Source organism: Manis pentadactyla, chromosome 9 (assembly GCF_030020395.1).
Source record: "Manis pentadactyla isolate mManPen7 chromosome 9, mManPen7.hap1, whole genome shotgun sequence".
Taxonomy (NCBI): Eukaryota; Metazoa; Chordata; class Mammalia; order Pholidota; family Manidae; genus Manis; species Manis pentadactyla.
In genome coordinates, this window is record NC_080027.1 from 123,875,296 (window position 1) to 123,943,672 (window position 68,377).

Consider the following 68,377-nt stretch of genomic DNA (forward strand, 5'->3'; position numbering starts at 1 on the left):
TGTCCGGGAAGCCAGGGGAATTAATGGCAAGCCTGCAGGCAGGTGTGGCCGATTACAGTTTACCAAACTGCTTCCCATCCATTATGCCATCTGATCCTCATGGCAATGGGGTATCATTATACTTATTTTACAGATGAAGAAACTGAGGCTCAAAGCATGTAGGGCCATATGTGGTCATTCCACTCCACATGATAGAGCTGGAATTCAAAATGAGGTTTCCTGACTCTAAGACCAGGAGCCACAAGAACAAGGAAGCAAATGAAAAAGAGAACCGCAAAGAGGAGAGACAGGAGTGCTCGGGGTTGGCGGCGGCCGGCGGCCGCAGGATCGCATGAAGAGAAAGAGGAAAAGCTGTGGCTTTCGCGTTTGTCTTTCAGGCGTCCGGCGAGTGAGACGGCCTGGCCGCAGGGAAGAGAGTTGGGGAAATTGCAGGTGTACTCAGATAACACCCTCCCCATGCCCCAGCCCTCTTTACAACCCTGGAACGACTCCCCCTGGCCCCGCCCCTTAGCCCATCATCGTCCCATGCCCAGGGGGCAGATGTCAGTGTGGCACTCGCAGAGAAACAGGGAAGTAACTTCCTTTGTCCCAGAAAAGTGGGGGGATGGACGGAATGGAACATCTCTACTCACCTGTCCTCTGGTGACTTGAAAGTTTGGAATCCCTGCTCAGACAACGTCAGGCCTCCTGGGCCCCAAGCCCAGGGGAACAGCCATCTTCCCACAGGACAGTAGATATGGCCTTTGCAGTTGGGTTTAGAAAGTGAAGAACCTGGTGGGACCCAAGAATCTCCTGGCTCCAGCTCCCTTGATCGCTGCCCACCCTCCAGAGGAACATTGCCGGAGGCCCCTTTCCAGTCGGAGGGGCGGGGCTGAAGGGCTGGAGACGGTCCGTGGAGGGCTGTGTCTCTGCTCCTTGCTCGGGCTTGACTAACACTGACCGTCAGTTGAACCAGTGATCCTGGCCTGAAGGCTTCATGGTGGTCTTAGCATAGAACTCATGGGACTGGGCACCCCTGCCCCGGGGTCTGGTTCCAGCTGTCTCTGAGTGTGCCCAAGGTGTGACCTGGCATCTTATGCACCAGGCGCTCTCTGAGTGTCTGATGAAGTTGTGGGTGGGTGAGTGCGATCATTAGCTGTGACCTTGAGCAGATTACTCCCCTTTCTGGATCTTGGTTTCTGTATCTGTAAAATGGGGATCATGATGCTGTCCTTGTCTCTCACTCTAAGACACCCCCCAACCTTAGGAGTAAATCGATGGATAGATGAGAAGGGTGTTCATACACTATGAGGTTCTGGGCCCACAGCAGGGTCTACCCAGTAGTTGGCATTTGAGCCATCTCCCCGCTGATGCCCTCGTGCCCCTGCTAGATGCTAACCAGTTCTGCAGCCCATCCCACCCTGCCATACTCCACCCCTCTCCAGACGGTTGTTAGCCACTCCCCTGAACCGGGATGGTCGGGTGTCCCATGCCTCCAGGGGTCTGTGCTCTATGTTAACATCTTTTTTGAACACCTATCACATGTCAAGCATTTAGAACACTCTCCTTGAACTCTCACGACAGTCCTCCATGGAACTCGGGCAGGTGAAGGAAGAACAGCCTGCGAGATTCCCCAGGACCTTAGCCGGGTCTCTGATCCCACACCTGGGCTCCTGACTTTCTGGCTCTGGATCCTGGTGGCTGATGCCCGGGAAGCAGGCAGCAGGAGTTCACTGCAGCGAAGGGACCACAGCTGTCAGAGAGGAAAGACCCGTGTTCACATTCAAGCTTTACCACTTACTACCTGGGGTCCTCCCTCAGGCAGGCTAGTCAACATCCCAGTAGTCTATCCTGATTTTGCAATTGTGAAGATCAAAAGCCTTGATGTATTCAAACCACATAGTTAACAGTAGTGTCTCTGAAATATTGGACATGGTTTTTATAGGTATTGGCTTAATACAAGGGCGTAGCTGGGGATTACAGGGACCATGGCAGGCTGATGAGATGCTCTGGGGACCGGTTTTGCAAAGCTCCTCAGGTCCCATTATAAAACAACTGCTTGCTCCGCCCCTGGTTAGGGAGCCTCTATCCTTGGGCCCCAGAAGGTCCTAGCCCATGACAGAGTCCTAACTTGCCTGGTTGCCTGAACCCTGGTTCTCTCCGAATGAACCAGCAGTTCTTTCTCTCTTGAGGAGAGCTTGCCCGCCTCTGGGGAGAATGCTCCTGTGTCCCAGGAGGCACCTCCCTGGCTACACTCAGCCCAGGGCCTGGGGCCACTGAGGAAAGGAAACAGCTCAGTCATAAATGTATGCCAGCTGAGCCTCTCTGGCGACACTGGCAGACCCATCCAGACTAGATGCCAGGCCCAGCAGCAGCTTTCTAACCCCAGCTCTGAGCTAAAGGCAGGGGCAGGGTGGGAGGTGGTCTGGATTTGGGGGTGAGAAGGGGGACTTGGGAGAGGAAAGGAGGAAGCATGGGGGAGGAGAGGGAAGGGCAGAAGAAAGGGGGTGCCGTGGTCTGAGGGGGAGAGAAATAGTGGAAGGGAGAGGCGAAAAAGAGGTGAAGAAATGGGGAGGAAATACTAAGAGGCGCAGACCAGAGATTAAGAGGAGTTAGGAGAGGCAGAGAACAATCAAGCGTCCTGGGTTGGCAGTAAGTCCCAGGGCGCTGTTTGTGGTGAGGGGGGCTAGCCTGGGAGTGGGGTGGGGCGTGGGATGACACAGAGGTCGCCCCTGGTCTGGCCACGTTCAGAAGGCCCTTGGTAACTGGGTGCTGCAGTGATGGTTAGAGACAGCATGCCTCCCCAGACCCTGCCCGCTTCCCCACGTCTTCATTAGGCTTGGCATCAGCGGAACCCCCAGGCAGACCGGGGTCCCAGCCAGTTTGCCTGTGGCCTTGGGTGGGGGCAGGGCAGTGCTCCCTTCTAATGGGGGCGTGGGGGGGTGTGCCCTGCGGGTAGGTAGCTCAGGACTCCAGGATGGCCTGGCCACGTGGAGGGGGTTGTGGGGTAGCATGTGTGGCTGCAGAGACACTTCAGGGCAGTGGAGGTGACCGGAAGGCTGGAGCCCTGCGGTGGAACAAGTCAGAAGAGTCTGACCAGTGAGCAGAAGGCTGCCGCTGTGAGCTGGCTGGACTGGTGGGATGTGGGTGTCCAGAGGTGGGGCAGCCCTGGGAGGAGATGGGGGCGCTGACGCCCCAACGCAGGGGAGGAGAAGCAGGACCCGGCTGGCTGTCAGAGAGGCCTGGGAAAGTCTACTGCGTTCTGGTCCCAAACTAAAACCAGGCTAACATCACCTGTGACAGATTTGCATTCACTGCAACTACTTTTGAGTCCCCTGCTCTGTCCCCCTGGAATGTGGCTCAGGCGCTGACCAAGGTCTCTGGCTCCATGGGGGGAAAGGTGGGTTTGGAGCTGGAGGAGGGATGGGTGTGATTTGCGTCTCTAAGTCAGCGGCACAGTAAACTTTTATGGGTGGCACTGTGAGGCAGGCACATGGAGAGCCCGCGGGGGGACAGCCAGGTAGGGTGGGGAGCAGGGTAGGGAACTCTCTCCTCATCCCATCTGAGGGAAGAAGAGGCAGGTTCTCTTACTGGAGTGAGCGCACAGGGGGAGGGGGGCAAATGAGCCTTGTCACCCTTGTCCCAGGCTCTGGCCCCTGCGGGAAGCTCAGTCATCATTTACTAGCTCACTTGGAGGGGCGCTGTGGGGACAGCCATCTTTGCTCCCCTCCCCAGCTGGTGGTGCCTGAAGACTGCACTTTCTTAAAGGCACAGGAGGTACCGGGGTCCAGCCCACACCAGAGCCTCCAGGAAAAGGAGGAGGTGATCTCAGTTCTACTGTAGGGAGAACCCGCGGAGGGGTGAGGATGGGAGACACCCGCTGAGTGAAGGAAGGAGCCTGGCCTGGCATCCTCAGGGGCAGCTTACCTGGGCTCTGCTGGGGCTGGTCCCAAACAGCCACTGGGACACATGGAGTTTATGTGACTCACTGGCACAAACTGAGGATGAGGGCTGGGGATTTGGGGGAATGGATAGAACCCTGGGTACAAGAGGAAGATGGAAATTAAAATTACCCCAGGTTTGGGGGTCAGGAAACACCACCTGGGTAGCCCGGGCACTTGCCTGGTTGCAGAGAAAATCGCTGCGGATCCCAGACCCCAATAAAATGATACCAAGCAGCAAGGGAGAGAATGAGGGCCTAAGAAAGAGTTGGAATATGGTGGGCAAGGGCGGTGGGGGCTGGGACAGGAAGGAAGGGAGGAGGGGACACAGCAATGGCCACAGGTGGGAAGTTAGGACACAGGTGGAGCCCCCAAAGATGCCAAAGCCAGGTAAGAAAAATCCTTAGGTCGGCCTGGAGACCAGAGAGCTGGGAAGAGGTGGGGTGGGGTGGGGGAGAGCCGGGGCCAGGCAGGAAAAGAGACCAGTGGGAGCACGGAGAAATAGGGGTGCAGGAGAAGAGCTGGGAAAACAAGCGGGGGAAAGGGACGTGGGGGGCAGGCAGCGCCAGCAGTGGGAGGTCTCGGGCCACAAGTGCAGTGGGGGTGGGAAGAAGGTGGGTGGGGGGTTGGGGAGGGAGGCAGCGAGCCAGCAAAGGGGGGAGTGCCTCCCCCACCTCTCTTTCTCTCATTTCAATTGCTATCAATAATGCATTCCTGAGGAGCCGCCTTTGACAGCAATTAAAAAAGCATTTATGCTCCCAGAGAGAAACCGAAAAGATTTCCGCCCACCTCCCTGCGCTCTCTGGGCAACGGTCCCTAGTGATGAACTCCCTGGCGGTGCGCAGTCCAAGCCCAAGCCGGGGACACGCGCGGGAGGGGATGGACGGGGGCCAGGCAGTAGTCTCCAGCCCTCCCCAGAGGCAGACTATCTGAATGCTTTCTACCAGGCTCTGGGGTGTGGGGGTGGCTGTGCATGGGGGGCAGTGGTGATGCAGAAGCTGGGTTTTTAATACGGCGTATTTGAGAACCTTTCCTGATTACCAAACCTCAGAGGGCAAGAGGGAGGCTGGCGGCCTCCTCAGCCTGCTGGCTGGACGTGACCCCGGCTCCTCTTTGCTAAAGTGCTAAGCAAACTTAGTAGGTTGAGCTGTGAGGAATACTTTCCAGAGCTGACTTCATTTCACAGACCTTTACCAAGCATCTACTATGTGCCAGGACCTCTGATAGGTGGGGAGGCTGTTTCAGAAATGAGTAAGAGGGTCTCTGTCTGCCAGGAGCTCATTCTCTAGTGGGCAGGAGACACGAACCCCACAAAGAACCGGCATGATCAGGCAGATGGTGTGAAGAGGCCTTGGGAGCACAGACATGGAGAGAGAGAGGCCAGGGATGCAGAGGGTGAGAGAGGGACAGGTCATGGGGAGAAACTCCCTCCCAGGACCGGCAAACAGGGCAAATGGTCGTCACCCTGGGCGCTTTATATACATGACCTCCCTTCCTTGAACCCTCAGAGCTACCATATAAGGAAGCAAATACTTTAACAGACTAGTGCCGCTGCATTCTTGCTGGAGGTCACACAGCTGGAAGTGACAGACCGGGATGAAAGTTATCAGTCTACACTTCGCCATTCTCTTCTGCTTCCCATTGGGAGTGTTTCATTCCAGAGCCTATTTACTCAGCACTTTCACATCTAAGACTTTATCCCACAGATGTCTTGCACATGGGCACAAGGGCATTATATATATATAAAGCTTCTCATGTAACATTCTTTCTCATAACAAAAGATTGGAAACCACTTACATGTCCATGAAAGAGGACTGGTTAAATGGATTTGTAGACAATGGAAGACTTGGCCGTCACCAAGAAAAACGAGAATACTTCACGTATGTATATGGAATAATTCCCAGAACATACTGTTTAGTAAAAAAAAAATGCAAGCACAGAGCGATGTGTAAAATATCTTGTCATTTGTTTAAAAAGGGTGGGGGACATATTTTGCATAATGTGCATATGGAAGGAGATACAGGAAACAGGTAAGAGCGGTTGCTTCTGTGTATGTTTGGAGATCAAGAGTGGGAGGAAGACTTTTCATGGTGTACTCTTTTGCAGTGTATGAGTTTTGGGCTTTTTGAGTATATGTCCTATTCAAAATAAAGAAAGAAAATTAAAAATGAATATTGCGGGCCCAGGTGTGGTGCAGTGTTAATGAGCAGAAAGGTGGAGATGACAGTTTGCCGGTGGTAGTATAGTGGAGAGGCTGTCGGTTTGACTTCAGAAAGACTGAGATGTGGACCTGCGTGCCGTGCCGACACCAGCAACAAGCCTTCCCACAAAGTTACTTGACCTTGTGGAGTCCCAGGTGACTCCTGTGTGAACAGGGATTCTCGTTCCTTACGGGTCCTTCTAGTGGGGCGATGCGGATGGTGCAGGCATGGGGTTAGAGGGCCTTCCCATGCTAAGTGCTCAGCATGTGGCCGCTGCGACCACGTGGGCCCTGGAAGAAGCCCAAGGAAGGAGGGCCTGGGCGCTGCTCACATCTGGTCAAGAGTAGGGGCTCCTTGCAGACTCTTAAGGCCTCAGGGCCTCCCTGAGTGTGTCTGCGCTGACTGATGGTCTCTGGAGTTGCTGTGGGTTGGGGGGAGCGTGGCGCTCCTCAGCTGGGAGCGCTGGCCCAGCAGCAGCGCCCTCTGGCCTGCCAGAGCTGGGTTCCATCAGCAGCTGCCAGGCTCCACGAGAAGTCTCTGGCGGGCCAGAAACCCTGAGAGCAACCCAGCCCTGCCTGTGCTTGAAAGCCATCTCTGTCTTCTTTCTTGCACGGAGCCTGCATCAGAGGGGGAGAGAGGCAGCCGGGTGTCACGGCGAACCGTAACCTGGAGCCAGAAGACCTGAATCTAACCTGTGAGCTCCTGATCCTGCGCGCCCTCTCTCTAAGCCTCAGTTTCCTCATCTGTAGAATGGAGATGCACCTGTGAAGATCAAGAACATGGTAAAGTCGCCATGCTGATGCGGAGGCAGGGAAGCTGTGTGAAGCGTGCTTTTGTCAGCTCAGCATGGTTTTGATTCAAACACTTGTGTAGACTGGTAAATGGACAGACAAACCCTCAGATCAGGCCCATCAAACAAAATGCGATCAGCCAGGGATTTCAGAGGAGCGTGATGAGACTGTAACAGGTGGTTTTCCTGCTGCTGGGGTGGGTAGGTAAGCAGCGTATGGGGAAGAAAGGCTGAGAGTCTTTTCTGCTTTTTTTCTCTACTCACTCAAAAATTATGGATAGGTATCCCTTTACTGGTTCCGCTGAGTGATTCCAAGAACAGATAAGACATGGGTGGCCCCATCCTTGAGAAACCCTCAGGTAGATGTAGGGACAGAGATCACTCAGTCATTCAACAAACATGCAAGGAGCCACTTGGGAAAATGGTTGTGAAGGGTGCCCAGGATGCTTCGCCATGGTCCCTGCTCTCTAGAAGCTTGTAGAAGCAGGGAAGATCATCCATAGCAGCCAAGGCTGTATTTTCACAAGAGGAAATTACCACCATGCCTTCGATTATGTGACAACTGAAGGACCCCGGGGCTGAGCACTCAGGGCCAAGACAGCTTCACTAAGAATGGCTTCCTGAGGAGGGCGGAGCCCAGGGAGGAGGCCCCAAATGGAGAGGCTGTGCTGAGAGGAGGTGGGGGTGACCCCTGTGGAATGCTGGGGAGCAGGGTGTCCTTCAGGAGAGCAATGTGTGAGAGCCAGAGTGGAGAGGGCAGCCAGTGGATGGACTGGGGCCCTGGGGCGTGAGAGGCCCCCTCCACACTCCCTCTAGCCAGGCAGCTGTGTTGCCCTGAGCCGCAGTGGGGAATAAACTGCCTATTATTCTCTCCTCAGCTCACCCAGGGGTTTTGCCCTGCCTACCACCAGAGTAAACAGGAGCTGGACACTTCCAGCAGAGGAGACGTCAGGACAGACATGGAGGCACATCAGACTTCCTGGCCCCTGGCGCCCCAGGGCCTGGCTGGTCCTGGCTCCTGCTGACCTCAGCTCGGCCTGAGGCGCCAGGAGCCTGGGTCACCTGTTCTATGTCTGAATTAAAATCCTCTCACGTTGCAGATGGTGACTCTGCCTCTGTCTGCCGGGCCACCCTCTGTCCAGCAGGCCTGGCGGAGTCACATAAATATTGATTGTCTACTCAGCCACCTGGGAAGCGAGAGAGATGCGGGCCAGGAGGAGGAGCCCCACGAGGCAGCCCTGGACGAATGGAGTCCTAATGCCAAAGGCTGGCCGAAGGACCTCTCTGGCCTGCTGCCCACAGGAGAGGCAGGAGTGCCAGGGTGGAGAGTGCCCTGGAAGGTGGTAAACACCAAACCTGGGAGGGTGGTCACCTGGGGGAGGAGGAGGAGCGTGCGGTCAGGGAGGTAAACAGGCCGGGCAGCGGTGTTCCGGCGGCTCAGCTAAGCGGGGCAGGGCTTTGTGTGTGTCATGAGCTGCTTCTTTATATCCTTCTGAATGTCTGAATAGTTCAAAGCACATTTTTGTTTAGTGACCTTGAGAGTTCACTGAATCCTTTCCCCAGCCTCTAGCCATGGAAGCTGGTGATGTTCTAGTCTAAGTTCAAAGTGCTGAGAAAGGAATTCTCGAGACCCCAGCACAGCCTAGGCCCCGTCCTGCTCTGTGCCCTTCCTGAAGCTTCGTCAAGGGAGGCTGCTCCTTCTGAACAAGCCCTGACTGTGCGTGAGGAGGGAGTCCTGGCTCAAGTCCTCTGCTCTGGGCAGGGCCCCTGCAGTGCTCCTGAAGTCGCCCCAGAGTCGTCTTCTTTGCCCAGACCCTTCTAGCTCCCACCACCTCCCTGCCCTACCCTCTGAGAGGTCAGCAAGGAGAGAGACATCTGTCACCTGTGGGGGAAAGTGAGCCTTTTGGAGAGAAGCACAGACTCCAAACAACCTTTTGATCACCCTCTTCTCTTTGTTGATTCCCATCTTCCCAAGACAGATGCCCTTATAAGGACTGGGGACTTAGAGCAGATCAAGAATTTCCATAAGAAATTTTCCATCTCTGGGTGTTGCTGATGCAGATCAAGTGACTAAGAAAGAGGCTGAAATCCCCTCTGGCCTTGTCAGTCATTTGGGCATAACTGGAGCAAAGGGACAACTATTTCCATTTTAGGGGGATCCCTTCCACCTGGAGATTCAAGGCCAAGCTGTCAAACATCAGAGGATATCTGATAACCCCAGCCAGATGGTAAACTGTGGGGTAGAGATGTCTTCTATGGTGGTAAGGTGGTGCTGGGCATACAGCGGGCACTTTATTACTGTTTGTTGCACTGCTGGGAAAAAATCAGCCTAGGTCAGAGCGCTTTCCTAGCTGGAGAACAACTGGGAACACAGGATGTAAAGTGGGCAAGCTTTGAAGTCAGACATGGATTTGAACAGCAGCTCTGACACTTATCAGTCATGTGACCTGGGGGATGTCACGGCCCCTCCCTCTAATCTGGGGTTCCTGGAGCTATAAAAGGTCATGATTAATGGTGCCTACCTCATAGGGGTGTTGTACGGTTACTCCATCTAATAGAATGCCACTGGTCCATAGCAGGTGCTAACATCGCAGCCCCAACCACGGATACTCCGATTCCTGAGAAGGCTCCTGAGCTCCTGATGGAGATGGTAGCATTCTGTCCTTGCCTGGGTATGCGTTTCTGGATCATCTGTTTTCTAATTCTGTCATAGCTCTTTTTTTTGATCAGCCTTTATCTTTCTCCCCTTTGGTTTCTCTTCTCATATTCCTTCTTCTCACCAACATGCTTGCTTTCTGTTATCTTGACCCCACCCCACGGTTCCCACTCCTTCCCTCTTTCTTTCTCCCTCCTGACTCCTGACCTCGGAGCCTCTGTCTGACTGTACTTCTCACCTTGCCGGCTCTGTTCCATGTCATAGGATGACTTTCCTTAGGGAATTCAAGGAAGTGAGCGCGAAGCATCTCCCACCTTGGAAACCAGATGAAGAACTGCTCTCCACGGAGGTCCTGCGGATAATTATAGTCATTTCTGGGAAAAGCTCTTAATTCTGAGAACCCAGATGGCTCCAGCCCCATGTCACCGCTCCCATTTCCCAGGGGCCCTGGACTCCATCAGGGTCCTCTGCAAACTGGCAGCAGAGTTCTCAGAAATCGTGTTGTCCGGGCAGTGGATTCCCTCTCCTGAGTCCACACCCAGGACAGGATTCTACAGGAGGCTGGAGGGGCAGGATGCTGTTTGGAGGATCAGGAGACCCCCATCTAACGGGGCAGGTAGCACTCTCATGAGTCAGACTGACACAGACACAGACAGCAAGCCATAAACACAAGGCAATTTTCTACCTGAGTGGTGAGGAGCCTTGCCATGTAGAAAAAAATATTTCATCAGAAGAGACTCCTCGGAGGAGGTGATTATGGACAGGGGCTGGGAAGATACCAGAGAGATAAGAGTGGTGTGGGTCCTCTCAGGAGGTGGGTGAGGGCACCTGGGTTATACTGTGTCCAGGGACCAAGGACCTAGTTAGACGGGCTGGAGCAAAGAACCAGCAGGATTGAATTAGATGGGTTGGGACAGCACAGAGGGAAGGCAATGTCTCCCGGGAGGAGCTCGGTGAAATCTAGGGGTGTCAGGCTGAGTCTGTGGGACCTGTTTGGGAGATAATGCCACTCCCTTCATTGGGAAAATGCAAATGGTGCCAGTTACTCCCCCAACCCAGGGCCCTGGCCGGACTGCTTTCTGGGAGGAGCCCACCCTGCAGGAGGGAGGGTGGAAGGTGTGTGGTTTCATAGGACTTTCTAGTCTGTGTGTGAGAAGGGTGGAGGGCACATCGGATATTAAAGAGTGCATCTCTGCTTTTACAAGTGACTATGTGCGTATCTTCCCATCTGAAAAAGACGTGATCTTGCATATCTATGTAAATGGGAGCGCACATGTGCATTACACGTAAGTCCCAGGGCTGCGCCCCTGCTGCCTTGAGTAATGGCCGCCTGCAGTGCCTCTCAGGCCTCTGGCTCTGGCCCCACCAGGCCCTCCTGTTGAGGGAGGTTTGTGATCAGGGCCTTGGGGTTGGCTGAGCGCAGCCACATTGTTCTGCCTGCTAAGGCTGCAAATCAGCGGCGCAGAGAGCCAGGCCCAGCGGGAATTGTGAAATAAAGGGAAATTTTGTGGTTCCCCGTGGTGGTCCCACAGGCAAAGGGCTTTGCGGGCTGCAGGGGCCCGAGTCAGCCAGGTCAGCTCCTGTTTTCCTGGGAAGATGCCCTGCAGGCATTCCTGCCTGTGTCTCAAGACTCACAGCCCCTTGCTGCCCACCCACAACCAGAGGAAAACCAGCCTGGAATGTGCCAAAGGAGATACACTGGTCTGGTTCTTGTGTCCCTAGTAGAATCCTCTAGGAAAATAATTAGCAATCCTAGTGGTTACTTGCACACATACATGGCGTCCGAGTATTCCTTGTCTGTTATTTTACAACACAGCCCTGATGTACTGACTGACAGAAGCTTTCTTCTGCATCACCCCCTATTGTAAAAAAGTATGTCGGATGGTCCCAAACCAAAGGGGCTCTGGAGCAGTTTATCAGAACACCCTGGTGGGCTGCTCTTGGGCCCCGGCCCTCAGGTCCTCAGCCAGACGCTGAATACATTTTTTCTTAAATGCAAAGATCATGTTGATTTCAATTGACAGAATCAGTGAGAAGTCCTGGCTTCCTCTCTGACTAGGCTGGTGACAGCCCGGCCTGCCGGAAGGGAGGAACAGAAGACGGGCGGTTGTTTAGGGATTGACTCCCTAAAGCTCATTCAACATGCATTTTAAAAAGCTGCTTTTGTGCTGGGAGGGGAGGGGAGGCTTATGACATAGCAGGGAATTCCTTACATGGGAAGTTTCCCTGGCTTTCTCCTGAATTTTTCTTTTCTGGAGAATCCTAGCAGCTAGAACTGGCATCACCAGGTCAGCACCTTCCCGCCCTCCTTGTGATTCTTCTCTTTGCACATACATCCCTCCATCCTTCCTCCTGCAGTAGCGCGGGCTGGGTTGGGCAGCGTCCGCCCTGCAGTTGGCTGGGCCCACAAACACCAGGACCCCAGGATATCCCTCTGGCTCTCAGAGAAGTTGAGGTTGCCCTGGATGAGAAGAAGTAGTCTGGGCAAGCTTCTGGGCCTTGGCCCTCCGGCAGCCCTTGGTTCTCTGCAGGTGGCAGCCTCAGAAAGCAGGGATCATTGGTCTAAGGCTGTTGTCAGGAGTATTCATCTGTTCCCTTGGGGGAGGAGAACTGAGGCCTGGGGGAGAGCTATTGTGGGTTCTTATTGGTAAGGCCAGACTGGGCTGGGGGGCAGTACCCAGGGGCAGTCCGGGCCAGCAGAGCGGAGCTGGGCCCTCCCCTCTGCATCTGTCCGCATCACTGCCCTGCCCATTCTCCACGGAAGAGGCTTCGGCACATCTGACCTGCTGTGCCTGGGTACCTGTGTCATTTACCACTTTGTTTTGTGACTGTATCCTTCTCTGAACCTGTCCACCCACCCAGACTGGGAATTTCCTGAGGCCAGAGGTCATATGTCCCCACCATGGAGCCCCCTGAAGGCTACTTACTTTATCCCTATGTCCTGCGTTCTGCTCAGGGGGTGCACGTGGTTTTGACTGCTTAGGAACCTTGCTTCTGGCTGGCAGGACTGTGAGGAGTGAGCACAGCAAAATCATCAGGCTGCTTCTTCCTTCAAAAACCTCCAGGGAAACGTCCAAAGCACTTTCTGAAGAAGAGCTATACGTCCTCTTGCAATGCCTGGGAAGGCAGAGGACAAAATCACCATTTTTCTCTATCAGGGTAGGGAGCCCTGGAGAAATCAAATGTTTTTGCCAGACATACCAATTTGGGAGGAACAAAGCCAGGGGTCAAATGCACAGCCCTTTTGTCTCTAATTCTCAGCTTGGCCCATCACTCCTATTTGGTGGGGTTTTAACAGATTGGAAAAATAGCTCAATGCATCGATAAGCGAAACAGGTCACCCAACCTGTGCTGCTGGTTTTATGCCATGCGTTCCCTTGCTCGCTTCTGCTGATGAATAATTCAGTCTGGCTGTATAGTGAGACAGGCCAGACAAGGGGCTACATGCATACAGAAGAGAACGGCTGGGCTGACTGCAAGCAGGCTTCTAAACACTGTGCAGGGGGAGGAAGAAATAGACTAAAGGAGAAGTGGGGCATCCGGCTGTGTGGCAGGCAGGAGTGCTTCAGAAGGGCCTGCAAGGGTGATGGGTGGGCAACGGTGGGGAGGCAGCCCAGGCCAGGGATGGACGGATCACTTCCTGTTGAGACCAAGAACCAGGTAATAGAGCAAGTTGGTCAGCCAGAGCAGCAGGCTGACTGTGGGGCAGGTGGGTTATAAACACGGGGGCCCTGGTGCAGAAAGCGGGATGGGGCCTCTCCAAGGCAGAAACCGAAAGACTTGGCTGAGTCGGGCAAAGGCGGCTGCTAGGGAGGGGTATCCCTGACCACCCCGTGGCCAGCTTCTGAGAGAGATGCTCCTCCAGCTTTTAGGAGTAAGGCCCGGAAGGGGAGAAGTGTGTGTTGAAGAGGGTGGGGAGGGGTGGTGTGGAAGGGTCAGAGCGGGCAGGAGACCCAGGGAAGCTTGGGAGGTGAGGAGGTGCACAGGAGAGGTTCTCCACCCTGTCTGCCAGGCGCTGGGCAAAGCCCTGGGAGCACCCTAAACTGGCATGGAGAGCTGCTTCCTGCCCCCTGTGTGTGTCCACCTCCTCTCCTGGCCCATTTGGGGTGATGAGAAGTGGTTTCTAAGACTGGAAGAAGGTGCATTTATGGATTACTTCTAGGGGTTAGGGGCTCTTGCCCACCCTCTGGCATAATTGCACCCCTGCCCCATCTCCTTGTCACCCTTCCTCCACAAACAAATGCTGGCTTCACTTTGTCTTACTTTCCCTGGAATTGGGGGCAACAGTTGCCTGCACAGAAAAGAACTTAAGTGCTCAGAATCCCTCTGGGAGGCTGGTGTGTTTTGTGGGCTGGAGTGCTTGTATCACATTACAGCTCAAGCTTGCTGTCACTGGTATCTTTAAACTCGATGGCAATACATAAAGGCTTCGTCCAAATCAACGCCTACCTCTGCAGGTGCCAAGAATTCAGGTGGCAGAGGTCCCTTAGCAGTAAATGAAGAGCAGGAAAGGGACAGGAGGCCAGGGCCAGAGAGCAGGTGCCAGGAGCCAGGACAGGCACAGGGAGGGGGTCTCTGGAACTACAGCGGGAGGATGAAGAGGGGTGGGGAATCAAGGTGCGGCCCCTTGTCCACCCCTTATCTCAGCCGCATTCTCGGCAGATGAGACACTTTCACTGAGATCCGCATTTCTCAAGGACACCCACAGGTGCAGGACAATCTGAATTACAAGCCTAAATGGGGCTGCGAGAATGCCAGGGGATATTGCCCCCAGCCCTTACTGGCAGAGTAACGTGTAGCTTTCTGATCTGGAGCCAGAAGGGAGGAGCAGAACTCCTACAATTTGAACTTCTGTGAATCTTATTCCTATAAGTGATGTTATAAATGATTGATATGGCATTTTAATCATTTTTGGAGTTGGAGATACTTTCCAAGGGAGAAAGGAAGGAACGAAGGAAGGGAGGAAGGGAGGAAGGAAGATTACTATCCACTGAGTAGCACCCCCCACCCCACCCACCTCGGGCTCTCGGGTTCCACGCACGTCACTTGTGTGGTTGGATCTGGATGGTCGAGTCTTGCCTTTCCTCCATATGGACCTTTGGAACTCAGGTCAACATTCCCTGCGGGTTTCTGTCCCCAGGGCTGTGTTGGAGTCGCTGCATCAAGGGACCCGTGATCAGGGCCTCTTGGCCAGGCATTGGCTCAAGACTTCAAACCAGGAATGGAGCCGAAGAGCCGGCTGGGGGCTTGTGGAGCAGGTTGGGAGGAGGAAGATGGGGAAACAGGAGGGGGGGTGCAGAGGCAGGAGGGAGGCAGGGGAGCAGGCGGAGGAGGGGACGTAGCACTCCTTACCCTCCCCAGCGGGCAGGTGGTCCTGGCTGCCGACAGGAAGGGTGCGGGGCCTGAGTCACGGTCTGGGCCCCGTCTTCCCTCTCCTGGCTGGGAGGCTGGGACCTGGGGCCCAGTCCTGGCTCACTCCTTACTCACTTCAGTTTCCTGGGTGGGAGCTGGGGAACTGTCCCTCAGCCCTGGGCCAGTCCTGACCTCCAACGAGCTGTGGAGTGTGAGCTCCACGACAGAGGGCCTCCGCCTACTCTGTACTCATCTGTGCCTGGCACACGTCCGTATTTGCTGAGTGGGTCTCCTATCCTTCCTTCCCCTGGAGAGATTCCCCTTCCTAGGAGGCCCGCATCTCCCTGCCCTTGGACTTGCCCCTAGCAGCAGGAGAGGGAGCGGATGGAGAGGTGCAGGGCCTGGCCGCTCCCCCACGGCCTCCTGGGTGCTGGCTGCCCAGCAGGTTGATAACCTGCCATGCAAATACCAGCCTGAAACTTCCTCTGGTGCAGCACAGAAGGGTCCAGGAGTGTATTCTCAGCAAATTCCAGATACGGGAGGCTTGGCAATGCAGAGTAGGGGGCCCCAGGAAGAGTGGTGTGGGGGGCAGGCATCGTGCTGCACAAGGTGAAGAGGAAAGGAGGTGAGAGAGGGCAGAAAGGGACCAAGGACAGCCTGCCAGCTTCAGGTGGAGGGTGGGCATGGGGTCAGGTCATCATGGGTGTTTCCTGTTGATCCCACAAATCAGACATGGCTGGGCTGGGATGTAGGAAACCTCTCCCAGAGCCCCGGTTACTGACTGAGGGATGGCCCTGGTACCCTCCTCCTCCTCGCCCAGGTCATGTTCGTGAAGCCCCTGGAAATTCTAGGAGTCCAAGGATCCTTGGCCAGGAAGAGTGCCCCAGAGGTCACCTAGTCATCCCTGTGCTGCGGGCACCCTGACTGGGCAGCTGGCCAGGGAGGGAGGTCAGTGTTTGCCAGGGTGGTTCAGTCTTCCTGCTTCCCTTGCAAAGAATCTCCCTTCTGGTCCATATGCCTCCTTTCCACTCCTACCAGGACCTGAGCCCCCAGCTTTGGCACCGGGCAGCCTGTGGGGCCTGGTGGCCGCCCCCCGGGCAGGGGCCTGGCTGGGCGCTCTCCCGTTTGCTGATGGCAGGCTGGGCTCTCTACAGACCCAGGACGAGCCCTGCTGTAAACAGGAAGACAACATAGCTGCCGCCCCACCTGGTCTCCCGGATGTGCTGCCTGAGAAGGAAAATGAGCATCGCTTCTCCTACATGCCACCCATTTAATACCAAAACTCAGGGGATGGCTGCTGGGTCCTGCAGTTTCCCTGTTCATAACGAGCCCCTCTTCCTGCGGTCCCCAGGCCACCCAGCTAGCCCAGCTCGGAGGAGCTCCAGGCCGGTCTGCTCTCCCTGGGGATGGGCGGTGCTGGATGCGCCCCTCACGTCAGCCCTCCGGTCCCAGGAGCCTCCCAGGGGGCCACACAGTGGGAGCTGCTCTTCGCCTGCGTGAGACCTTTGTCCTTGGGTTCCAGAAGGACAATCATGTCATTTTCCTTAACTTAGGCTCATGGCTGCCCATCACCCTGCTCCCTCCGGGGGCTCCCTGTTCTTCCTCCTTCTTGCCCCTCTCTTCCTGGTGACTAGCAGGGCCTGGAAGAGCATCGTGCCAACAGACGGCCAAAAGGCAAAGCAAGCAGCCGCGGCAGCGCCAGTGCCAGCAAGAGGACGGGCCATTAAAACAAAACGATTCATCCTGGGAAGGAGCGCAAATCGCTTTCCATTTACAGGAATTGGGGCCGGGCTCCAAACAGCGTCCGTCCGTGGGCTCGTGGGGGTCGTGGGGGTCCGGGCCACTGACCGTTAAGTAATGGGCTCTGCTGAGGGCTCCCTGCTGACTGCGGAGAGGGAATCTGGCCGGCGATGCGGGCAGGTGAGCCAGCGAGTGGGCAGGGCTGGCGAGGCCTGCGGCTGCTCCGGCTGCTCAGTTAGGACACGTGGGCAAGTGGGGCAGGGCTCCTGCTGGGGCGCCCCTGGAGACCCAGAGCAGTCTGGGCACCCTTGTTACTGGAGACCTTGGGACAGCCAGTCTGGGGCCCCTAGCCCTTTACTGGGCCACCTGGGATTCAGGAACCCATAGAGCATTTGCTGAGCCTGCCAGGCACTGGGGACTTAGAGATGAGTGAGGCACTGATCTTGTCCTCAGGGGACTTGTAGTCCCAGGGCAGGTGGCTGGTGGGGCAGCAGAGGAGAGCAAAGTGTAAGAGTGCTGTGACAGAGACAAACTGGGGGTGTCATGGGCGCCCAAAGCGGGGAGAGGTCAGTTCAGCCTGTGGGGGTGGCGAGGGTGGCCAGGAAGGACACCAGGTTGCTCTTGAGCTGCGTCTACCAGATGGCCGAGGGCTCCCCAGGGGGACGGGTGGCGGGGCAGCCCGGTGGAGTGGGAACTGATGCAGCTGGGGAATGTGGGAAAGGACTACTCCAGCCTAGTGGGGGATCCGAGCAGCCTCCACGGCCGAGGCAGGGTGAGGTATGTGAGCAGAGACGGGCTGGGGTTCAGAGGGCCTGCGGATGCCATGCCGTGGAGCTTGGACGGGCCCTAGAGGCAACAGGAAGCCACGGAAAGGGTTAAAGCAGGGATGTGATGAAGTCGGTTTGCATTTTCAGGCAACTTCCAGACACGGTGAGTTTTCCAAGCATATCCCATCCAGGCAAGCCTGCTAGCTCCTGAAAACGAACCCGAACCATGGACATCAAAGCACTTCTGACCCCACCGTCTCCTCCTCGATATGGTCTGTCCCTTGGCCTATGCCCCCAAATCTCCTCTGGTTCTCTTCCCCCTTCTCTGACTTTCCCTTTGCATTCTCTTTCTTAGGGTTCTCCCTCTCAGCACCCCTCAAACACTGGAGTGTCTGAGTCCCAGCCTGGGTCCCCTGCTTGGCTATGTAGATTTTCTTCTGGGGAGAGCTCATCCACTCTCATTTACTAGACTATTATCTTCACACTGATGAAGCCCAAATCGTGTCCCTTTAGTTTCAGATGCTTATGTTCAAATGCCTGTTCGATGCATGTGCCCTGGGATGGTTTACAAACATTCCAAACTCGACTTGTGCCAAACACATCTCCTCCCGGCCCGCCTGCTAACTGTCCTCTGTCCCCACCACAGGCAAGGCACCACCCTCTTTCACATCCACAATTACAGTCAATTCCTAATCGGTCCCCCAGACTATCTCCCTGCAGATAAATTCCCCCTCACACTATAGTTAAGATGACGATCCTAAAATGCAAATCTTACGGTGCCATGGCCCGAGAAAGCCTGTCAGTGGCCTCCCGGCGCTGGCAGGTGCGCACTCCTTAGGCTGGCACACCTTGCACCTGGCCCCTCTCATGCCCCTGCCTGCCGCTTTGGCCCATGCCCCGTGTGTCTGCTCAGGCTGTTTGCCTGGCAGGAACCCCCTTTTACCTCCCTTTCCTTGGCTAACTCACCCTTCAGCTGCGCCCAGGCCAGGAGAAATGCCCTGTATGTTCTCATAGACACAACCTTCCCTCTTTTTCTCATGTGTATCTACACATCTACCAAGCAATTTTTTGAATCTCCGTTTTTGTGTTTGCCTCACTGCGCTGGAAGGCCTGGAAGGCAAGGGGTTTGCATATCTTTATATACAACTATGTACCTGAATCTCTGTGACACCTTAGCCCAGCTCCTGGCCCGTGGCAGGCACCAATAAATGGGCACCCACTCTTGCCTGAGCCGCCTTCCCGGCCTCCTTGGCTGGGCCGCAGGGAGCTCCAGCCCAGGCCTCCTCTTTCCCCTTCAGCGTTTATGCTCCCCTGGCCTCACCTCTGCTCCATCCTCCCCTCTCCGGCCCTTTGTCCCGCCTCTGCTCTCTCAGGCTCCTCCTCCTTTCCTTCTCTTTTCTGTCTTCTCGTCTATTTTAAGCAGCTCTTGCTACCTTCTCGTATCTTCCCAGATGCTTCTCCCCCACTCTCCTCCCCTGCGGGGCCTCTCGGGGCACTTCCAGCCTACTCCTGGCCCAGGTGTGTGCAACAGGACCTCGGATAATCGCCTTCACAACGGGGCCTAATGACTGCAAGGCGTTTTCATCTCAACCCACGCGACTCCAGATTGACAGCAACTAAGGCCTCGTGGTGGCAGCTGGCCGCACAGCCCCGCAGGCCCCTCTCGGGGTACCTCTAGGAAGGTGGACCTTCACAGCCGGCTTGCCAACAGGCTTTTCTCTCAGTCAGACACCTGTGAGCATGGGAACGCAGCTTGGCTCTCAGACCCCCGGCACTCCTTCTCTGCAGCAAGCACCCCATTCACACCCAGCAAGGCCTTTAACTGGCTATAAGCTGGTCTTCTACCAAGTGAGCCATCTTGGGGTTACACCCACGCATTCAGTCATTCACTTGTAAACTTACTGAGTTCCCAGGAAGGCCACCCACTGGGGTGGGGACAGAGGATACAGACAAGAGGTCATGGATGAGAACACCTCACTCTAAGATGCAAAGGAACTTGTGAGCTGGAGAGAGGACAAATCTGAAACAGTTTTCATAAAATAGGAAGAGGTGGAGGTTTGTACCCCGTGCTGTGGGATCACAGAGGAGGCATCTGAGCTTCCCTGGGTAGGAGGAGGTTTTAGAGAGGCGACCTTTGAGGAATGACCGTGAATTGAGGAGGCAGACAAGGGACTGTGAAGTGGACGTTTGTCCTGTTTGACGGCCCCGGATCTGAGCACCCTTCTGATTTCACAGGGAATGCCCCATCACGTGGGTCTCAGTGGAGTGGGATGCCACGTTGTACTCCACGTGCTGAGAGGCGGGGTGCTTTGTCTCCCTGCTGCCCCTGCAGCACAGGCATGGCAGAGGAGTGGAGAGAGGGTACCCAGGGGACCTTAGCTCAGCCAATCTGGTGCCCCCATTGGGGTCTTTGAGACAGAGAATGGCAGGAGGGCCAGGGGCAGTTGGCAGTCATCCACAGCAATGGCGGCTCAGTCTAGAGTCTCAGCAGCAGATATCTGGTCTGGGGGTGGGGGGGTGGCGGTGCGGGCGGGAGGGGGCAGAACCAGCACCCGGCCCTAACCAGACGCCCCCTGTCACTGACCTCAGGGTGCTCTCTGCCATCCAGCCTCGCCTGGCTCCCGCCTGTGGCAGGAGCTGCTGGTTCAGCTCGCCCAGCAACTTCTGAGCCGCCGGAATTTCAATTTCCAGATACTCCTTATCTGCTTACGCTAGCGGGCGTTGGTGTCTGTTATTGGCAATCAAGTTCCCTGTCTGGTCGAGGCTGGGAAGAGCCTGGGGAAGCTGGGAAGGGCAGAGCGCAGAGTTTAGGGAAAGGCGGGCAGGTGAAGCAGCCGGAGTACAGTGGGATGCCCAGGAAGGGGGTGGATAAGACCGGGAGGGGCAGAGGTTCATGAGGAAGGGCCTTGTCAACTATGCTGAGGAATTTGCCATTCTCCCCCTTAGGCAGTGAGCAGCCTTTGAAGAGTTGAAGTGAGGGGCGTCACGGGGAGCCTTGTACTTGAGGAAGAGCACAGGAGGCCGATGTGGGGGTGGAGCAGAGAAGGGCTGCTGCTGCTCCTGGGGGCGATTTAGCAAAAGGCTCTTCCTCCAGGCAGCGTCCATCCTGAAGGATGTACTGTTCGGCTAGCAGAGTGTGCCTGGATTTCAGCCCCGTTTTGCCTGCTGCATGGGGAACCCTTGTGCAGCACACAGGTGGTGTGACCGTTCTCAGGAGCCCAGATTCCAGGAGCCTGGCACTCTCCCCGACCCTAAGGAGCTCACAGTATTGCCTCTGCTTTGCTTTCTTCTGACGCTGACCCTCTCCTCTCCTGGCCAGAGATATTGCCTCTCTGCAGTCCCTCATCTCTGAGAAAACAAGGCTGCTTTCTTAGCTGGTTCTCAAAGGGACATGGTCCTTCATTTCAAGCAGAAGTTGGCCTTCCAGATGGCCTCCACCCCAAGCTGGCTGCACTAGCCCCTCTGATTCTTACACCTAGAAATCTCCCGTTGGAATGGTCCTTGGGCATCTGCTCTTCAATCCACTCGAGCCCTCCAGGACTAGCAGTGATCAGTGGGAAGGCTGGGCTGGCTGCACTGGCGAATGCCAGCGTTTGGAAGGAAGGGTTGACCCCCCCTGCCCTCGGCCCTTGCCTGGGCCGGCATGTGCTGACAGGGCCTGCTCTATGCAAACCCTGAGCCATGGACTTTAGCCTCTTCCTGCCAACAGAACCTCGGAGGCCATAATCCTCCACTCAGAGCTGGAGGCTCCTTTTTATCGGTCCTGCCCACGGGCACCCAGCCTCGGTCCTGGAGAGAGCCCACTATTCAACACAGCAGCCTGTGCCTTGACTGGGCCGCTCTGAAGACCGGGGAGCTCCTTTTTTATGGAGACATCAGCCTTAGCTCTGGGATCTGGGAGCTATAGAAAGCTACAATGCAGTCAACTTTTTAACCAGTTGCTCTTAATTTTTTTTAAAGCCGATCTCTGCCGTCTCAGTATCTCAGTTCACTTTTGGAAAGAGGCTGAGGCTAGTGTCCCCTTTCACAGATGGGGACGCTGAGCTGGGTATTTAGATGACCTTCTCAAGGTCACACAGCACCCTGACTCTGCTAGGGAGCTTCCGGGTCCTTCCTTCCCATCCTTTGTCTATGTGGTTCCTCGTCCTGCTCCCCAAGACTCATCTGCTCGGCTCGCCTGACTTGTCAGCTCTCCTGGACGTGGGGTGGCAGGGTGCTGTGGGCGTGGGCGTGTTGCCTGGGGCACCCAAACCTCGCAGGCTCCGGGGCTCCGGGAAAGGAGGATAAAGGCATTTTGGGCATGGTGCTCTGTTGAGGGGCAGGCAGGAAGGATTTTTTCCCTGTTGGTGTTTCATTTTCTCTCCTCCCATCAGGTTCAGCTGGGCGATTGGAGCTGCTGGTGTGTGTGGGGGCGGGGCGGTACCAGTCTGTCCACGTGTGTGTGCGCGTGTGTGCACAGCTGTGTGGGAGGGCATCGTGCGGGAGGCTTCAAGAGGGAGCGGTCTCTCTTTGCCCACCAACTTGGGCTCCCACTGAATTGGCCTCAGAAACTTTCCTGGGCTTGACAGCAACAAAACAGAAGCTGCCGACAGGCAGTGCGGTTTCCTTGGCAACCCCAAAACACAGGTGGGGGAGGGGATGGTGGGAACCAGAGAGAAGGGAGTGACTTGGCTCCAACACCAGCTTCAGCCCCCCTCTTTTCCCCTCAAAATAGCTCAGGATAAAATGTTGAGCCAGTCCCAGCATTCTCCTGGGAAGGGGGAGGGAACATGGGCAGCCACGAGGGAACAGCCGAGAGGTGCCGCTCGGGTAGGTGAGCCAGGGCCAGGCTCCAGGACCTGCTTTCTGGGGGGACTGGCACCCCCTGCTTCTCCTTCCTTACCAGGTGACTTACTCCATCCACTACCCACTTTCCTCACTTTCTTGTCCTGGAGGCTTCAAGGTCCCCACGCCTCCCAAACGAAGCCAAGGGAGTCCAGAGCCCCAGGCTCCCAGGCTCTGTGCTGAGAGGGCCTGGGGGAGGCGAGGGGTGGCTGTCCCTCCTGCTCCCACCTCCTGACCCTTGCCTGCTCCGTTCCTAGAAAGCAGGAGGCGGAACCCAGTCGGAGGCGGAAAACAGACTGTTCATTAAGAACAAAAGGCGCTTATTAGTAATTAGCAAAAGTGGGTCCTGACTGCAAGGCCCCCTCCCAAGTGAAGGCTGATGCACCTGCCCTAGAACCAGCTCCCCTTGGCGCCAGTAAGACCCACGCATGCCCAGCCATTCTGCACAGCCCTCGGCCTTTCTGCTAACCCCTTGCCTTGGGCACTAGAATCCCTTCCCTTGACAATCATGGGGCTTCTGAAGACATCTTTGCATGTTTTCAAAACCAAACAGCTGCCATACTCCTCCAAGTGAGCTTCAGTGATGGCCACCCGGCAGGCCCTTGGCACAGCCCAGGCACCAAGGAAGGGGCCGCCCTTGGGCTCTCGGAGCAGGCCTTTCTTGCCGAGAGGTCAGCTGTGCTTAGGGAGCCAGGGGGAGGCAGGAGGAGAGCCAAGGGGCTGCAGGGTCCCCCGTGCTCACAGTCTCCCCTGATCAGTCAGTCTGGGCTCCGGTGGAGGAAGGGGCACTGGGCTGGGATGGAAGAGGACAGGGTTCGAGTCCGGCACAGGCTCTGACCAGCTGTGGGTGGGGGGAAGACAGCCACGTTCCTGGTGGCCATAGTCCCGATCCAGGCATTGCGACGCCCCGTCTGGCGAACGCTTGGCTGGGGGTGGGCAGGGACAGTGAAGCAGATTTCCCATGAAGCACACGGTTGCCGTGACCATGACCCCGTCCTTTCCTGAGTCTGGCCTCTCCCTTCTCCCTCTGCGCCTGGCAGCCCGCATCTCCCAGGGTGTGTCTGTCAAGGTCTGCTTGGCCTTCTGCCCCTGGGGAGTCAGCCATTCAAGGACGTGTCCCTCTGCCCCCTCCCCATCCACTGGCCCTTCACCCTCAGTTCCCTCAACAGCACGGCCTAGGCCCCCCTCTCCCGAGCCCAAACCAGGCCTGGGGGCAGAGAGCACAGCTGCCCACCCTCTCCTCCTGGCCCCCCAGGCGGTAGCGGAGCCGGAAGCCCACCCAGGCGGACAGAGAAGACGGAGCCTTGAGTTGCCAGCCTCCACAGCTCTGAGGAGAGGCAAGCAGCTCTGAGAATGTGACACATTCAAGAGGCTCCCGTAGGGGGCTAGGCACTGCTTTCACAGAGGCGAAGTGTCCACCAAGAAGGCCTAGGGTGTGGGGGGCGGGGGGGACGGCTGCAGGAGGCCCAGGCGTGTTCCTAGGTGCCAGCACATCATGGAGCGCCCATTACAGAGGCCCCAGCAGTGGGCCCTTCGTCTGCTTTCAGTGTTCTTCCCAAACATCACATACGCACATTTAAAGGAGAGGATCTTTCCCAGGTATCTTTACAGGGGAGGAACTGGGAACAGTGGATAAAAGAATGCCTCTCCTCATGGGATGCCATGTTTTGGGGGTTCTCTGAAGTCCCCGTTGTGCATTATGGGCTATTGACTTCTACTGGTTTTCACCACCCTTAACCTTGCACCCATGGGGTCCCAGCTTCCTCCAGACCAGAGAGAGCGCTGGGTGTCTCCTGTGGCTGGCGGCCTGCCTGAGAGGAGAAGTGGCTTCTGGTGTAAATGGGTAAGGGATCTGAGGTGGACAGTCTCTGTCTGGCCTCATCTCATATGCTGAGCCTTGGAGGAGTTGGTCTGGGGGAGGACCAAGCAAATTTAGGCCGGAAGACATGAGTAGATGTGTGACATAGAGAGGGGGGCTGTCTCAGCTTGTCCCGAAGCCCCCACTGAGTGGGTGCAGGTGGCCATTTGCGGTGGGCTTGTATGTGCGCAGGATGGGTATGAGGATGAGGCCACAGGACCCGGGGGGCTACATAGCAGAACCTCTAATCTCTGAAGATGCTCCACTGAGAGGTGCTGCAGACATTGAAGTCTGAGCTGTGAAGCAGGTGATGCTCCCGGAGACGGTGGAGCTCTCTGGGGGCACCTCTGGAAGCCTTCTGCACCACTCCCTTGCCTTTGTTTCCTGGGATTGACAAAACAGTTCCTGGGAGCTTAAAAACAGACATTTACTCTCTCATGGTTCTGGAGGGCAGAAGTTCAGACATCAAGGTGTCGGCAGAGTTGGTTCCTTCTGGAAGCTCCTCTCTCCTGGCTTCTGGTGGCTGCTGGCATTCCTTGGCTTGTAGACGCATCACTCCAATCCCTGCCTCTGTCCACACATGGCTTCCCTGTATGTCTTCCCCCCTTGTTATATGGACATCAGTCATTGGATGTAGGACCCACCCTAAATCCAGGATGATGTCATTTTGAGATCCTTAATTAATGACATCTGCAGAGACCTTATTTCCAAATAAGTCATAGTCTGAGGTTCTGGGTGGACATGAATTAGGGGGATGCACTCTTTGACCCCCAACATCTCTTAATTCAATCCTAACACAAGAGCTTGGTTGGAGGTGCGAAGACCTTTGCAAGTTTGTTCATTGCCTTGTGTTGAGCTGCCAGTCACAAGGTCAGGGTGATCAGAGGACACATCAGAACCTAACCTCTACTGCCCCCACTTCTCCCACCTCCTTGCTATCCTAAGCTTCTAGAAAGCTGCACAACAAAAATTATCGAACCCCATCCCTATCGTGGCAGAAACGTTCTTCCTTCATCCCCAAAAGGCGCTGATGTTCAGAATGTTTCCTTGGAAGATGAATCGCATCCTGAGTGCTTCTCTCTGGCTGGACTAGTATCTTTCTCAAGCCTCCCTTAATGCATCTTGCAGCAGCTCAGCCATATTTTCTCTTGCTCTGTCCTTGAGAGTGATATAGAACGACCTCCTCCTGATCTACCTCTCTGCTAATGCTCAGGCAACATTTATCATCATGTCGTTCCCTGTTGCAGTGGGGGATGTTTTTGCCTGGAGTGGGTAACGTCAGAGGCATTCAGATGAAACAACCCACTGAAATGCACAGATTTTGAATTTTCTCTATGAGCCATCTCAGCTGACTTATTTTGCACCCCTCTCTTCCTCTCCCGCCCCAGGGTTGGCAACAAGCTGAGCTGTGACTCTCACTTCACATCAAAGCCCTTAGCCACCCCCACCCACCCCCTCTCTGCACAATTGCTCTTTAGTGAAAAAGCAAGCCAGGAAGACAAGCTCCAGGTAGCCCCGCCATCAGTCACCACGATGCCCTAGAATCAGAAATCATTACTCTGATAAATCGCTTTGGAGTTTCCATCACAAATAGTACCGCAGAAGGAGAAGTCAGATTTAGACACGAGCCTTCACTAGGCTCAACTCCCTCCCACATTTTAAGGAGAAAAGGGGCCTTGGATTACAGTGATAGGCTTTCTTCTTGAGCACCCAAGGGTGGTAAGCGGCCTAGGGGAAGGAGAAACTGTAATTTGAGGACTGAGCAGCTCTGTGGCCTTAATCTGTAGGATCGCCAAGGTCATAGAACTTGGGAGGTCTGGTGGTTAAGAGCAGATTCTGCCTAAGCAGAGCCCAGGAATGGGTGAAAACAGGATTTGGGAGCAGGACCGGGAGTGAAGAGTGAGGGGCGCCAGCATCGCACCACAGATCCGTGTCTGAGCTGGAATGAGGACCCAGCCCCACTGCTGCGGGCCCCTTCCCGAGCCCAGGGTTTCACCAACACACTACCATTGTTTTGTGGTTTACATATTTTCTAATTTGATCCTCCCAACACCACTGTGAGAAAAGTAGTTATGCCTGCTTTACTGATCGGAGAGGTGACGCTCAGAGAGCTTGGGTCATTTGCCCAAGTTCAGACAATAAGCTGCTGGAGTCTGGATTCAAACTCAGGTTTGTCTCATCTCAAAGTCAGTAAGTATGTAAGCAGTCCAGCCTCGTTTTCTCCTTGTTGAAGGGCTGAGCTGAGAGGTGAGAAGACAGGGTGCTGTGCAGGCGATGAGCAGGAGCCCCTGGGGCAGGGCGGTGGGGTGGTTTGCGGATGAAGAAGAGGAGGCTTCCAGTGGCTGATCCTGGGCACCCGCGTGCAGGGGAGGGAATCCGGCTGAGTCCCCGGAATCCAAAACTGGCAGATGTTGAATGTAGGGTTGGCAAGGAAGTGTGATGTGGTGGCTGACTGGTCAGGGTCCATCTGCCTATGGAGCTCCCTGCCTGACCTCCCCAAACAGGACAGAAATGACAGCAGTTATTTCTCTTAAATAACTTCATTTTTGCCCCTTGGATGCACAGAACTAATCATATTCCTTAAGCCACTTGTCTATGCAAGGCCTCTGTTTCATTTATTGTATTTTGTTATTCTCCACCCTCCTGTTAGCTCAGTCACCATAGATGCTTTAGCGTGTTCTTCCAGTCTGCCTTTCATATGCTGACTGACATCTATGTGTATTCTTGAAAAAAGATTCATGGTATTACTTCATATGTGTGTTGTTAATTTACAGAGTTGGTTTCATGTGCCAAATCTCAGTTTCTTTGTTCACTCAATGGCAGTTATTTAAGGCCTGTGCCATCATGTATACTCATGATGGACAACATAGTGTTCCATGCTGTGCATGCACATGTACCGCACCGACCATCCACTGCTAGGCTGCTTCCCAGGCACTAGAAACCGGGCTGTCGTGAGCATCTTGCACATGTCTCCCTACTGGCCCGTGGGATGCTTCTCTGCAATGGGGATGCGAGGCTGTGGGATGTATGGATACGTCCCCCATCCTCTTCACCTCTCCTGGCATTTACTCCCTGGAAGCCACGTTCATTACTGTGTTCTGGTTTTTAACTGCTAGTTATATCTTCCCTTGTACAAATCTTATCTCTTTTGCTAATCGTATGCTCCAGGTCAGAGACCATGTTTCACTCATTTTCATATTCTTCACGGGTCTTAATATATTCTGATACATAGTCGGTGCTTAATAAGACATTTTTTGATAGGCTGAATTAACATCTCCTTTCCCATAGGATGTTAATTTCTTGAGAACAAGATTAATTGCACTTCATTCATCTGAACTGAGTTCAGAATCTGGCCCTCTGTAAACTATTCATCCTCCGTGTCACTGTGGGCCTTCCTCAGTGTCACTGAGGTGTGATGCATGACTTTGTTGGACCTGGAAAGACAGTTAAAATGAACTGCACGGGGAGTTCGGAGAGCTGGTTGCCTCATGATGAGCCTTCTGACCTTGGACACGGTGAACTCCCTCTGAGCCTTAGTTCCCCTATATGTACAGTGGAGGGACGCAGTGGCTTCGTACTCCTGGCTGGCAGTCAGAAAAACGACGAGCTGTGTGATGGAGCCTGTTAGCCCTCCGTCTCCCACTGAGCAGCTGCTGGAGGAGAAGATGGAGGGAGGGGGCGACGGGGAAGCACGCAGCTGGGGAGGCGCCATTCTGCCTCATTCACCTCCCTCCTCAATCCCCCCATCACGCCGCGGCTTTGCCTACTTCTACAGTAGTCAACACTGAAGATATAGGGCCCCATGGAAGGATCAGGCTCTCTGGGGAAAGATCCAGAATATGAATCAACAGAGAAAGAAGAGAAGAGCAGAAGGAGGGTGATGTGTGCAGTAGCCATTGGGACAGCTGGAATTCAAGGGCTGCTTCCCTTGTGGGCAACCAGATGGGACGCCAGAAGACATAGGGCAAGCCTGTGGCCTGTTATCACCTCCGAAATGCTGGCACCAGGACTGATCCAGGGGATCCTGCCCTGGTCCCCCTGGAGATACTTGTTCACGGGGGCTAAGGGGGTGGAGAAGGCATCGAAGTGGGTTCAAATGCAAGTGCAGAATGGATGGGCTCTCAGTCAGGATGCCAGAAATCACCCCTGGAAAGAGTTTTAGAAGTAAAATGTTCCATAGCAGAAAAGGTCAGCAGCTCAGAGAGGCCGGGGGGAGGTGGGGGGTGGAGAGCTCACCCGTGCCGGGGTCTGCGGCAACCCACGGGGGCTCACTGGAGAGATGCTGGGATCTCGGTGGTGACAGGCCAGTCAGGACTGCAGGTGACCAGGGATGAAGACAGATCTGATCAGGGCCCCCGGAGACCAAGGAGGAAGCCCCCAGTCTCCTTAGAGGCCAGGCCTGCAATGGCGCAGCGTCACTTCTGCTATATTCTATTGGCCAACACAGTCACAGGCCGGCCAGGGGCAGGGGCGGCGCAGCAGATCCCCCCTCTTCATGGGTGGGGTGTCAACGACCAAAATCTCCGTCTCCCAACAGCGCTCTGACCAGTTCTCCCCCTCATCCCTTCCCCTTCCCACGGCCCGTGACCTGCTCCTCACCTGCCTCGACTCCAAGGCCTCCCTCTGGTCTCTGCCTGGGAGTGTTTCCTTCAGCACAGGCCATGGCCGCCCCCCGGGCCCACCCTCCCTGACCCTCAGCCCTCTGCTCCCCAGGCCCTTTGGACCTGCTTCTGCGGTGACCTTCACCCTGGATAATCCTCCCCCTTCGTTCTCCACACATGAAATTTAACTTTTCCTGTGACAGAAGCAGGTCTTTACCGGCCCTCTGCAGTGGCAGCCGGGGCTTCTCGCGCGAGGAGGGATCTCAGCTTCTGCCTGCCTTCCTGTGACAGCTTCCAGATGCTGCTCAAAACAGTACCTAATCGAAATTATTGCATTAAAGTCTCTCAGTCCAAGTGGAGGCTGAGGACAGAGATACAGTTAATCAGTCAATGAACACTTATTGACTGGAGTCCAATGGGGAGCCAACCACAGAACAGATTATTAGTTTGTGTGTACGACCAGCAAATTCCAGCCTGCCCCGGATGGTGGGCTCCCTGGGGTCAGGGGTCAAGTCTTACTCATCTGTATCTTTGAAGCCTGGAATAAATGGTAAGTGAATGAGTGAATGAATGAATCGTTGCATACTTATCATGGATATAAAATTGCTTCTAGAAAGCCAACTTTTCTTGGATTAACTGGAGTTTACATGAGTCGTGTAGAAGTCTCTGGAAGGCACTGGTGATCAAGAATCAAGGTTTCTTTTAAAAATCTTTGCCATCTGGCCATTTGCTTATCCTGGCCTCTTCCCATCCTGGCTGATGATGCTCACAACTCCAGGACTTGCTAGATGACCTCAGCATCTGACTCACCACCTCTTCCACACCATGCATACCCTGCTATCCATCTTGGTAATTCAATATCTACGTAGAGCTGTTTTCTTTTCCAGTCCCCTGATTTGATGATTCTTGGCCTGGGCCCACCTTTCTGTGGCTGTGGCTAGCTCAGCTTGCCCGCCTCACCTTTCAAGATGACTTTTTTACTGTCGAAATAGGTGCCTCTCACCCCAACACGACTGTTCATGTTAAATGGGCTCCAACTCCCATTTGGCAGATGAGCCAACACCCCACCCACACCCCACAGGTCTGCTCACACCAGCTCCTCATAAGATGCGCTGATTCCCTCAACCAGATGTGAGCCCTTCTTTCCTGAAGATCGCAGAGACTCTCAGGTGTCCTTCTGTTACAAATCCCATTGGCTGGGGGGTAATGGCTTCAACAACAAGCATTTGTTTCTCACAGGTCTGGAGGCTGGGAAGTTCAACACCAAGGTGTCCACAGATTTGGTATTTGGCGCGAGCTTGCTTCCTGTTTCACAGATGGGCTTTCTTGTGTGTCCTCACACGGCAGAAGAGGGGCTGAGGGAGCTCTCTGGGGTCTCTTTTCTAAAGGCACTAATCCCATTCATGAGGGCTCCACCATCAAGACCTAAGACCCCACCTCCTAATAGCATCACCTGGGGCTTCATTATTCCCACATATGAGTTTGGGGGGCACACACGTTCAGTCCATAGCGCCTGCCTTCCAGGACTGCTGTGTGACTCATCTTCTCTGCTTTGATGTCACTCCTCATGGGAAGGAGGCTGGCCCCCCTCTTCCTGTCACACCCCTTCATAACGGCACCTCGCCCAGAACAGTGCACATATGTTAGTCTGTCCTCACAGCATCCCATCTTGTAAGGACTCTGCCTTCTTCTACTTCTATATGATCCAAGCGAGGCTGTTGGTCATGGTGCTTCCTAACGTTGGGAAGATGACGCAGGCTGGCCAATGACAACGCTCCGTCCCCAGCCTCAGAAATGACACATGGCCAGAGCAGAACCAGAGTCTACTCCGGGATTTGCTACATGTATACACAGAGAAAAGTCTTTCTCTGGGACCAGAAGTTGTGGGGATGAGGCAAATTGGGGTTTCTGTGGCCATTTCTTTGGGTCACATGGAGGAAGCTCTCTGCGACAGGGAAGTACGGGGCCGATCTCAAAAGACGCAGAGACAGAAGCAATAATAGTTGGCATGGTGGGAGCCGACTTTGTGCCAGACCCTATTCCAAGCACGATGTGTGGCTAGTCTGGTTTCCTTTCACCAGGACCTCTGAGGCAGTACTATTGTTATCTCCATTTTACAGGTGAGGAAACATGGGCACAGAGAGGTCAAGCAACTTGTTTAATGTCACCCAGCCAGTTAAGTGGAGCCGGGACCTGAACCCAGCCCATGGAGTCCCCAAACCCTCATGCTCTGCTGCCTTACACATGAGCTGAGATGAGCATGGATGGAAGAGAGGTGGGTTCACTCACTTATGAGCGGGAGCACGTGCAAGCTGACGGCGTCATTTGAGCCCCCGGACCTGGCCGTGCCCGGAGCCAGCCGACACATGTGCTTTTTAGGCAAACAAGCCAGCACATTCCCTTTTTGCTTAAAATAGTTTGTGTATCAGTATCAGTCATTTGCAACCTCTGGCTTCATTGAGGAACAATGTGTCTACTGGGCTTGCATCCTGGCGCTATCCCCTATGTGCCACCTAACCTTGGGCAAATTGCCCGACCTCTCAGGGCGCTGGAGGTAAGTGACCCTGCCCCCCAGGGCTGAGGGGACTGCGACTAGAGATGAAATTACATGTAAATGCACTTAACACTCAGCCAACACACTTTAAGTCCTCAAATAACTGTTAGAGCTCGTCTTTGCCCCTTTCCCTTACGAGAAGTAGCAGTTCAACGAGCATTTGTTGGATTGAATTAAATCCTCAAGCGGCCGTAGGATGTCGCCTGAACGTGAAGGCAGCTGGAGTCACACAGCCTCCAACGGGGAAGGTCCTGAGCCTGAAGGGCCGCCGAACAGCTCCTTTTGGCTATTAAAAAATGGTACAAAATCCTGCCCTTCCCCCGCCTCCCTGCCGGCATCGTCCTCCCGGCTCCCAGATCTCTGCCACTGTGAGAACAAGAACAATGTCTGTCTGAAGTAACCTCAGGGGGGCCTTGGCCCCCTTTTCCTCCTGCTCAGCTTCCCTCCATGTCTACCCCCTCACCAGCTCCTGCTGACTGACCTTCTAGATCTTTCTCGGACCTGCTCTCTCCTCCTCATGCTGCTGACAGTGCCCGCGCTCAGATGGTCAACACCTTTCTGGACTTCGGCCTCCACCTCCTCACTGACCTCCCTCCCTCCGGCCTGCCAGCCCCACGGGGCCGCCAGGAACACCCACGTCCCACGTGACCAAACCACTCTTCTCCTTAAAACCACCGCCGCCCACAGACAAACCCTCAGACCCGCGAGGCCCGACTCTCCAGCCCTGGCACCTGCCTGGCTGGGTGCTGCTTCCGCGGCATCCTCACGCTGTCCCCTCTGCGGGGACAGCCTGTGCCGCCAGCCTCCTGCAGCCCCTCCGCCAACGCTTACTCATCCTTGAAGACTGCTCAGTTTTTTTGTTTTTTGTTTGCCTCTGGAAACTTCCCTGAACAACCACCCCACTCCCCTGGGCCAAGTGCTCCTGCGCTGTTCCCACAGTGCTTACACATAATTCTGTCTCCTTAAGTGTCATTGTATTGTGATATGAGCACTTTTTGCATCTGTTTTGAGAACTCTGGGGCCAAGGGCGAAGGCTCACTCGAGTCTGTATCCCTTGCAACGGTGCCTGGCCCCCAGGAGGCTCTCCTCGCAGGCAGATGCAAGCCAACGCAAAAGGCCCAGAAGGGAGACAGAGGAGCCTCTGATCCTTGCAGACGAAAACCCTGATTTGTATTTGTCCTCCTCCCTGACCTCCTGGAGCCCTGATCGGGGCCAGTGCTCCTCTTAATGGCAAACACAGCAGCCCTGGGTTCCACTGCTGCGGGAGGGGGCAGCTCCTCACCTTCTGAAGTGGTGCAGGGGTGCTCTCTCCACCAGCGGTGGGAAAAGGGAAAAGGATTTTCTCTGGGAGCCCTTGTGGTTGTAGGACTGTTTGTGTAATGGTGCAATTCCCCAAACAGCTTTGCATGCATGATGCATGAATTAGGTAACCTTTGGCTACCTTAAAATAGCCCCCATCTCAGTTTCAAAAACGGTAAAGTTATTTCATTACATCTAAATATAGGCAAAGAGCCCTGTACGGATGCATAACTTAAGCAAATACATGCAAATCCCTTGCAGACTGGGGGGACCCGGTGACGCCATCACACAGTTACATCTGGGATTGGGGCGGGGGCACGTGTTCCCTCCCCCTTCTGTTGCTGACCTTGAGCAATCTCCTAACCTCGTGGAGTCTTAGGATTCTCCTTGGCCCAGTGGGCTGGTGATCCCATCAGCCTGCCTCGTGGGACGCTTGGGGGATCAGCGGGAAAGGTGGCCGGGAGGGCCATGCACACGGAGACGGAGACGGAGACGCAGCCCTGCGGCAGGCAGGAGAGGCTGGGCAGGCCCGCTGGGGGAGGCTGCACCTCCCGCTGCTCTGCTGGGATTTCTGGAGTCTGATTCCTTGGTAATTCTCATTTTTTCCCCTCTCAAATCTGTTTCCCATTAAAAAGAAATGTGTTCTCTCTGCCTTTCTCCCTGAGCTGAGCCATGCCTGGCCCAGCTCTCAGAACCGGGCTGCATCTGCTCTTGCTGAAGGCGTCCTCTAATTTGAACCAAAGGAGGCAGGAGGCGGCCGGGCTGGGTGGCCACCCCATGCTGCCTATACCCCTGTACCCTCACTCCCGCCTGCCTTTCTCCATGATGGAAAATTTGGCCTCCGACTGCCCTTGTGACTGGAAAAAGCAGGGTCAGCTCATCGGAGCGGAACAGGGGTTGTCAGCTTCCCTCTTCCAGAGGGTTATTAAGGAGGTGTGGCTAGGGAAGGGAGGTCCCCTGGGCTGGCCCCGGCTGGCCCCAGCCAGAAAGGTAGGGGGGTGTTGCAGCCCGGAAGGCGTGCCAGGGGCAGGGAGAATTTTATCAGAAGCTGGCGAGAGATTGGGAAGGTGGGGGTGGACGGGATGTGGGCTGGTGGAATGGGCACTGGCCGAGCGGGGCCGGGCCTGGAGGGAAGGCCAGAGGGAAGTGACCGGCTTGGTCAGGCCAGTCGTCTTGGGAACGGTGCTGGAGCCGAGCCTGCTGGTCCCTCCGCCTGGCTCTGCCGCCCCCTGGGTTGAGGAAGGAAGAGAAGGAAGCATGTGTACAGCTGTGAGGAGGAGGCTCCGTGTGGGCGAGGAGGCCCCGGGGGCCAGCTGCTGGCTAGCCCAGTTTTCCTGTTGCAGGAGACTGCCTCCTTCTAGGGGTGGCGGTGACACCAGAGGGAGATCTGCGTTGCCACCTGGAATTCCCGGATTCTCCAGCAGTATGGGGCGCTGGGTATGGACTGGGAGGGACCGCATAAGGTGGGAATAGAGAGAAGGAGACGGGATAGGAGTCGCCTGAATTGGGGGACCCCAGAGGGAGGGCCCGGAGGAAGGGGGGCATATGTCAAAGCCCAGTGGTCAAAGGCTGAGGCAGGAAGAGCACGGTGGTGGTGGTGGTGGGGTAATAACTTTCCTCACCGGCAGCACAGTGTTCTGTCCCCATTCAACTGCCCCAGGCTCTTGCCCTGCACCTGCACCTTTTCTGTGTTCTCTCTGAGATCTGAGAGTTTGGGGGAACTGACTCTGGGAAGGTCCAACTCTGCAGGGAAACGGCAGAAACAGCAACACAGTAGGGACTAATCCCAGCCCCACTCGTCCATCGCCCCCCTTCTTCCTTTCTGATAAAGCTCAGCATTTCAGGGAGGTGCCTGGCTCCCCAGCCCAAGATCCAAGATCGTGTCTTGCAGCCTCCCTGGCCTCTAGCTGCAGCCTTGTGATGAAGTTCCAGCCAATGGGGATGTGAGTGGGGGAGACTTACCCCAAAGGGAAAGTCGTATGTTCCACTTCCCTCGTCCCGTCCTCTCTGATAGAATGTGGATGTGAAGGCCGGAGCTGGAGCAGCCATCTTAGACCTCAGGATGGAAGCCACATGCTGAGGATGGCAGAGTGACAAGTAAGGATGAGTCAGGGTCTCCTGCACCGTCAAACTGCCACCTTTAGTCCTGGACTGCTTATCCGAGGACTATTACTGAGAGAGAAATGCACCCGTCTCTTGGTGAAACCACTAGTATTATAGCCTTTGTTACAGCAGCTGAATCTGTATCTTAACTGTACAAATACCACAACCAATAGTTACTAGAATCTTACTGTGTCCATCACTGTTCTGAGTGTTTACATGTAGCATTTAATTTGGTCTGCAGCTGATGTGCTGGTGAGCAGCGCGCGGTCCCAGCTCTCTGAATGCCCCAGACCCGTCTCCTCTCTCCTCACTCCCCTCAGTCCAGGAAAGGTCAGGTTGCTGGGGACAAGTCTAGGTCCCTGTCCTCAAGACCCTCATCGTCTCTGCCGCATACCAGGCAGTAGATGATGCGCACATGCGGGCCCCACACCCATGAACCAACTCAAATTAAGACATAGCCTTTCCCACTCCCATTTCAGAGGGAAGCAAAGCCGCTCAGTCCTTCAGGCAGAGCAGGAGAGGCAGTGGCTTTCTGAGGACGCTGGGAGCAGCTGTAATGGTCTGGGTACCAGTTCCACCCCCGCTTGCCCCACTCAGGAATGCCAGCAGCAATGCCAGGAAGTCTGAATGACTACTGAGGACAGAGTCTGGACTTTGCTGTCATTAATTTTTTTAAAGGTGGATTCCTTCAGAAGTGTTTTGAGCGTTATTAGCGACAAATCTCTTTCTTCACCTTCACACCTGACCGGTGGGTCTGGTTGCCCTGACGCTGCTGTGGACAGCCACCAGCCTGAGGGACTGCTGGGTGGCTGGTCGCGCCTGCAGCTGGCCAGCTTTCCCTCCGTGGCCTGCGGCTCCATGGGGCAAGGACGCTGGAGGGCCAGCTGTTCAGTCCTGAAGAGCTCACAGGTGTCATCAGAACAGGCACCTGCTGGGGTCGCTTCCCTGAGTATCCCTTCTGCCTTCTTCTGCTCACAGCATCCCGGTTTCCCTCCAGGGAAGCACCCACTGCCTTCTCTGGGGGATCGATGTCTGCCTTGTCCAAAGATCAGGCATGTGACCCCAACCCAGTTAGAGTGTCTCTCCTGGGAACCCAGTGTTGTGTCCCAGGCAACAAAATGGGTGGCAGTTAGGACCGGGTTGTCTTTTTTTTTTTTTTTGATGCAGCAAGAGGATGCATTTATTTCATAGAATCCTAACGTTTTTGGACTCATCAATTTTGCACTAAGCGAATTTTAAATTAACTGTGTCAACATAGTTGGTAACAGCCCCTCAACATTCTTTTTTTTTTTAAATTTTATTTTGGTATCATTAATCTACAGTTACATGAAGGACATTATGTTTACTAGGCTCCCCCCTTCACCAAGTCCCCCCCACATCCCCATTCACAGTCACTAGGACCGAGTTGTCTTGACCCATGAGCTCTTACTACTCTGCTCATGGGTTGAACAGGGTCTACATGATTCATTCATCAGAGCAAACTCAAGGTCACCCTCCAATGCTGTCACTCACTCTTGCACTACAAGGTGCATTCTTGAGGAGGTGAGGGCAGAACTGCACTAGGGCCAGCAGGTGGGACACAGTAGGTAAGCTGAGCTGCAGGCTGGGGGTGGCCCAGCTCCTGTCCTTCCTGGGCAAGGTGACCCACCTCCCCTTTTTGTTCTGGGAGCCCCCCTGCGGTCAGAGCGGCCACATTGCACTAGTTCAGGGCTAGCTCTGGAGTTGTCCAAGGAGGTGGCCTGGCTCAGTAGCCTTTCAATACAGTCCCTGTTGTTGCTAAAGTTAGTCCATGTCAGTTCCTGAGCATCACAGCCGAAGGACTATACCGGGAAATGTCATTCTCCCACCCCTGAGTAGCACTGCTCTCTCCGATCACCCAGCAGCCAGACACGCCACCCTTTTCCTTGAAGTGCCCCAGGAATAGCGTTGTCAGATTTGATTATAGTAATATAAACAACCTGATTAAAAAATGGGCAGACGACCTGAACAGACATTTCTCCAAAGAAGAAATACAGATAGCCAACAGGCACATGAAAAGGTGCTCCACATTGCTAATTATCAGGGAAATGCAAATCAAAACCACAGAGAGATATCACCTCACACCAGTTTGAATGGCCACCATCCAAAAGACAAGAAATCACAAGTGTTGGCGAGGATGTGGAGAAAAGGGGCCCCTCCTGCACTGTTGGTGGGAATGTAATTGGTGCAGCCACTGTGGAAAGCAGTATGGACATGCCTCAAAAATCTAAAAATAGAAATACCATACAACACAGTAATTCCACTTCTAGGAATTTACACGAAGAAAACAAAATCCTGATTCGAAAAGATACATGCACCCCTATGTTTATTGCCACATTATTTACAATAGCCAAGTTATAGAAGCAATCTAAGTGTCCACCAATAGATGAATGGATAAAAAGATGTGGTACATACACACAATGGAATATTATTCAGCCATTAAAAAGAAAGAAATCCTGCCATTTGCAACAACATGGATGGACCTAGAGGGTATTAAGCTCAGTGAAATAAGTCAGGCAGAGAAAGACAAATACCATATGATTTCACTTATTTGTAGAATATAAAAGCAAAACAAAACAAAATGAACAAAATAGCAGTAGACCCACAGACACTGAGAAGTGACTGGTGGTTACCATGGGGGAGGCACTAGGGTAGGTGGTGGGGGAAGGGGAGGGGAATAAAGGGGCACAAAAATTCTCAGTCACAATATAAGTTAGTCACAGGGATGGATAGTAGTACAGCATGGAGAACATAGCTGATGATTCCGTAACATCTTCCTATATTGACAGGTAGTAACTGCACTAGTGGGGGTGAAAATTTAATAATATGTGTAATTATTGAACCACTGGGTTGTATACTTGAAACTAAGATTGTATATCACTGATACTTCAAAAAAAAATAACAAATAAGCAAACAAGTAAATAAACAAATGATGCAGGGCAGCCAGTTAAGTTCAGATGAACACGAATACTTTTTCTGTATAAATATGCCCCATGTGATGTTTGCATACCCGACATTGTACCTGGCAACCCTACCCGGGGAAGAAAATGATGTCGCATTTTGGGGTTAATCTGGAGGCACTCGCCCTCCTTTATTCTGCTCTCCTTGCACCAACATGTAAACGGCTTTCTTTAGGAGAGGGCATATTATTTACCCAGCGATTGACCTAAGAGCGGGCATTTGATACAAAATGGACCAATCAGAGTGACTCCGCAGGATTTTTCAAGCAGGAAGAAAGAATTAAGGGCTCCGAGTGTTGGAGTTCACCAAACAACTAAGATCAGGGTCTGATGTCAACTTGATTTCCTCCTTAGGGACAGGACTGGTCTTTTTGAGAAAATAAGTTGGATGCGCAGGCAGAAGCAGAGAGAGGGACAAAGTTCTGACAGCCTTCAAATCCCAGGTTCCACTTGTTCCTGAGGCCTCCCTGCCTTTGCCCATGTTTTGATTTTTGATGTTTCTTAGATTTCACGAACTACTAAGGTCTTTTTTTGCCCAAGAGTGGAAACCAAATTAATACAAGCTGCAACCCTTATTTCAGGGTATTAGAGTAAGCTGTTATCTTCCCAAGATGTGAGTGGGAGCTGCTTCTTACTCATCTGAGCCTCCCTTGCACCTAACCCAGCACCTGGCCTAGAGTAGGAGCTCGTTCATGTTTTAAATAAATGAATAAATGTTGCCATGGACTTGGAGATCAGCAGCATAATGTACATTCAATGGTTTTCATTTGTTGAGAGAAAGTGACGGTCGTCAGGTACATTTGTCAGCAGCTCCCAAAACTTAACACAGCATCCCCACCAGCTGGCTGGTGTGGTGTATGTGCCTCTGCCCACGGGGGAGAGCAATGACGCCTTCGTGATGAAGAGCATGGCTGCCAAAACAACCGGGCTTCCAAAGCCAGCGTCCTTGCACTCTGCAGTGGCTTTGATCCCTTTCTAGACAGATGAGCGTGGAATAGGAGTAAGTCCTTTGGGGGTTACCCAAAGAGGCTCTGGGAGGGTGGCCTTGGCTCTCCTGGTCCCTGCCCAGGACACCTCCTAACAGCGAGGAAGCACAGGGAAGGGTCCCTGCAAGGCATGGCCCAGGTGGCGCCCCCAGTAAGTCGCATGGAGCTCCAGGGCTCAGGAGTCCATCCATGCGGTCACTGCCAGTCCTGCCTGGGCTCCGGCCCCTCCAGCCCCCTCTCCCAGCTCAGTACTCTCTGAAGCCTGGCCTTTAGTTGCCAGAGGGTCAAAGCTCTCAGGTTACAGCAGAGTCAGAGCACCTCTCCATAATGCTTTCAGGAGAGAGGAGCCCACTTTCCGCTCAACGCCATGCTGCCGGCAAGGAGCGATGGGCCAGCGCCTCGTCCTCCCTAGAGAGCTGGGGCTCCGTCTCCCAGACTGCGGGAAGGCAGCTCTCTCTCCCGGCCAGTGGGACAATGAGCTTCTGCCTCCTGCCCCCGCCTGCACTGCACTCGAGGAATGCCATCACCCCTAAATTATTTGTGTCAAACATTTGAGTCGAAGGAGAATTTCAGAGCTGGGAGAATTTGTTTGTATTTTCACAAATTTATAATGCTCTTTTTATGAGGCCAATTTGCCTATACAAAAGGGCGGCCTAACGTTCAATTACGGAGAGAGGATGCACAGAAAGCAAACTAAGGCTTTGCAACGTCAAAGTGAATATTATCTTTGGCAAAATGTAAAGAGATGCACACAAAAAAAGGCTGATTAGGAGGTTCTGTTAATAACGGGCTTGCCAGCTCATCCCCCAAGGTCCCTTTTAGCTCTGAAGACTTAGATTCTTTCCTGCATTTGTTCTATTCTCTCTGCTTCTGTGCTCTTAGCACATTCCCTTACCCACTGCCTTTGTTTCTTCTCTGCTCATCACATTGGCCTGCTGATTTCTGTAACAATGGCAAGGAAAGGTTCTCTCCAGTGGAAATGTTGCTGGCACAATAAGTAGACACAACAGTGGAGATTTGCAGGATTCCCCACAGCTATCTTATCTCCGTTAGGGACTTCCACGTTGTACGTTCTCTTGTCTTCATTCCTCAGAAGGATAACCTGATCATTTACTGACCTATTGACCTACAGGTAAAATAGTATATATCATTTCTTTATCATCAGCTATGTGTCAGCTATTATGTTCAGGGCTTCAGCTATATTATTTCATTTAAAATTCTTTACAATCTTGTTGGGAGATATCATTCCCATTTGACAGATGAAGAAACTGAGACCTGGTGAGATTAAGTAATCTGACTGGTGTCACACTGCTGGCAGGTGACTAAGCCGGGGTTGGGGCCAAAACCTTCCTGATTCCAGAACCTTCGTGAGTTTGTGAAACTGGCTCCTCTCCTCCATTCTCTTCCCTAAATTGCTTATGTTGCCCTCTTCCTTTTTCCTCAAGACATTTCAGGGTCTTTATGTTCCCCAGTGAAGGGGTCTTAACCAGGGTTTGCAGGAGAGTTTCGGGAATTGGTGAAGCCCCTGATTATGGGGGGATATTTGAGTGTGTGTTTCTGGGAAAAGGTGCCATTGTTTTAGTCACATTCTCAAATGGTTTTGAGACTCTGAGTGTTGATTGAAGCGAGTGGTTTATTCCAAAGACTGTAGCTTCGAGGTCTAGGGTAAAGGTTCCCAGACATTAGGGAGCTTGTTAAAGTGCAAATGCCTCGCTCCACCCCAGGGACTCTGATTTGGTAGATCTGGGACCAGAGCAGTAATCTACATTTTGACGAGCGCCTCAGCTGATTATGATGCCAGAGATCTGCAACACACATCTCCCTCCCTTGAATTATTCTCTATGACGATTTACTTTGTAGCCCCCACTCAGCTTCCTGTTGAACCTTAGATCCTGGAGTTACCCCACAACTTTATGTAGCAATTCCTTTGAAAGGGATCCAGGCATTTTCCACTCCTCCCATGAAAAATTCTTGACCCTGGTCCATGAATGTCAGGGTTGTGCAGCACAGAAGTGGGAGATCCAAAGAATCAGGGCAGATCAAAAGGAATTTCAACAAATTCTCCCTAGTGGTAGTACTCGAATTGTCAGATACTTTAGGACTGATGCCATCAAGATTCTACCTCCTCAACATTAATCCTTACCCTGCCTTCAGCAGACGGTTTCTAGGACGACTATCATTGTCTCCTTTCCACTCTTCACTGACAAAACTAGGATGGCCGGAGTTCACAGAGCTGAGCACATCTCTTGGGCATTCATAGGAAGGCCCTTGGAAGGCCCGTGATTCTCTTCCCAGATGCTTCCTAAAGGAGCCTTCACCTCGGTCAATTTACCAACTCCACCTTCCAGGTCTTAGAACCTGACGGTGCATGGGTAGGTCAGTCTGTCTGCCCTGTTTGAGCCTGTCCCAGCCCCTGTGTCTCCTTCCATGTCCCCAAAAGGAAGCTGGTGGGGTACAAATCTCCACGGCTCTTGCCATTGCATTTGGACCAGGCATGGCTAGAGGGGCCACCTGACATGTGCTGGGTCAATTAAGTGGTTTCTTTCAGGATTTTGAAATGGGGGCCTCAGAGGTCCTAAACTTTCTAGAAATAGGAAGTTATGTGAATTCAGGTCTGAGGCAGCTATATTTGGTTTAATAATTAAAATGGAACACAGAAAGTTTCTCGGGGAATGGAATTGGGAGAGAGGGAGAGAGAGGAAGTTGTTAGTTCCCATCTGTTCTGAGGCCCAGGTGTGTTTTCTATTCATGGTTTTATGAAACACCTCTGTAGTCATTCAGTAAATTCCTCCTTTTTGCTACATTTGAGTGAATTATATTTCTTCTAATCAGATGACTTTTTACTCCAGTGCTTCTAAACCTTTTCACTGCAGCTAGAAAACACTAATGCCTGCAAGGCACAGTCTTGGACCAAGGTGCCAGCATACTTGTACCATTCAGGGCACCACATTTGGGAGCATGCTTTTCTAAGACATCAAATAGTATAAGGCAGAGGGTTTGTGAACAGTGGACTGACAGAGAAAACATGGAGTGGGCTCCAGAGTTGAAATGGGAGGGATGTGGGTTCATGCAGTAGTGAAAAGGGGGTATGAACAGTCTCTCCTTCCAGGGCAAGTGGCCAGTGGCCTTAGAACTGCCATTCTCATTCTCTTGGGGTTGAGACATGGTCTAGCTCACTGATGTCAAAGCTTTGGGGGACTTTATAGCTGCAAAACACTGGGCTGACTGTGCTGGTTCTTTCTTGCAGCCTCCAGTAAACAGCAAGAGAGGGACAAACTCCAGTCTAGGTGGTCCGCTGAAAGCACATAGGGCAATTATAGAGCTAATCCCTTTGTGGGATGACCTTTCTGCTCTGCCAGCATTGTGAGTTTCTAGGAGCCATATCAAGCAATTATTAATCATCTCGCCAAATTGCAACAGTTGGATTCTCTGCCATGCCCTTTCTGTGGCTACAGTTAATGCCTTGATTAGAAAAATGAGGGATCCTAATAGCTGGAAATGTGCATAACTGGGAAATGGGGGTCTTGGCCTCCTCCTGAGAGCTTCCCACTGCATACCCTGTAGATAAATGTCTTGATGCATTACATCACGAAATGCTTTCTTTTACTGGAACAATTACATAGCAAGGTTTGGGTGTCAAACTTAAGAGTAAACAAGAGAAAGGAGATCATTTTCCCCCTCTGAGGCAGAATACATAGAAACAAAAGGTAGAATTGTGTGTAGCCCAAGTTGTTGCTAAACTACAGAGCCTCTGCAGAAGTGGTCACTTCATACTGATTGCAGTGCTGTTTCTAAATAACCTAGCAGGCTTTGCACTTAGGAAACAGTCTGACCCAACAGATTTTGTCACTGCTTATAACCAATAGAATTCCTTAGAACAGACAGACAGCTCCCCAGATTCAATGGAAAGAACTTGACTAAAATGACCATAAGCAGGGAGTCTTACTCCACCAACAGCTGCTACATTGTAGAAGCAAAGCCTCAATACATTTGTATACAGTGCAAAATACAATGCCAGACTTTAAAGCTTATCTTAGGGGAAGGATGTGCAAGAACAGCCAAGAAATAGTTAAAAAGAAGAATAATGGCAGATGATCTCAAAACACACAACAAAGCTTCAGGAATTAAAACAGTATGGCATTAGCATATGAATAGATATTGCTGGAATACAGAGTCAAGAAACTATATATAAATGGGAATTTAGTAAGTGATCATAATGGCATTTCAAATAATTGGGGATGAGGTGTTGGGATTCTTACATGTTAATTTGGAAAAGAATTAGATGTACACTTCACGCCATATACACAAGTAAGATTCTACCTGAATTAAAGATATAAATATATGGGGAAAAAACTCAAATTACAAAAGTAGTACAAGAAAATAACATTATAACAAGAAAAAAAATTTTTTAAGTAAGCCATAAATACCAGAAACCATAAAAGAAAAGATGATCAGATTTGACAGTATGAAAATGTTAAACTTCTTTTTAAAGAAAGATATCATAAAATCAAAAGTTAAGAAGCAGACTGGGAGAAAATATTTGCAACATGTAGAGCAGAGAGTACATTACTATCCATTATATAAAAAAAGTTCCTGTAAACTAATAAGAAAAGCAATCCAACTACTTAAAAAGGTAATTCATAAAATAATACAGTTTAGAAACTCATCTCACCAGCAAATTAAGGCAAGACTGGTTTACTATTTTCTACCAATCATAGTGCCTAAAGTTAAAAAGTAAAATAATATATGATCAACAATTTTGGCAAATGGGCAATCACATATATTATTGGTGGGAGTAGAAATCTAAATTATACCAAGTTTTTGCAAGGCAGTGTGTAGTATCTATTGCATCCTAATTTGATTTCTAGGAATTCATCCTATAGAAATACTTATCCATGCACAGTTAGAAGTAGTAGATGGGTAACAAGGATGTTTCCTTTAGCAGTTTATAAGAATAAAAAACCAAAACAGAACTAGGTCATTCCCTATTTCTGTAACAGTCTTTGAACAGGGTACAACTGATTAGTTTACCCTCAGCAAATTACAATTTTATCTTTCTGAAATTACACCCAATTTATTTTGATTGGAGTCTAGGGCATTTGCAAACTCTTCAGTCACACTTTTCAGAAAACATCTCAGTTTATTCCCACATTCACTGTATATGAGTTTTACTATTTTAATTCTCACAGGGCAATCTTCTTTCCTAGCACCCATGTATGAACAATTAGAAAACTGGCAAAATGCTGCATGAATTCAATATATTATTAACTCTTTTTTTTCCCACTTTCAAGTCAAGAGGACTGTTGCTCTTATGGACTCACTGTCTTACTATTCAGGCAGAGGAATCGTGGGTGGAAGGCATGGAGGTGGGGGGTGCAGAGATGGGAACCAAAATGTAATAAATTATTACTAAGTGCCTGGCACCATAAAAAGCAGTGGGTCACAATTGGGTGATTTTTCTCTACAGGAGACATTTAGTCATGTCTGGGAGCATTTTAGGTTATCACAACTAGGAGGCTACCACTGGCATCTGGTGGGTAGGGACCAGGGATGCTGCTAAACACTGTATAATGCCCAGGACACTGCCCTCAACGAGGAGTTTCCAGCCAGAATGCCAGTCATCCTGAGGCTGACTATTGATATAAGGTGATAGGAAGCACCTTACATGGATCATCTCATTAATATTCTCAACAACCCTGCGAGCTAGGAACAGTAGAAAGTCTCAGTAGACTTGCCTACATCAATTCACCAACCCACCTAATTGATGTTCTCTGTTTCCTCTGTAAAACACGGTGAGAGATACCCACAGCACACAGAATGCTCGAAGCTCGCCACTGTCTAGAATGTTCGTGTGCTGCGCTTCATCAGCAGAGCTGTCCTTGCCTAGTCGCTTTTGTTACCGGACCTTGTAATTTTCCAATGATTATGATTAGGTAATTTAGTCCCATATTATGTAAGTTAGAATTTCTCAAGCTTGGCACCAAAAAATAAAAATAAAAATAAATCAATGAAATACGAGTACAAAGATGAAGGGAGTTGTTTCTGTGACAGCTGACACAGCAGACACTGCCTAGCCCACACAAACCTGTTTCCTCCAATTCCTGGACACACAGCTGGACTACATTTCCCAGACCCCTTTGCATTGGATCGGAGCCATTTCTACTCACCAGTGGGATGTGAGGGAGATGAAATGCGTCAAGCCAGGAAGCTGAGAAGTAGGTGTGCCTTCATCATTGTTTCCCCTGCTTCTCACTTGATTCACCCCAAAAGAGCAACTCTGAAGGCACATATTGAAGATCTCATAGCCAAAAATGAAGGCACCTGTGTCCCTGAATAATGCTGGCAGAGCTATTCACCAATTTGGAGCAGCTGTTTTGGCTTTTATGTTAATAAGAAATAAACTTCTATTGTTCTTGAACCATATACATTCTTGGGGTTTGACGGTGACAGCCAACAGTGTTTCCTTAACACAACTGGATAAAGACTTTGGAAATACTTGGAAAAGTTAGTCCGTCAAAATTTGCCAATAAGGTGGGGGAGACAATGGTAAAATATTGGGAATAAAGTCATAAACATCTAAAAAAATTTTATAGCCATGTTTCTTTTTAAGAGTCTGGCTTGCCAGTGGGTTTCAGCCCCGGGCAAGTTCGCTATGGATTCAATGTGACCAAAGAAATTGACAGCAAAATGTTCTTGGGGTGAAAGGGTTATACCCAACTTTATTTCCAGTTGGCAGGTCAGTCACATAAAATCCCGTTCACTCAGAGCGAGTCTGCCTGCAGCAAGCCGGTCTCTGCCTCTGGACCCCTCTGTCCACACAGCCGTCCTCTGGGCCTCTGTCCTCTGCTCTGCTCTCCTGCAGACTTGCAACCCTGCCACCGTGTCACACCCAGAGCACTGGGCAGGGCTCTTTATATAGTCAACAGCCGTGTATTGCCCACAGGTGTGCAGTGAGCTAGTCAACCAGGGCCAGGTGAGAATCCTGGCCACAGGAACTCTCATTTTATCCAGAGTCTTTCCACTCTTGTTCCATTTTAAAGAAGTCGTCGATGATACCTTGCTAGTGTGGTTCACGCAAGAAAATCATCTTGGAATCCAACCAGCAAACCCAAAGGCCTGGCCTTACATCAAAAGACTGATTTATTCACGTACTTGAAATTAAATGTCTAAAGTATGTACGTATTATTTTTTATGATTTCATGCTTTAATTGACTTTTTAAGATCACCTGCTTAACTGCCAGTCCCCATCCCATTGACTGAGAGGGCTTCTATTGTTCTGACATTTTACAAATGAGGAAACTGGAATCCAGGGGGGTAAAGCGGCTCCCCAAACCACAGGGCTGGTGAGTGGCAGAGCCAGGATCTACCTCCGGAGTCCCCTCCTCACTGTCATCCCATGTGGTGGCTTCCTTCCTTTTGGGAGCTCTGAGACTGCTGAGCCAGACACAGGCCATGATCCCTGTACCTGATGGAGAAACCGGTTCTGGCTTTGAGAGGCTTATTACAAACAGGGAGAAGCAAACGCTCCTGGGGAAGCTGCTCATTTGGCAGATGCGTTCGTTCATAGTGGTGTTTGACTGCATGACAAATGGAGCCAGGAAGCACAGGCCCCGGCTCTGGTCAGAGAGCTCGGTCTAGGCACCCCCCTCGACGCCATGGGCACCCCTCTCCTTCCTGTGTTACAGCCACCAGGCCTCTGGAGATGGTCTGAGTCTCAGACGCCCTCTCACTGACACACACAAAGTTTTCTTTGCAGTTTATGAGCAGATTTCTGACATGATATCTTGGTTGAGCCTCTCAACCACCGTGTAAGGTAGGTAGGGCAGATTTAACCTCATTGTATAGGAAACTGAGCCTGCCAGGAGGGGTTGAGCCATTTCCTGAAATCTGCTACTACATGGCAGGGAGAGAGCTGGGCTATAAACCCGGGTCTGTGCTTCCCAGTTCTGTGTTCCTTCTGCTACACGACATGAAATTCGCCACCACACCCGTTCTCATCACCCCCAGACCCGTGCCTCATTGGAGGCAGCCTGGTGCCTGGCAGGAGTGTCTTAGGAGGTGGCCAGTCCTGGTTTCTGTCGGGCTGCAGCTCTTCTGAGCCTGAGGTCCAGCTTTTCATCTCTAACATGCACATGAATAACCGTATCAACTCACACATGAGAAGGGAGGATCGTGTGTGCATTCGGGGAAGGCACCATCACAGAGCCTGGCTCACAGTGGGTGTTCGGTCACTGGCTGCCCCCGGGAGTATGCTCTTTACGACTGCACTGTGCTTGTCTACACCTGAGCGCTGGTGTCTGGGCTCACCTGGGCCTTACATCCCACCTGCCCAGCTGGCTACCTGGGGGGCCTTCTGTGCTTGGCTGCAAGTTTCCCAAGAGCAGGCACCATGCTCCCCCATGGAAAATGCTATGAAGTGGCTCCTGCCCTTGACCAGGGGCTGGGAGATCTGATTCCTGTCTTGTGTCACTTCCTCCAAGCCTCAATTTCCCCATTTGTAAAATGAGGGGTTTGACTAGATCTCTCAGGTCCTTTTGAATGATGATATCCTGTGGCTTCTAGATATCCACACATAGACTGGGAGCTCCCCGAAGATGGAGGAACTGGCTCCTTCTCCCACTGGATCCTCCCGGTGCCTGGGACAGGGCTCTGCACAGTCACAAATGCTTCAGGGAGCCGAGCATGGTGCTGCCATCTAGGGAGACACGTGAAGAGAAAGCAGGGCACTTGTGACCCCCAGGAGTTCCACCCACCAGACTCCTGGAAGAGATAGCAGGAGCATGCATGAAAATACCGAGGATCCTTAGCTCAGGCCCCAGGAATCTCTTTCTTGGAGGAACACAAACAACCTCCAAGGACCTCCTTGCTTCTAGTATCTCCCCTTGCTAATTCATCTCCCACATGCCTGGCGGATACATGACAGGCCAACTCTGTCAGATTGCTTACCTACTTTGAATCCTTCAGTGCTCCCTTTCCCTTCCCAACAAAGAAAAATTTAGCGAAGACCAGCATTCATTAGCATGGTGCCAAACCCTTTGCCTTCTCAACCCTGCCTGCCTGGTAGGGCTCCCGTGGTCATCGTCCCCCAGTGGCACCCTTCACACCGGTCACCTGGAACCATCTGCTCTCACCGCCACCCTAGCATGCTCAAAAACCTGTGCAACTGTGGCTTGCTTGAGCAGCTCAAGTACAATCTGATCTCATTTCTTTCATTTGTCTCATCAAAGTGAGGAAATCAACATTTCAGCCTGAGGGGCCCTATCACCAGGAATTCCAGAGCCTTCCTCTTAGGGCCTCTCATCCATGCTACTCTACAGCACCCAGTTGCCTAACAACCTGGCAGACAGTCCAAAGAGATCAGGGTGGCAAAGCACGGGGTGGATCAGAGCCGTGCAAGGTAAACCAAGACAGGTTTTCTGGAGAAAGAGAATTTTCAGCAGGACTGAGAAGTGTATGGGGACTTTGCCAGGGAGAGCGCATTGCCACTGGGCATGGGAGGACCCCTGACTTATAGGAGCAACAGCTGAGAGGTGGGGAAAAAGCAGCATTCTTGACTCTGAATTCAGTGACTTAGAGTTAATAAATTCTGCTCTGGCAAGACTTTCTGGAAACGGGTGCGTTCGTTCAATGCTGATATTGTTCCAAATTGGTATAATCCTTGACAGCCATAAACATGTTCTTGTCTTTGACAAGTAATCTTGCTCATGAAAATTTATGCTTAAGGAAATAATGCAACAAAGCACCAAAAGCTCTTTGAACAATAGCGTTCACAGAGGCATTCTTCATAGTAAAGAACATTTGGACACAATCAAAAGTTCAACAATAGCAGCTGGTTAAATAAAACATGAGATGTCTTTATAATGAAGTGTTAGGAAGACATTAAATATGATACTTAAAATCTGTATTATTCAAAAACAATTCAACAAATATTATTGGAGGGGGCTGTTAGTCTCCTAGGGCTGCGTAACAAAATACCGCCGACTTGGTGGCTTCAACAACAGAAATGAGTTTTCCCTTAGTTCTGGAGCCTGGAAGGCTGAGATCAAGGTGTTCTCAGGTTGTTGTTTTTTCTGAGGCTTCTCTGCTTGGTTTATAGATGGTTGAATTCTCCCTGTCTTCATAGGGTCTTTTCTTTGTGTGTGTTTTTGTTCTAATTTCCTCTTCTTAAAAGGATCGCAACATATTGGATTAGGGCCCACCCTAATGACTCCATTTTAACTTAATTACCCCTTTGAAGATCCTGTCTCCATATACAGTCACATTCTGAGATATAGTGGATTAGGACTTCAACATATGAATTTTAAGGGGGACATGGCTCAGCGCCTAACAGGCTTATTCTGTGTCTGGAGCCGTACTGGGGGCTCGGGGACTTGTATGGAAACGACCCAGCCACTGGCTCAAGCATCTCCGACCTAGGAAAAGGCTGGCTTTGGTGGAAGGACAGAACCCCGACAGGACAAGGGAGCCGGGCGGGCAGTCTTGCCAGGAAACAGTTAAGGCAAAGGCCCAGAAGCAGAGCCCAGATCCCACTTGGCCTCCGTGAAGTAACACTTGGACATCGCACACACAGAACGGCTATATACTCAAGGGCTATAATCACAGACGGACTTAATTTTGTCTCCCACTTCCCTTGAAAATGTATTCAGCTGGAAAATTTCCTCCTCTACTCCTGCACAAAAAGTCACACCGTCTTACGCCTTCCTGGTCACTCTTAGGTAATTAGTCTTTTGGGTCATGTTAAGTTGCCAAACTCTGTCTCAGTTTAGGAATTAATGTAATAAAGCTTCCAACTTACATCACAGCCCCTTGTCTGACGGGGCCTGAACATCTACTGGACGATGTGAACCTTTTCCCATCCTCCCCCTCTCTGCCTCTGTTTCTGGCCCTTCCTAGATTGGGGTCAAGGGAGGAGAAAAAAGATAGACTGTTCCTGTGTTGACATCACCTCCATGGCTAGAACAGGGCCCTCAGGCTCTTGGCTGGGGAGTGGAACACTAGTGAGCTGTGGAGGACAGACTGTCCTGTGAGAGGCTTTTCATCGGGTGTGGACCAGTCGGCCAAGAGCCGCGGAAGTAGGGAGCCCTCGGCTGCTGAGGAGGTGGCACTGCCTGGTCTGCGGTTTCTCAAACGGCCATCTCAGCTTGAGTCAGCCCCAGTCATTCATCAGCCCGTGAAGCAGCTAGCTGGCTCTTACAAGAACCTCTCCGGGACCAAGTGAGGGCATCTCCAAGAGAAACGGCAACGGGTATGGACTGAACTCCTGGGACCACATTTGATTTTATATACTCCATGGAAGTGGTGGGAAAGGTCAGAGGTGGAGGAAGAGAACATGGAAGGCTCAGGGCTTGTCTGAGCCCTCGGCGTGGAGAGGCGCCGTGGGTCTCTGGCCCACTGTGGATCAGACACTGTGGATCCGCAGGCCTCTGGCTCACAGGTGGTGCCCTACTTGCATGAATGGGCCACAACACGGGCTTTGGGGCCACACATCTAAATTCTTATCCCATCTCTACCTTAATTAGCTCTGTGGCCTTGAGCAAGTTGGTTAGCCTCTCCGTTCTATTTTATCTACCAGATAAGAAGTTCTCACTCACAAGTTGTCATGAGGATGACAACATATAGAATATACAAGAGCATCTAGTCTGTGCCTGATACATGAAAGACCCTAAGTATTTTCTTCTCCTTCTCTAATTAATGCTGAAATACAGCCTCCCTGGTCTGCGAGTGAAAGACCGCGGTCATGGGAGATGTGGCTGGGCTGATCCTCCAGGTGCCAGAGCTTCTGGGGCCTGAGGCTAACCCAGGTGACACCACGGGGAAGGATGCAGGCAGGGCTGTCCAGGCAGCAGTGATGCTCAGAAAGTCTCTGTTTTTCTTCCTTAACCTTCGGCTACTCCTGGTGACCTGGGTCAGCCCAATCTTGGGTCACAGAAGGTTCACTCTCTAGGCAAGTAGAGTTCTAACAGCCATGGGCTATGACCTTGGAGTTGTGGGCCTAGTGACCTCACCAGGAAAGGTCCTTTGTCCGTCTTCATCCACTGCCCACCCCAAGTGGCTGGTTTCCCGCTGGGCTGCGGCTGCTTCTCACGCTGGGCTCCTTTAGGCGCTCCAGGCCTCTGTCCCCGCCGGCGTCTCTCACCCCGCCTGAAGAGCAAGGGTATGACCTCCGTAAGGAGTGACTCTGAAGGCAGAGCTGCATACACACAGCAGGCCCTCCTGGAGTCCGCCTTGCCCTCTGCACTCTGAACTAACTGCTCTGCGCTGCGCTGAACTTCACAGAATATGTTCTGGCCCCTCAGAACAGACCTGCTCCTCAGCAGTGGACGGGGGTCAGAGTATAATTCTCAAGAAAGTTAAAAGCATGATTTCCACACAAATATAGAGTATGCGTCAAAGACCTGTTTTACTCATTACTGAGGGAACGTTAAAGCTGGTTTGTAAGAGCATTTCATGAAGAGAATTATACTGTTTGTCAGGAAAGGAAAGTTTAAGTTCGATGCAAAACAGCCTCATACCCTAGTGTGCAATGAAACTACTGCCTTGCAGTTTTCTTTTCTATTGAATGGAAATCATTTGCATCTCTATCAGACAAAAATCCGCAAACTAACATGTAATGGTAACGAATGTTAACGAGTCTGGTCCCTGATACATAGTTAATAGAAATCAAGCAAAGACTCATTTCCTAGAGAATGATAAATTTCAGGGCCTCTGTTAGACAACTGCCCAGTATAACACTGAGAGGAAAAAACAAACATCTTTTTCTTTAATTCCAAGTTTCTGATTATACTAGATAATTTTTGACAAGGGAGGGGATATTAGCAAGCCCATGTGAAAGGCATCTTGTTAAAATAATTTTTTGCTGTCTCTATCTTTACAATTCCTGGGTCTATCTTTCTTGTTTTTTCTCACTTAGGCAGAGAAAAGAGGGGCGTTCCTTATGGAGCCCCCCACACTCAGTGGGCATTCTCCGCCTCTGCTGGAGCCTGTCTTTGCCCTGCGAGCTGTTGCGGGCTGATTCCAGTCAGGCGAAGGCCCAGATGGCCTGGTTCCCCTCCCTGCCAGGCTGGGCGGCACCATCAGTTCAACTCTCAGACTATGAAAGCCTAGGAGGAAACAGACATTCATTTTCTGCTATAAATTTGCAGAGATGCCAGTTTAATAAACAAAATAAATATCTCGTCTCAGCATTCCCTTCCATTATGAATATGTATGAGCTCTTAGAACTTCCGGGAAGGGGGGGAGAGTGGCTCCTGGGGACGAGCCCCCTAGGAAGAGAATGGCTTAGGGTGGTGTGCCCCGTCCTTCTTCAATTCCCCACTCTTCCACCCCAACATTGGGACTCTGAAGATGTCGAGGAGGAAATTAGATGGGGTGAATAGCCTATATTATATAATCAATTGATAAACAGTTGTCGAATGCTTCTATTTGACAATCACAGAGATAGGACCAAGATGTATAGTCTCAGTCCTTTACAAGTTCCTGGTCTCCTAGGAGAGAAACCTATAGACAAGCAAATCACAAATGCAATGTGATAAATACAGCAATAGACAGGTGTATTATAGGGGTTTGTTTCTAAGGCAGCTTTGTGGGCAGAGAAAAATACAGACTATGCAGATACGCCTAGGTTCAGATTTCAGCTCCATCACTTAGTTGAATGCTCTGGACAGCTTATTTATAAAATGGGGTCAATGCCTCCTTTACTTCTTTGCTTCTTTTTTGTGAGTATTGGCAAAAAATGTATTAAAAGCACTAAATAACGTTGGCAGCACCTTGTTGGCACCCTAAGTAAACTGTAGCTATTAATGAAAGGCATTGATCTTTTTTTTTTTGTTCACTCGGCTGTAATAAATAGCTCACAATAGAATTGCCCTTTGGAATGTATAAAGCACTTTTAAATACATTATCTTCACACTGGGAAGGAGGTATTTTTGGCCCCACTCACCACTGAGGAACCTGGGACTCAGAGAGGTAAAGTGCCTTGATTAAGTCCTCATAGCTAGTTGGGAAATGCTGAGAATCGTGTTTGGTTAGGACAGAGAGCTAGTCAGGTGTCCCCCAGAGGGACAGGAGCCATTCTGCCTTAACTGCTTTTTTAGGCACAAGGGCTGAGAAATGGGGCTGGAGTTGGAGGATCAGTGTGGCCTCTGTTAATGTAGGGATGGTGGGAGGTGATGTAGCCCACTTGGGGTAATACAAAAGATGCGAGCAAGTGGGACCCCTGTCTTTTCTTACCAGCTCAGAAAAGAGCTTAAGACAGGAGAGGCCAAGACCATAGAAATGTCCAGAGACTTTGGGATTTTTGTCATTTTCCTTTGCTTGATCAGTTTACATCCCATCTGTTCTCCTGAGTGATGAGCAGTAAAATCCTAATAAGGAAAATCACCTCTGTGTGTATTTGAGGGGCAGCAAGGAAAGAGGGACTGGGGAGACCACGTCCTGCTGCCCAGAACAGGACCCCAAAGGGTGTGGGGGTGCTGCAGGTTTTCAGGGGAAGGGAAGGCAGGCTGAGTCTCTGGCACATTCCAGAGGCCTAAAGGAGAGGCAGGAAGAATTCGGGAACCAGGGGGCCAAAAGGGGCCCTGGGGCCTCACCAGGGAGCAGCCACTTGGACGTCCCCATGGGGAGGCGGAACGGGAAGCTAGGTCTTTGGGATCCAGACTTGTCACCACACCATCCCCTCCCCACAAAAGCTGCACCTCCGTGATCCCTACATGGTGGAAGGGCTCAGAGGCAGAAGACTTCTGGGAGCTTCCAGACGTGTTCCTGGAAGGGTAGAATAATTGAACCGGCTGCCTCTGCTGCTGGGGCGAGAGGCAAGGAAAGCTAAGGCCTAGAGCACACCCAGCTCCAAGAACCAGGATCTCTGGGGAGCCTGCAAAGCCCTCTCAGGCAGCAAAGCACCGGGAAGAGCAGCGGTGGGGGAGCGGCTGGGTGCTGTCCCAGCACCGCCACTCGCTGACCTCTGCTGCTCACGCACACAGCTCCTGGGCTCAGTGTCTTCGTCTGTAAAATGGAGGCAAATAATTCCAGCCCTAAGCATTTCATAGTATTCTGGCCAAGAACCAAAAACCAGTGAAAACTGCAACAAGTTCTGGAGAGCTACAAGAGAATTTAGTGTATTGTTGATTTTAACTCATTAGTTGCTCTATCCCTGTTTGAGCGGCTGGGCACCATATGCCATTTACTGCTGACTTGGGACTCTGAGCCTAGGTGCTCCAGGAAGACAGAAAATCAGAGAAGACTGAAAATCACACTTCTCCATTTTTCTCCTGTTTTTGTGCAGCCCCCACCTCCAGCAGCTTAGCGGGGCAGCGGCGCCACAGCCTCCACTGAGTGGCTGACTGGGCACCTCGGCAGCCTACATGTGGCGACACACCCACTTTTTCTCCAAGCACACAGTTACTGCCCCCTTGTCTGTGTGGGGCGGGGCTGGGGGTGGGCTGGCAGGTGAGTGGCCAGTCTCCAGGCCTACCAGAGTCAGAACAAAACTGTAAGAGCTTCATTTGCAACAACATGGATTCAGGCTAGACTTCCGCTAGGGTAGGCGAGCTCGGAGGACTGAAGGATGAAAGGCAGAGACTGAAGTTTTAAGGATTCTCTTCTAAGATTTTCTGGCCTTTTTTTGTAAGTATTTTAGAGTGGATTACCAATATTATGATTTTCTGATACTTCAGTCTGCATCTCTAAAAAAGTCAGGGGATTTTGATGATGGTGGTGGTGGTGCTGTGTGTGTGTGTGTGTGTGAGTGAGTGTGTGTGAGTGTGTGAGTGTGTGTGAGTCAGGCAGCTCTTTTTCGGGAGGGTTTGGAGGCTGTTCCACTCCCAGGAGAAGGGACCACAGGTGTTCTCCTCCCGTCCCTCCTGCTGTGGCGGCTGCCGCCTAAGCCCTCGGGTTGCCTCGGGGCGCCGCACCTGGGTGGGGGGAGCTGACTAGAGGCCAGCTTCTCGGTCTACCTCGTGGCCTCCTGCCTCCATCACCAGCAGCTCCACCACAATCTTTCACTGAGAAGCCTGAACAAAACTGAGTGCTGAGTGTGGTACCCAAGATGCAAATCAATGAAGTCTGAATTAAATATTGATTCCCCCCCTTTTCTTTCAGGGAAGCTACTTTAGAGTAATTGGTTTGCTGGCCTTGTTTTTTACTTTTTACTTTTTAACCCTGATCTTTAAACACTGCAGTGCTGAGAGACTGATAAGCCTGCAAGGCAGAGCCCCGTCCTCCCCAGCATCCTCCTGGCCCTCCTCCCTTCCGCGCCGGGAACTTCCCTCTCCAGAGGCGGAGTGTCCGAGTGGGGGATGTGGCTCATGGAGTATGACTGTGGGCCATCGGCCCGCAAAGCTGTGGCTGGGCATAAAGGGCAGCTGCCCCGACCCAGGGGCCCCCCTGGTGGGCACATCTTGTCCCAGAAGGAAAAGTGAGGCACCATCGCAGGCCAAATAAGAGATACAAACTAAGTCTCCCAGGGGCTTGACTTCTCTGGGATCCACTGGGCTGCTGTGTACACACTCCCCTACAGGAAGTCTCCCCTGACTGCCTCTCCTAAATCCAAAGGCTCCCATGCTCAGAGGTGGGCCCGGTGCAGCTGGAGGGAGATGTTTAGGAGGAGCTGAGTCTTAAAAAGGTTGTTGATTTCTCAGTTGCCCTGCATCCTCATGTAACAGCAAATGAAATATAAGATATGTCAAGAGAAGGGAACTCCAGGAGAGTTGTGATCTTCACATAATGATGACTAGGAACTGGGCAGGAATTACTGGGTGTTTTTGCTGTGCCTGCTCTTCTGGGGTTCCTGTGAGGGTCGGAGCACTGGGTACGGGAGGACGGGTGGCTGGGGTCCTTGCGCCTCTGCCTGGTCCCTGGGGCTTCCCTGCCTCCCCAGAGAACCCGAGGTCTCAGGCTCCAGGCAGCAAGGAGAGCTCGCCCACCCCCCGCCCCACCTCTCTTTCCCCTGGGCCAGCAGCTTCCTGGGCCTCAGCCACTGGCTCTGGCAGCAGAAAAAGAAAACAGCCAGGTCTCTATTCCCAGACGACCAGTCTGGAGGGGAGGCTGTTCCGGGAGGAGACTGTCAGCAGGGAAACCTAATTATTGCCCTCCCACCAGGCTAAGGTTCCCAAGTTCCATGGCGTCTCCCTCCTGAGCACCCCCGAGTTCTTTGCGAGGGGGCTGTGGACCTCAGGGGAAGGTGTGGGAAATGGACACATCTTGGTTGCCCAGGGAGACCCCAGAGCCACCCGGGAGGAGAATCCAGCCCCATGTGCACCCTCGCACCCTGCTTCCTTCACCTGTGCTGAAGTTCCTCAACCTCAGGAATGGGCCAGGTCCGGGTTGGAAGGGCAGCGAATGCATTCATTCACTAAATACTTGTGGGGACCTTCTGTGTGTTAGGAGTGCTGACTAAGGTAAGGAAATGTGGAGATAAACCCAGCCTGTGATCTTAAAGGCCCCCAGCTGGGGAGGCAGACACCTAAGCAATCACAATACAGTGTGGTAAACATGGGCAGTACACCCGGGCAAGCACTAAGAGGGGCACCTAACCCCAGAGTGCTTGTGTTTGTGGGGGCGGGGGCTCTCAGGGCGGATTTGGAGCTGACTTTAGGAATGGGTCAGCCATGCCAGGAAAGGCAGCGGTGGGGGAGGGAAAGTGTCCCAAGGAGAGGAAACAGCACGGAGCAAAGGAAGGGAGACTTCTCGGGGGCTCTGTGCTGTCTGGGAGGAGGTGCTGGGCACCGTGAGCCGGGGGCACGCAGGTAGGGGGTCAGACCACGAGGCGGGGAACGCATCCGGGTCCTGTGAACTTGGCATGTCTCTACAGTGGGATCAGCTTCATGGGTGTGGGGAGGCCGTAAGTGGGATGATGTCTGTAAAGGGCCAGGGCAGAGCCTGGGTCTCAGGGCGTACCATCACGGGTACATGCGAGGATCTTGCAAAGTTCTTTAACAGCTCTCATCCTCAGTTTTCTCATCTGTAAAATGAATTTTTTTAAAGAAGTCTGGCCCACTGAGAGCAGACTGAGGGACTGTCTCGCTGACCCCCACGCCGAAGGCAGGGCCCAGGGGGCACCTGCCGGCCCCTCCGTCCCAGTCCCTTTCAGTGTCCCAGCCCCACGCGGGGCCTGAGCACTTGACCTGGTAGCAGCTTTGTTTTCCTTTCAGTTCAGGGTACGTTTTGCTCTATACTCACCTTCCAAGAATAGATCTGACTCCAAGTTCAGCTCTCTTTCCACTAAACTCCAGTTGCTACAATATATTTTTAGTCTAAGAATGACGTATAGATTTTTGCCTAACAAATTAGCAATGCATTAAAAAAAAATCCAGTGGTGGTAGCAATACAGAGAAATGGGCACACTCATCCACTGCTCGTGTCAGTGTTTTAGACGCAACCTATAAACTGCCAAAATCCTTTAGAAGAGCTAACTGGCACTATGTATCAAAAACCTAAAAATGTCTGTTATTTTTTTCCCAGTAATTCTTGGTTTCAACAATCAGACCCAAAGTAATAACCCCCGATATGTCCATAAAAAAGCTTGCGGCACAAACAAATTTGTTGCTGCATTACTGATGCTAAGGAAAGATTGGAAACAATCTTTGTGATCAGTCCTAAGAGAATAATTAACTAAATTATTGATGGAGCCACCTACTGAAGCTTATGCAATGAGGAGATTCTGAGTCCAAATTCCTAGAGACAGGAGGATGGTGGTCATCAGGAGTTGTGGGGAGGAGGGAATGGGGCCTCTTATTTAATGGGTATGGAGTTGTAGTTTGGGAAGATGAAAAGAATTCTGGACATGGTGATGGTGGTACAACAAAGTGAGTGTACTTTGTGCCACTTAAAAAGGATTAAAATGGTAAATGTTATGCGATGTGTATTTTCTCCTACAGAAAAACATGCACTGAAGAAGACTAAGAAGACATTTAGAAATTCTCTTTTCTAAAATGCAAATAAAATTTGGAGTCTGGACTATGAGACAGTGAATGAGATGAAGGAGGGTGTGTGTTCATTCATTTGTCCATCCGCCTCAGGAAACATGTACGTACCAGGCACTGTGCTGGCTACAGGACCCACAGTGGGACAGACCTGGACCCTGACCCATTTTCTTGCAATATGGATCTGAACTTGAGCAGCTGTAGTTCAAAGGGAATCAGTTTAAACTGCCTGACAGACATAATATCAAGTGTGATACCTTGAGGGTCCTGATTTTGCGGTTTGGGGCTGAGTTTCACTGCTGGGGAGGTGGTGAGGTCCTAGGTGGCTGAGGCAGGCTTGTCTCCTTGCAATAAACCTCTGTGCATTGTCCCATCCCTAAGAAGACTCCTCCTCTGGAGGATGACAGCTTCCAGCTCACTTAGCTTTAGGCTTCTGAGAGCCAGTGACTCACATGGAATGGCCAGGCATGTGGGTCACCAGAGAAACACTCTCGGGGCTTCTGGGTGGGAGTCGTGGCCCCACAGCCATGAGGACGGCCTTGTCAGTGTTCACGACTTGGCCTGCATCAGGGAAGGAGGGCGGGGGTCCCCTCCAGGGCCATGTTCATGCTCACCATTATTTGCTAGAAAAATGTTTCAGAACATTCCCAGACTCTGGGATGGGGGTTAAATACAGTGAAAGTGGGGAGGCAGTGCTAAATGTCACCATTGGGAGGAACAGGGGTGAAAGACAGCAGACAGGAGCCTGGGGCAGCTGCACTGCTCTGCACAGCTAATAACTGTTTAGTGAGGGGCTATTATGTGCCAGGAACAGGGGTTACAGAAGCTGCATACAAAAGGGGCAAAGTGCACAGACAGTAGAGTTGGATCATCTAGTTCAAGTCTTGGATCTGCCCCTTAAGGTCTAGTCACCTTGGACAAGTTACATAACCAGCTCTGGGACTCAGTTTTCCCATCTGCAAATTGAGGCTAATAATAACATCTGCCTCGTGGGTTGTTATGAGGACTGTGTGAGTTTATATCTGCAAAATGCTTAAACTAATGCTTGGCACAGGGTAAGCACTATGCAAGTTTCTATTACATGACATTCAGTAAATTACTAGCTCTGGAGCTCAAAGGAGCCAGAAATTCTTGAAGCCCGAGTACCAAGCCCCAGGCCCAGACCTGTCAGTTGTCCTGCCCTTCTCTCTCAGCGAAGCGGGGAGCCCTCCAAGCCCTCTCTTTCCCCGAGATTCCCTTTGCTTCTGCCCCTCCAGACAGGGAACAGACCAACAAAAGAAGGGGGTTTGGGGGGCCCCAGAGCCCGCAGAGATGGGGAGCGGGGTGAAGCCAGCCTGGTTTTGGCTGCCAGCCCCTGCCCCTCCTGGTGGGCTCCCCGCGAGGGCACGCCAAGAGCAGGCGGATGCAGATGGGGTGGAGGCAGATTCATATAATCACTATATTACCAGCCCCACTCACTCCCCCACTCTCTGCCTTAATGGTGATTATTATACTTACTAGAGGCTCAGCTGCCACTGGTTATTGATTTGCCCTGCGGCGACATTTTAATCAGGGATTTGCAGCTATTGTTGGTGACACAAGCCTCCAAGGACCCCAGGACAGGTGCGGAGCTGGGCACGGGGACCTTTTCAGCCAGGCAGGCGAGGTCCCCAGGGCTCCAGAGTCATGCAGAGCACTTCACCCAGAAGCATCCTGCCCCAGTCTGGTGGCAGGGAGGGGGGGCGGCAGAGCCGGCACCCCCCTGGGCTGCCCTCCATGGAGGCTGAGCGGCAGTGGGGGCCTGGCTGGGACGGGCTCTGCTGGATACGCCACTCACGCCTCCCCAACCAAAGTGCCTTCTCCCCCCTCCCTCCCTCCTGGCCACCCGGCTTCCTCACCCCCACGCCTCCTGGCTGGCGAGGAGGGGTGAGCGGAACAGTGTCTGGGCGTCTGTCTGCAGGGCAAGGACAGAGCCGTGATGCGGCGGAGGTGGGAAGAGCCCAGCTGGGTGTGGGCTGTCGCCCTGACCATTTCTCCAGGGCTAGGGGTGAGGATGAGAGGGAATGAATACTCACTGATCCCCTACTGTGTGTCAGGCAGCATACTGGGAGCTTTGCCCATGTTATGTCCTTAACCCTCCCATCAACGTTGCCAATGGCACATTATTGAACCCATTTTATAGAGGAAACTGAAGCTTAGAGACTCAAGGTGACTTGCCCAAGGTCACTCAGCTAGGAAGAGGCAGAGCTGGGATTGGACTCAGGCCTTGTACATAGTAGGTGAGAAAAACCCCAGCTTACCAATTGATGGTGGCAGAATCTTCTAGATCTTCGTGGATGTCAGTTCTGCACAGCTCAGTCCTGTTCTGTGCACTGAGGGCTCCTGATGAGCTGTAAGCCCATCACGTGCTTGAGCCAGGAGACCGTAAACTGTCGGGTGTGAGGGCTACTTGCCTGGGCTGCTGGAGGAGTTTGGGTGGTCCCCTGCAGTGCCCCCCAGCCCCTCTGCTCCGTGGGTGTGCCAGAGGCAAGGCCACATGGGTTGGTCCCTTACTGTCTGGGAGGCTCTTGCGGTCCCAGGCTGCTGCTGGCTGGCACCTGCCCAGGATGGCATCCTGTTTCCTGGCGGAGTCTGTGCAAACCGTGGCATGTGAAGTTCTCGCAGCAAGTGCAGAAGGGGAGAGCAGCCAATAAAAGTCAAATGAAAATTCAATAAATCACAAATATTAAACATTATGAAAATGGATTTCATACATCCACAAACAAATGGATTGTAATGTGAACATATTTCAGTTCTACTGGAAATATTAACTAGATTAGGTGCTAACAGTTAAAAATGATTGCAGGCCGTTGTGGTGGACTCTCGGGAACTCTGGGTCCTTCTGGGGGTCCTCCCAGCAGCCTGCTTGTGTCTGAGGAAGGGGACAGGCAATGTCTCAGGCAAAATGTCACTCAACTCCGGTGCTGGAAATGTCGTAGAAATGCTGTCGTGCAGATTTGTCCCGGGCGCAGAGCTGTGTTCTAGTGCTCTGGAGAAACCCAGGGCCCCTCAACTTTACAGAAGACAGGCTGCCCCTGGTGCACGGGGAGCCCCAGGCCCTCCTCCACGTCTCCCTGGGTTCCCTTTGCTTCCCTCTTTCCCTGTCTTCTCTGAGAGCTGCCAGAGGGCCCGGTGCAATGGCGGCTGTACGGTCCTCTGCGGCCTGCAGGGCCGCACTTCTGACAGGCTCCCCCACGTCCAGGGCAGGTGGTGAGCTCCTGCCCCCACGGGGCCTCGCCAGCCTTCCTCCCCATTGGCCCCCTGGGCTGGAGCTCTTCAGGCCTTGCAGCCAGCACCCCCCCACCGTTATTTGGATTGGCTAGGCTTCTTTCTCTGCCCCTCCCTCCCGCCCCCACCCCCATTCCTGGGAACCACACAGGCCCTGGGCCCAGCTCCCCGCCCAAGGGGCCTTTCCCATACCGATTTGTCCCCAACCACCCCCACTACACACATGCCCTGACCGTGGCCTCTGCCAGTCAGGCCCGACCACCACCAGCCTGACCAGCCCACCAGCTGCACCCTGCTCTGTACCCCCACCTCCATCACTCCGCTGCTGGAATCCCCAGGTGCAGCAGTTCAGCCCCCACGTGGAGAATTGCCCCCTAGGCAGACACACCTGGGGGTGGGGGGCTGGAACCCCACCGACCACAGGACAAAGCACGTCATCACCCTTCTGAGCCTCAGTGTTTTCCTATCTGTAAAACAGAGACAGGCAGACTGCTTGGAGGTCGGGATGCAATGAGAGAGCGCACAGCGCCAGCCCGACCCTGGCACCCGCAGGCGGCCGCCCGTCCTCGCCTGTTTCCCTTTCGTGTTTCCTCTTCGAGCCCCCCCAGCACCTGGCGGGGGCAGGGAGCTGACAGGCCTGGGCGTCAGCACGTGGGAGGCCCGAGCTAGCTGGCGCTGCTGGCACCTGGGCTTCAGGCCTCTGTTCCCACTTCCCACTCCCAAGAAGGGACGTATTTGGGTCCCCGTAGCTTCAGCGGCTCCTAATGTGTCCTGAGACTTGGCCAGGGAGTCACACAGCAAGTTGGTCCACAGAAATGAAGAGTCAGCACTGTCACCTGTGGATAATGAGCTTCTCGGGGGGGAAACCTGGAAATGCATCTGAGACAGGCAGTTGCAGGCCCCGCCCTCGCCAGTTGGGATTCCAGGCCAAAGGGCCCTGGTTAATCGCCCACCCCCCTGCACCTGCTGCTCCTGGGCCGTTTCTGCCAGGGAGGGTGGCTCCAGGACTTCCTGTGTCTTTGTTCCCCTCACCCAGCAAGTGAACCGAGAGCACAGGAGTGACCTGTCTGCCCTCCTGTTGTCCCCTGTGAATGTGCACGGGGTACAGTGCAGCCCGGAGGTCAGGACAAATGTATGAAAGGGCTGGGGAAGAGCAGGCTGAGGCCCCCCGCCTCCCACCTGCAGACGCCCACCCGCCAGGCAGGCCATGGGGCAGGGGATGTGGGCCGCGCTTATGTTCTGCCGCTTATGTTCTGCTGTGGTCCCTGGGAGGAGTCCTGACGAGACTGACTCCTGGAGACGGAGACGTGCCCTTCCCTCTGCTGGCTGCCAGCCTGGTGGCTCCATGCCTGGAGGAGCCGGGTGGGACGGGGGCCTGCGTCGGAGCTGGAGGAGTCCGGAGCAGGGGCACCGGGACAGAAGAGGGCTTGGCCGCTGGGCCAGCCGCTCTTCACTGCACCCCGAAGCTCCCCAAACCCGTGGCTTTTCCTCTGCCCCTCCTAGCTGCCCTCAGCGTCCCCGGGGCGTCTGTGTCACAGAGGGCAGGACCCGGCTGGTGGGGCAGCCACGCCCATAGGCAGAGCTGAGAGAGGGACCCAGCTCTCCTCTGGCCCCGTGCAGCCCCCGGAGCGTGTCTCTTCTTTCCGAGTTGCTCTGCCGTCATGTTTCCCTCTCTGCTCAGCTCCCAGGCCTCGGCGGCCCTGAGCAGCCCTTGCCTCCTCGTCCATCATCCTGGCTGCGGGGCACCAGGGTCCAGCTCGCAGAGAAGCCTTCCTGCCCTAGGCCGCCACGGAGAAGGGCTCAGCTGTCAGAGAAGAAGGCGGTTTCCGAAGGGGGCAGAGCGCTGGGCTCTCCAGGGCTGAGCGGCTGTGAATCACGGACGTCACGTCCCGGCAGCCCCCGCTCTGGAGCGGGAGAGGGTGTCCCGCCTTCCTCCCCTGAGGCGGCCTCTTCACTCTGCAGCCCTTTGGAGCCCATTTATTTGATATGAGGCGCGTTTCTCATGGTTATTACGTGTTGGCTGCTTTTTTAATGAGTGGGGATGTTGTGCACACCCTCCCCCGTTAGGCCGTTCTCGGAGCAGGAGGCCGTGCCTCTCCCCCCGCTGCAGCCGGGCTACAAGGCTGCACCGCCAGCCGGTGCTCCGCGTCAGCGGTCACTCTGACCGATGACAGACGGGATGGCGAATGAAAGGCTCTCCCTCGCCAGGAAGGCCCGGGAGAGGAGGGGAGAGGCCGCAGGGAACCCACAGGGCTCACAAAGCAGTCCGGGGTGACGCCACCCCCCTGGCCAGGCATTATAAACTCTGATCCCGGAGAGGTTGACGCACTGCTTCCTTCGTTACTTCCCACCCTCCTCCTGCCCTTCCGGGCTCTCCGCCTTTCTCACTGCCCACAGCGCCCCGCTCAGCACTGCATCTCGCGCCCTCTCCTGCACGGGGCGGCCCCTCTGCTGAGAGCCCACGCCCACGGAACCACTGCAGGCTCCTTGACCGTCACCCCCTATTCCCCGTCCCACCCTGCTACCCCGATTCCCGCTCAGAACTCGCGTCTTCCGTCTGATTCACATGCAGCAGCCTCCGTACCCCAGACTCCAGGCTTGTGCCCTTCAGAACCACCTACTGCAGCCCTTCCCCAATACCTGTCTGACCCTTTGGGTCCCCACCTGAAAGGCTGCAGGGGTCCCTTTCTTGAGGCCCTCCAGTCCTGCTCACTCTGCTCGCACCCCGGCTCCAGCACCCCCTTGCACACGTGCTCCTTCACGCCAAGGTCACTTGGTTGTGCCGAGGCCTGGGCTGGGGGTGCCTTTCTCCCTGCCACCCCGCCCCTGCTCTGGGCAGCACCCCCGCAGTGCTTCAGCACCCCTGGCCTGCCTCCATCTTCCGAGGGGCTGGGTGCCACGGTTACCGCGTCATATTGAATGGTTTATTCATCTACCCATCCCCCCAACCCCTGTGTCATTCCACAGCGCCTGGAGTCCCCAGCACAGAAGGAAATGACTATGTTACTGAGTGAGCAGACTGGGGTGAGTGAAGGAACGGTTAGGAGTGGGGGTCTGGCGGGCAAAGGCCCCCCGGATAAGGATGACGAGGACGGAGACGCAGGCCAGGGAGCAGTGTTTGAGGAAAATGCAGAAAGAGTGCCAGATTCAGCCACGCGGGGGAAAACGCTTTGAATACACAAAACACCTTTTCCCCACTGCTCCTGTCGGCACCTTCTCAGGGTGAGGAAAATAAACCTGTTTTCCTTATGACAAAGCCTGATTTGATGCTAAACCTGCTCAGCTTTGCAGGAAGCCGCTGTGGCTCTGACAGTGGGAAGGAGGCAGGAGGAGGTAAAGGGGGAGAAACAGAGAGAAGGGGGGAAGGAGACAGGAGGCGGGGGAGGAGAGGAAGAGAAGGCTCTGCTCTGAGCGCGGAGCAGCGGGTCCTGCGGGGAAGCGCTCAGCGTGCGTGAGAAGCGGGTGGTGCCCAAGCAGCCTCCCTGGGTTCCTGCAGCCCAGCGAAAGGGAAGGGGCGGGGAAGGAGGGGGCTGGCAGGGATGTGGAGGCTCTGTGTGGCCCCAAAGCAGCAGGGTGAGAAGGAGAGAGGGCCTGAGATCTTGGCTCTGCCCGGGAGGGTGACAGGTCGTCCGAAGTCCTCTCGGAAGGGAAGGGGCTCTTCCGCTCTCTGGGGGGATGTCTCATCCACTGAGGTCACAAACTCCTTCCTTGGGGAGGTGTTTACAAGGTCACTGGGACCCTTTCCCTACCTGGCTGGGAACTGCACCCAGAGCAGGCCTGGCATTGAAACGTGCACTTATGGAAGCTTCTAGGAGACCCTGTCTCTGGGGGAGGGGCAGTTTCTTGCGGGTGGCTGAGCCTGAGCAGTGTGCTGATGTGGGGAGTGAGTGGGCATGCCCCTAAAATTGCCCTCCCTCAGCACTGGAGAGCAGTGGTGAGGCAACCCCTCAGGAGGGCATGGGGTGGGGGCGGGCATGCTGGGGGCTCTGAGGACCAGGGAGCAGCTGGTCTCTGTTAAGAAAACAAAAGGACACGTGGCATCTGGGTGTCCCAGACTGTACCTCGGAGATCATCTAATCTAATTCTCTCAGGATAGAGGAGGGGAACAGAGAAGAGCAGCAGTCTGCCTGAGGCCACCCAGCAGGTGAATGTCCGGGCAGGGACGGGTTCCACTTGAGTTCTGGTCTCCACAGTGCACTCTCAGCACAGGGCCCCTGCTGCTCCCGAGGCCCACCGCAAGCTAGAGACACATCCAAAAGGCCCTGACATCTGTCTCTAAAAGTTCGGGATGTTCTGAAGCTTGTAGTGCAAAGTCTTCTTGAGAAGATGGCCAAGAGGTGACACCCATCCAAACCTCCTGAAGACACTGTCCCCCTCTCCTCAAAGTGCCAAAGCACCTGGGAGCTGCACGGCTTCCTCCCTCTTGAAGCTTGGCCCTAGGCCTTCCTGCTCCTCACCCTCCCTCGGCCCCCAGCTCCTGGTGTCTCCTGTTTCCCCCCTTCAGTTCCCCATTTCCACTGTTACCAGGCCCAGGCCCGGTCACCAGGCAACGGATCCTTCCTCCTTAAAAGGTCACCCTGGCTCTGCTCACTGCACCCCTCCAGTCTGTGATCACACTCCCTTCCCCTCCCTCCTGTGCTTCTAGCATCCCTAACAGGGAGACAGGAGTGAGGGGGCCCAGAGTGCCTGGAGGAAGATCCATCACACTCACAATAGAATCCTACAGGGCCGCAGGGCAAGGGCCCCCCATTCCCGCCTCACACCAGGGCCTCCTCTCCTCTCTTCAAACCTGTCTTGCTTGTTCTGCTCAGAGCCCTGGTCCCTTCTCACCCCTCTGCCTGGAAGACGTCCCCTTTGCATTTTGTACGGCTGATGGTGAAGGTTGCAGCCCAGCCATCAGACCTCTGGGAGGCCTTCCTTGACTACATTGTTAGTGTCACTGGCCTCTGCCATCAGTCATAAAACCTCGTTTTGTGGTCTTCTAGCACCTTTTCCTGTCTGAATTACACTATCTGTTATGGTTTATTTGTTTATTTCCTTACTGTCTGTCTCACCCACTGAGAACAGAAACCTTGTTTCTCTTTAGTTATTATGACATCCTGGTACTCAGCACTTAAAAAAGCGCTGTTCAAAGAATCAGTGAGGACACTAGAGATGGCTAAGGTTTAGGCAGGGCCTGACTCTGTGTAAAGGTCTTTGTAGGTGGGCTTTTCAGGCTCATAGTTTGTCTGCCCTGCTCAGAAAACTGAGGCTCCAGACCCATGAGCGACTGGATCGAGAATTAGGGGATCCCCGTCAGCTGCCACGTGGAGGGGCTGAGGCTGCCTGCTGTCTGGCGGGCCGCGTCCTCCTCCTCGGGTGCCGCCATCTCTGCCTGTCTAGTTCGGCTTCCCGAAGGCTGTCCTGGAGGTTACTTAGGAAGCACCGCTCACCCGCCCACCAGGCCTCACTCTGGAACTTGCTGGGTGACCCCTCCGACAGACAGACAGACACTTTTTCCTTCCATCCCACTTCCCATTCCTCTTCCAGGATTCCAGGCAAGAGACGAGTGAGTGAGCAGTGCCCGAGCTCCACGGAAGAGATGGTATGCGTGGTGCCGCCCGCCTCACCCCCAGGCTGCGCTGTGCAGCAGCCGGGGCAGAGAGGCAGCGCTGGGCCAGGCCACCTCTGCGGGGGTTCCCGTCTCCATCAGGGGGAGGCTGTAGCCCCGCCAGGAGCTCAAACCCGGCCTGGAACATTCCCTGCAGGCTTTCTGGGGTTTGTTTACCAACAAGCGGGAAGGAGCCTATTGTACTCAGGGTTAAAGGAGCAGAAAGAAACCAGTGAACCGGAGCTCGGGGCCAAGAAGCCGGGCTCAGAGACAATAGATAGGAAGGGAGGAGGTGTGGGAAGGGAGCCCTCGACCACAGAGGCTCGGAGGAGAGAGCCAGGTGTGCCCTGCCGCCACTCGCGGACATTAGGAGAGGGCGGGGCCCTTTGCGGTCAGATTTCTGAAGCGGGTCTGCCTCCCCCCAGGCTGTGGGGCTGGTCTCCCCCGGCGCCTGCTGGCTGTGCTCTATGGGCCAGGCACCTACAGCAGGAGGGGCCAGTCAGTAGGCGGCAGACCCCCACCAATCCGAGAGGGCTGGGGGCTCTGCAGTCAGGCCCCGTCTGAGTTTACATTCTTTCTCTTACTTGCATGACCTTGGGCAAAGAACTTAACCCCTCTGAGCCCTCAGACTGCAGCAGCACCCACCTCATGGAGCTACTATGGAGGTAACTGTGATAATGCGTGACATGCCAAGGGTTTGCACAGGCCTGTCAAATGACAACGGTGGCCGCATAGCCCTGCGGCCTGGACCTCCAGCTCCTAAAACCAGGGGTGAGGGCCTGCCTGGACACAGGGGCTTGGGCTGGGGGACTCGAAGGAATCTCAGCACCTTGGGAATACTGAATTTCTGCCAGCTTCCCTTCTTTGTCTCCCTCCCATAATCTCTGTAGGGATGCTGTCCTGATACGCTAACTTTAAGAAAGACCCTATTTTCAGATTGATTTGTTCAAAGGGGTAGCATCTACATTGGCAAAGTGATTTTAACCCTAGTATACAATGATCTGAAAGATTTGAATCCCTAAAGGCTACATTTTCCCCCTTCCTCTGCAGCGTGCTTTAGCTTGAAGTATCTGTGTAACTGCTTAACACCTTCCGACTTTGCATGACAAAAGAGGGCTGGCATGGGCTGCCGCACCTTTCTAGCCCGCTATTTTTCAGGATTAGCCAGAGCCAAGGACCACGCCCTGCCAGTGGTCCCACCTCTCCTCTGCCTACCGCATGCCCCGCTGTCCCTCCCCCTAGCACTCCCCCAAAGGCCAGACAATCACCTGCCGTGACTTGTCCCGAGGTTCAAACCTGCTATCCTGCCCTCGCCAGGACGTGGCTCCTCCTGCAGGATTTCTTAGATCCCCAGCAAAGGTGCTGCTGGTCACGCAGGCGCTGGGCTCCAGAAGGCTGGGCTGGGATGCAGGGACTGCATGTGGGTGATCCTTTGGTGGGAGGATGTTGATTACAGGCAATGATTCAAGAGCTGTTGCCTCCTGTGTCAAGATGGGTCTGGATGGGTGAACCTGTCCCAGGTTCCTGGGCCCCAGTGGGAGAGAGCTTGGAATTTTCCCTCTGCTGCAGGGATCAGAGAGGAGCTCAGGGCGGCCTGCAGCGAACCAGCTTTAGGATCAGGGTGCAGGAGATCTGGGACCAGAAATCCTGACCTGGGATGCATTCTGTGCTGTCTGTATTCTCTGTCCCTGTTTCCTCGTGTTCTCCGTTACCACCCGGTATCTCTGTCCGTGTTGGTTTGTGCTACAGGGAACAGTAAGAGAGGGTCTGCTCTTTGTTCTGAGACTAGAAATGGGATGGGATGTGGACAAGACACCACTGCACTGGGCTTGGATATGCTTCAGGCAACAGAACTGGGCTGAGGGAACTCCCAGGGCAGGTGCACACAGTGAGGCCGCACCCCAAGTCAGCCTGGGGCCTTGGGCTCTCATTCCATTGCTCTTAGGCACCACATTCTTTGCAGGAGGCCAGGCCTGAAATGCTTTGCACTTGCTC

At 53.1% G+C, this 68,377-nt stretch overlaps 3 long non-coding RNA genes across 3 annotated transcripts; 2 read left to right on the forward strand and 1 right to left on the reverse strand.

Moving 5' to 3' along the window:
• Window positions 1–5,500: 5,500 nt before the first annotated feature.
• Window positions 5,501–34,737, reverse strand: LOC130684976 (uncharacterized). The gene is made up of 4 exons (XR_008999445.1): window positions 34,525–34,737; window positions 12,495–12,684; window positions 9,806–9,919; window positions 5,501–6,883 (listed from the first exon to the last, which is right to left on the reverse strand). It is a non-coding gene; the product is annotated as an uncharacterized LOC130684976 (long non-coding RNA).
• On the forward strand, window positions 24,006–30,984 carry LOC130684977 (uncharacterized). The gene is made up of 2 exons (XR_008999446.1): window positions 24,006–24,093; window positions 30,830–30,984. It is a non-coding gene; the product is annotated as an uncharacterized LOC130684977 (long non-coding RNA).
• Window positions 33,795–35,235, forward strand: LOC130684978 (uncharacterized). The gene is made up of 3 exons (XR_008999447.1): window positions 33,795–34,025; window positions 34,577–34,659; window positions 35,145–35,235. It is a non-coding gene; the product is annotated as an uncharacterized LOC130684978 (long non-coding RNA).
• Window positions 35,236–68,377: the final 33,142 nt, after the last annotated feature.